At 43.4% G+C, this 72,089-nt stretch overlaps 3 protein-coding genes and 1 long non-coding RNA gene across 5 annotated transcripts; 2 read left to right on the top strand and 2 right to left on the bottom strand.

Moving 5' to 3' along the window:
* Positions 1–633: 633 nt before the first annotated feature.
* LOC142664667 (uncharacterized) lies at positions 634–2,288 on the top strand. Its single transcript, XR_012851355.1, has 3 exons — positions 634–719; positions 889–1,129; positions 1,334–2,288. It is a non-coding gene; the product is annotated as an uncharacterized LOC142664667 (long non-coding RNA).
* Positions 2,289–37,941: 35,653 nt separating this feature from the next.
* LOC142664487 (DNA damage-regulated autophagy modulator protein 1-like) lies at positions 37,942–44,005 on the top strand. The gene is made up of 8 exons (XM_075843570.1): positions 37,942–38,122; positions 38,415–38,482; positions 41,433–41,575; positions 41,673–41,844; positions 42,251–42,309; positions 42,504–42,587; positions 42,756–42,996; positions 43,197–44,005. The coding sequence occupies exons 1-7, from the start codon at positions 38,001–38,003 to the stop codon at positions 42,828–42,830; spliced, it is 723 nt and encodes a 240-aa protein (XP_075699685.1). The 5' UTR covers positions 37,942–38,000; the 3' UTR covers positions 42,831–42,996; positions 43,197–44,005.
* Positions 44,006–47,338: 3,333 nt separating this feature from the next.
* LOC142664488 (jeltraxin-like) lies at positions 47,339–52,925 on the bottom strand. Of its 2 annotated transcripts, none has more exons than XM_075843571.1 (3): positions 52,820–52,925; positions 51,732–51,790; positions 47,339–48,163 (listed from the first exon to the last, which is right to left on the bottom strand). In XM_075843571.1, exons 2-3 carry the CDS (start codon positions 51,784–51,786, stop codon positions 47,559–47,561), a joined length of 660 nt encoding a protein of 219 aa, XP_075699686.1. In that variant the 5' UTR covers positions 51,787–51,790; positions 52,820–52,925; the 3' UTR covers positions 47,339–47,558. The 2 variants fall into 2 exon arrangements, with proteins under 2 accessions (XP_075699686.1, XP_075699687.1); XM_075843572.1 differs by having other exon boundaries at positions 51,732–51,787; positions 52,820–52,906.
* Positions 52,926–64,826: 11,901 nt separating this feature from the next.
* LOC142665113 (olfactory receptor 12D1-like) lies at positions 64,827–65,780 on the bottom strand. Its single transcript, XM_075844660.1, has one exon. The coding sequence runs from the start codon at positions 65,778–65,780 to the stop codon at positions 64,827–64,829; it is 954 nt and encodes a 317-aa protein (XP_075700775.1).
* Positions 65,781–72,089: the final 6,309 nt, after the last annotated feature.

Genomic DNA, 72,089 nt, shown 5'->3' with positions numbered 1-72,089 from the left:
TCCCCACTCTGTATGGTAATGCAGCATGTAAACACTCGTGGCTATTCTTTTTTGACCAAAAAGTTTCACATGAGGGTCCCTTCTGGGTGTTCACATTTATTCCAATTAGGGGGCAGTTTAGGTAATGCATGTGCACTCACTATCTTCCCTTTCCCATATTGACAGATATATGGCTCCATCCTAAGATAATATGGCGTTTTCTGGCCTTTGTCCAGTGAGTCAGATTCCAATTGGCCTCATGGTTGGCGGGTCGTATTAGACAAGGGTCACTAACTTCTACCTGACCCTTCTGTCATCTCTGGGATTATAAGGGCAGACAATACAGGGATATATAATGTCATCTATCTTTATGTTTATGTTCCTATATACATCCACCCATAAGGTGCTGCATCCAGGATTCCAGTGATAGGACATCTGTGTGAGGATATTCCCTGTGTAGAGGTAGGAACTTCTATTTATTTCACAGATTTTCTCATTGACTTTTCTGATTTCTTGATCTGATCTCAATATTCTTCATTGTTTGTTTTCTTCATGTTCTTGCAGATTTTATAATTTTCTATTATTCCAGAGATATTGATGATGAGGAAATGTCCAGTAATATTGTCTTTTATTTCCTATTATGTCTCATCTTCTAGATCTGCAATATAATATCTATCATAACGGAGTGGTTGACACTCTTCTTCTTCCTCTTGACCTACCTGACATATTCAGATCTCCAGGTTTGTATATTTACAGAGATGTGTTACCCCATGAGTTCATGTATGGTTTCTCCCAGTGCAATGTATGGGGCCCTCATTAGAAGTATTGTGGCCCTCAGTGGAATAGGAGGTTGTTAGGATGTTTCTTATCTTGGTTATATAAGTGACATATGTTTTCCTGCGTCCTCAGCATTTATGTCTGAATATGTCCTGGAAAGGCATTACCATCATCATACGGGAGAAGGTCCAGGACAGTAATGTATGAAGAAGAAACCTGGATGCAGGAGGTAATAACAGCAGATCATAAGACTCAGATCCCGATCTACAGGACGATCTATAGAACATGTCACGTCCAGTAGAAGCTTCCAGCATCGGGCCGTATAACACCTGACACCTGTTCTGCTGTCACTCTGAGGAATGAGTACATGAAGGTCAGTGTAAAGAATATTACAGAACATCTCTACATATAATGTCTCCACGATTTCATCTTTTCTGATTGTTGACAGTTTCTTTTCCTTAGTTGAGGTCTTGTAGTTGTAATGGTTTCTGGTTCTGCTATCTGCAGGATCTCATCATGGATTTCTGGACATGTAAATATAAATTTTAATGTCAGGTCTGTCTTTCTTTATTTTCAGTTTTCATCGCCCCTGATGAGTGGAAGGAGATCAGCGAGGAGTCTGAGGACGTGCACAACTTTCCAGACTGTAACTAACAATGTGCACGTCCTAATCACAGCTCCCCCTCCATTTTGGATCAAGTAACAACTACAAGGGGTTACTTCAGCATTGTACTCATGGAAGTGTCCAGCAATAAAATTCATCATGGTGGACACAGAGAAATGGACGATTAATAACTGCAGCATTCCACATAAATTCCAGTGTGGACTGAACATTACAACATATACTGCACAGGAAGTAGTAGAGACCAGGAAGACCAATTATCCTGGTGTATGAAGGAACCATCCACTGAAGTGAATCATATAAAGACCAGGCCTTCTACAATCTAGGCTCCATCTACTGAAGTGGATAATATAAGGACCAGGCCTTCTACAATCTAGGCTGTATCTACTGAAGTGGATGATATAAAGACCGGGCCTTCTACAATCTAGACTCTATCTATTGAAGTGCATGATATAAAGACCGAGCCTTCTAAAATCTAGACTCTATCTACTGAAGTGGATAGTATAAAGACTGTGAGTTCTATAATCTAGGCTTCATCCACTGAAGTCAATAACATAAAGACTGGGCCTTCTACAATCTCGGCTCTATCTACTGAAGTGGGTAATATAAAGACCGGGCCTTCTACAATCTCGGCTCCATCTATTGAAGTGGATGATATAGAGAACGGGTCTTCTACAATCTCGGCTCCATCTACTGAAGTGGATGATATAGACCAGACCTTTTACAATCTAGGCTTCATCTACTAAAGTGCATAATATAGAGTTTGGGCCTTCTACAATCTACGCTCCATCTACTAAAGTGGATACTTTAAAGACCTGGCCTTCTAGAATTTGCCAAGTGATGTGGGCACTGTTGACTGGCAAATTAACATCAACATCAATATTTCTATAATAAAATGTATTTCATCATATCCGTGTTACTGTTTTCCTCTTCACTGACCTCTATGCTGTTTTCTGATCTTGTATTAGCTTCTGGTCTTACATCTTTTTAAATCAAGTGATTTTTAAAAAAAATATTTTACATCATACAACAAACAAGCCAACCCCAAACAACAAACAAGCCACCCCTCTCCCTACTCCTTCCCTCAATCCGAAAAAAAAAAAAGTAGTTTACATGCAATGCATGTCCTAGACTATTGAAGGCAATAGAAAAATCTATAAAACTTGGCTTTGAGACTATGCCTCCATGGTTGATGGTGTTCACCATATAAATACTGTGTAACTGTATGTAATTCAGAGAGCCATGGGTGATCTAATATGGCGGTGAATTGTCTACAGCCTGATATCCCCGGCTTAGTTCTAATATGCCACCATCGTTTGTGCTTAAGATATAGAGAAGGTATTTTTTTGTGGGTACTTTAAACCCGTTAGCTTCTATCGCCTGATACAACCTGATACAACATGTCTGTTTTCAACTAATGGTGAAGTAGAGTATTACAAGAATCCATATCTCCCTCTCTTTCCCATTGCAAGTTCTCTAGCTTAATACGAACATGGCCACCTCCCCATATGAGAGACATATAGGGAGTATTTACTTCGGGAGCCAGATGGTAGCATTATGTAATAAATATAATAATTTAAGCATCTAGACCATCTTAAGCAAATTAGTTCTACCCAGATCTACTGATCTATGTAGTTTGAGTCACGCTTCCGATTTGAGTTTAAATTGGGCTAGTAAAGTATATGTGTATCCCTACGTACCTAAAGGATGTCACAGATTTCATAGGAAGATGATCATATCCGGTTATTGGAAGTTGTGGATATACAAGCATTAACACGGATTTAGCCCAAATTATGGTCATGCTCTTAAGGGTCTACTCCATAAGAAGTTAAAAATATTGTGGAATAAAGCATTTCTAGAGAAGTACTTATAGAAGGGTCTTATTCCACGAGGGCTCAGTGTTAAAGTATTTCCATCTTCATCTGTGGAAGATGAAACGTTCACTTGTAGATGAGAGAAGATCTGCACCAGCTCATCTATTAAGTTCATGGAACTATTTGTGGGATTAAAATTAAGTGTTTTTGCCCTCCCAGCTTGTGTTTGTTTTTTTACAGTAGAAGTGAAATGTAACTATATTATGTTCACTGTTACCGAGGTTTTCACCAACAGAGACTTTCCCAACAAGCTCAGCATGACTAGAAATTACCAGATCCTACACAGCATCACCTCTAGTCGGGTCTTCCACACACTGGGTCATAGATGTTCACTAGATGTTCTCATTTCTTTCCTTCTCTTCCAGGTTTCTCACTGGCTTTTGCCCAGTATAAATTCATGATGTTCCAGGCAGCAGCCTGTGATATGAATCAGGAGTGGGCACAGAAGATCCTGCTCGGACTGGCCTGCACGTCATGTATTGGAATAGTGTTGACCGGCTCCTTTACGGTTAGTTAATATCATCCACCATTAAACCCTCATACACAGCTAAACGCAAAGTGATTGGAGAAAGTTCTAGTCTAATCTACTTGTGTTTCTTCTCTAGATGTTCGAGTATGAGACCATTCATAAAACAGGAGCGGTCTTGGCATTTGGATGTGGCACCATATACAACCTGGTCCAATCCAAATACCTATATAAATTATCATTCAGCCGCAGATATGTCTGCCATGTGAGAATGGCTGTAAGTGTCATCACTGCCATCACTGCAGTGATCTGTATCCTTTTATAATACAAGGACCCCGGATCATCCAAACAGGGATCAGAGATTCCCCACTCTGTATGGTAATGCAGCATGTGAACACTCGTGGCTTTTCTTTCTGACCAAGGTAGTTCACATGAGGGTCCCGGTGGGATTATACTTACTCCAATTAGGGGGAAGTTTAGGAAATGCACGTGCACTCACTATCTTCCCTTTCCCATATAGACAGATATATGGCTTCATCCTAACATAATATGGCGTCTTCTCACCTTTGACCAGTGAGTCAGATTCCAGTTGGTCTCATGGTTAGTTGGTCGTATTAGATAAGGGTCACTAACTTCTACCTGACCCTTCTGTCATCTCTGGGATTATAAGGGCAGACAATACAGGGATATGTAATGTCACACATCTTCATGTTAATTGTCCTATATACATCCACCCATAAGGTGCTGCATCCAGGATTCCAGTGATAGGACATCTGTGTGAGGATATTCTCTGTGTAGAGGTAGGAACTTCTATTTATTTCATAGATTTTCTTGATCGGATCTCAATATTCTTCATTGTTTGTTTTCTTCATGTTCTTGCAGCTTCTATAATTTTCTATTATACCGGAGATATTGATGATTAGGAAATGTCCAGTAATATTGTCTTTTATTTCTTATTAAGTCTCGTCTTCTAGATCTGCAATATAATATCTATCATAACGGAGTGGTTAACACTCTTCTTCTTCCTCCTGACCTACCTGACATTTTCAGATCTCCAGTTTTGTATATTTACAGACATGTGTTACCCATGGGTTCACGCATGGTTTCTCCCAGTGCATTGTATGTGGCCCTCATTAGAAGTAGTGTGGCCCTCTGTGGAATAGGAGGTTGTTAGGATGTTTCTCATCTTGGTTGTATAAGTGACATATGTTTTCCTGCCTCCTCAGCATTTATGTCTGAATTTGTCCTGGAAAAGCTTCACCATCACTATGCGTGAGAAGGTCCAGGACAATAATATATGAAGAAGAAACCTGGATGCAGGAGGTAATAACATCAGAACATAAGACTCAGATCCCGATCTACAGGACGATCTATAGAACATGTCACGTCCAGTTGAAGCTTCCAGCATCGGGCCGTATAACACCTGACACCTGTTCTGCTGTCACTCTGAGGAATGAGTACATGAAGGTTAGTGTAAAGAATATTACAGAACATCTCTACATATAATGTCTCCAGGATTTCATCATTATTGTTGATGGTTCCCTCTACTGGTTTGAGGTCTTGTGTTTTCAGCAATTTCTGGTTCGACTGTCTACAGGATCTCATCACGGATATATGGATGTGTTAATATGGATGTTAATGTCAGCTCTGTGTTTCTTTATTTTCAGTTTTCATCCGCCCCTGATGAATGGAAGGAGATCAGCGAGGAGTCTGAAGACATGCACAACTTTCCAGACTGTAACTAACAACGTGCACGTCCTAATCACATCTCCCCCTCCATTCTGGATCAAGTAACAACTACAAGGGGTTACTTCAGCATTGTACTCATGGAAGTGTCCAGCAATAAAATTCATCATGGTGGACACAGAGAAATGGACGATTAATAACTGCGACATTCCTCATAACTTCCTGTGTGGACTGAACATTTGAACATATACTGCACAGGAAGTAGTAGAGACCATGAGGACCATTCATCCTGGTGTATGAAGGAACCATCCACTGAAGTGAATCATATAAAGACCGGGCCTTCTACAATCTAGGCTCCATCAACTGAAGTGGATGATATAATGACCAGGCCTTTTACAATCTAGGCTCCATCTACTGAAGGGGATAATATAAAGACCCGGCCTTCTACAATTTAGGCTCCATCTACTGAAGTGGATCATATAAAGACCGAGCCTTCTATAATAAAGGCTCCATCCACTGACGTGGATAATATAAAGATCCGGCCTGCTGCAATCTAGGCTCCATAAAATAAAGTTGATGGTATAAAGACCGGGCCTTCTACAATCAAGTTTCCATCTACTAAAGTGGATGATATAAAGACCGGGCCTTCTACAATCTAGGATTCATCTACTAAACTGCATATTATAGAGATTTGGCCTTCTACAATCTATTATTATATCTGTGTTACTGTTTTCCTCTTCACTGGTCTCAATGCTGTTTCCTGATCTTGCATTAGCTTCTGGTCTTACGTCTTTTTAAATCAAGTGATTTTTATTTAAAGATTTTACATCATACAACAAACAAGCCACCCAAAACAACAAACAAGCCACCCCCTCTCCCTACTCCTTCCCCTAATCTGAAAAAAAGGTAGTTTACATTCAATGCACTGTAGCAGAGTTTTTTTTAAATCAAGTGATTTTTCTTGATATTTTACATCAAAACAACAAAGAAGCCATCCCCAAACTCTCTCTACTCATTCCCCCAAACCGAAAAAAAGGTGTTTTATATGTAATGTACTGTAGCATATCTATTAGTCCTAGACTATTGAAGGCAGTGGTAAAATCTATAAAACTTGGCATTGAGACTATGCCTCCATCGTAGATGGTGTTCACCATATAACTACTATGTAACTGTATGTAATTCAGAGAACCATGGGTCTAATTGTGTACAGTCTGAGTTTCTCCCGAGTACAACAATATCCCATATGTGGTAATAAACTGCTGTTTGGACACACAGCAGGGCTCAGAAGGGAAGGAGCGCCATTTGACTTTTGGAGCTCAAATTTCGCTGAAATGGTTTGCGGAGGCCATGTTGCATTTGCAAAGCGCCTGGGAGCACAAAACAGTGGAAACCCCCAACAAGTTACCCTATTTAAAAATGACACCCCTCAAGGACATGAATAAAGGGTATAGTGAGCATTTTGACCCCACAGGTTTTTTTTTCAGAAATGATTGGAAGTAGGCAGTCAAAATAAATATCTAAATTTTTTTCAATAAAATGTAGGTTTAGTACATTTTTCTCATTTCCACAAGAACTAAAAGGAGAAAAAGCACAGCAACATTTGTGGAGCAGTTTCTCCTGAGTACAACCCCATATGTGGTCATAAATGGCTTTTTGAGTATATGGCAGGACTCAGAACATAATGAGCAGTATGCAACATTTGAGGCTTACTATTGTGGTATTTACTGCCCTGTGCCATGAAAACAGAGGTTCTAGGGTGTCAAAATATTAGAAACCCCATAAAAGTGACCCCATTTTATAAACGAATCCCCTAAACTAATTCATCTAGAAATATAGTGAGAAATTTTAGATTGAAAAGTAGCACCCTTTAAGGTATGTGTCTAGGGGTACAAAAAAATATTTAATTTGTGAAGTGACAGCCCTCTAGGTATTCATCTAGGGGTCTAGAAAGAATTTGTAATTTGTGCAGTCACTGAGGACTACCTGGAAAACCCGCAATGGAGGGAGAGGGAATGGCAGGTCCCACTACCAACCTACCCACCATTCCATAAAATTGAGCCCAAAAAATAAATCAAAGGCCTCAGCAAGAAAAGATTTGCTGAGACAACCAATCTCATCTGGATTTACCAAGGAGATGTGATATATTTTGTGGGCTTTGGTATGTGGTGTCCTTACGAAAGCCTCGCTTGGCGCACACACATTTTTTTTAGGGCTTCTGTTTTTTTTCAGTCAGGGGGATTTCTGTGAGGAAATGCTGGCCGGGAATTATCTCGCTGACGGAAGGACCAGATGAGTTGCCCTCCCCTTCCTGGTCAGCAAATATCGGGGCCTTGATGACTTTTTCCTGAAATTGCAGGAACGTGTCCCCACTGCCGGCATATCTGCAGAGGACAAAGGCGATGTATAAAGCAATCTGTGTAAGATGGACAGACAGGTACCTTACCTTTGTCCTGCACATGGCGCTGCATGGTTCAACATCGCCCATATATTTATTGTACTCCAGTACTCAAAATAGTTTGGGGACTTGGGTGGTGGATCCGTGTACAGGTACAAGGCTGCCTCTGCGATCATGAATGCCGGTCAGTATAAGGACGTCACTTTTATCCTTATATTTCAGGAGCATCAGATCGTCACTGCAGACAGCTCTGCTCCCAGCAAAGTTTTGGGGAGGCCCTTCTGATTTTTGCAGACTGTTCCGCACGCCAATGTGGATCCGGATGAGGGAACATTTAACAATGGGACACTGTTGTAAAAGTTGTTCAGATATAAATAATATCCTTTGCCAGCGACCCTGCTTTATTTAATAAGTGAGGATACCCTACCTACCAGGGAAATTCTAAATGAGAGGTGTCATTGCTCTAACAGGTAACTCGGGCAGTGGGTAATCTAGGGACACAGCAGGGCAATGGTGACCGCGTACTGCGACAAGTGATGTGACAATTGATGGCTGGGCACAGATCACAGAATGGCACTTTGGGTGGATTAATCAGATTGATCAAATGTCCAGTGGGCACCAAAGATGATGATCACTGGTCAGTGGGAAGAAATTGGGCAGATCTGAGGATTTTTTAAGATTTCTACTTCTCTTTTCTTCACTATACTTCAATACGACCAACTGTGACAAGCTACACACACAACAGAGCTTGTCAGAGCCGGCGATGCCTGTGAATCCTGCCTCCTATGCTGTGCTTGGCCAGTCAGTACTGACTGGCCAATCACAGCGCTTGACGACACGGGACCATTCTGATTGGTACCGTGCCAGTGAGTCCTGCCCGGCAACTGTCAGTAACAGTTGCAGTCAGGATGCTGTAACTGTGTCACTTAACAAGGTGACAGTTTAAAGCCAGGGCATGACTGTGTGCTCGATTGTGGTAAAGCACTTGCAATCTGGACGTAGTCATGCCCATTTGCAGGAAGGGGTTAATATGAGCATTGCCACTTCCCCAAATGAGAGACCTAAGGAGAGTATTTACTTCGGGAGCCAGATGGGAGAATTATGTAATAAATATAATAATTTAAAGAGGTTAGCCAGGAAAAAAATATTATCTAAAAAGTGTCCCGCCAGCCTTGGTTTGCCTTCTCTAAACCCCCTACTAACCCTATACCAGTTTCTGTTTGATCTCAATGGTCACTGCTGCTCTTTCTGTTTGTTTACATCCCTTGCTTCTGGACTTGTTTCCTGTCTTGTAACCCACCATACCCATGATCCCTTGCTGCATCTGAGGAGATAGATTAACTGGGGCCTATGTAATAAACTACGCGGGCCCCCGTTACTATAATAACTGACAGTACTTACATTCTTCCTTCCGAAGCGCAGCGGCGGTCCTGACGTCACAACGCTATGCGCTGCGCACAGTATCCTGACCCTGGATGGAGTCAGGACCTCCGCTGTGGCCAAAGAGGAGCGTAAGATTAATATTACTGTCTGTGTGTTAATATTACTGTCTAGAGATGGTGGGTGGGGGTCCGACTCCCGGGACACCCGCCAATCAGGTGTTTTGAACGGGGTGCAGAGCTCGTACGAGCGCTACTTCCCCTTCACTCCGGTCACTTTCTCACACTGAATCGCTGACATGGACGTTCACAGTGTGAGCAAGTAAGGGAAATGAAGGGGCGCTCGTACGAGTTCTGCACCCCTTTCAAAACAGCTGATTATCGGGGACCCCGACCCACCAGCTATTGATGGCCTAGCCTGAGGATAGTGCATAATGTTTAGGGAGTGGACAAACCTTTTTAAGCCTACCGTGTGTTAGGCTTAGACTGCAAGGACCCATTGTCCACCTTACCTGCCCAGGACCTTATACCATCCTTCTTTAAATAACACACCAACACCTTCTTTATGGAAATGTGGAAGTGGCCACAGCTTTATTATTATTATTTACAACCATCGGCATGAAGACATATATATATATTTCTTTCTCTCCTTCTCCTGAAATGCCGATGCTCCCTGTCTCCATCAGGCATGTAGGGTGCTAACTCTGTCTTCTTTTGCCGTACTTCCCGCCAAGGAGGGGAACTGAGAAACCTACTCCGTCCCCCGACCACCCCCACCAAGCAACGCCAGTCCTCTCTCGGCACCATCCAACAAATCCAACAGAAAGATATCGAGCCCGATATCATTGAGGTGTACCCCATCCGGCGCCAGCAAGTCCGCATTATCCCCTTCCAAGGATTGGTGCCGCAGCCCAACTCCACATATCGAGCGAATGAACCGCGACACCCGCACATAAAGTAACCTGCGCACTCTCTCCAACGCTGCCATGTTCCTGGCTCCCCGCCACACCGTCCGTGCCACTATCTCCGACCATACCACTACGCAGCGAGCAAACAGATCCTGAAAGCGTGCCAAATCAGTCCGAATTAATGATAACAACTCGGCCATTTTAACTTGGCCGATATCATTTCCCCCGGCGTGAATGATCAGGACAACAGGTCCGTCAGTGTGCCTCGTAACTGCCACTACTTCTGGCAGCAACTGCACCCACCGTAGTCCCCGGACACCTCTCCAGTGGACGTCGGCCTGTGAGAGGCCCAAATTCGGACCCAACGGCCTCCGTACTGCTCGGACCGCCGCCCAATGCACATATGAGTGCCCCAGGATCCACACCTGGGGGCGCCGAGACCCTAACAAAAGAAAAGTCAAGCTAAATTCCCGGTCAAATGAGAAAAAAGGAATACAGACAGGAATAGCATAACACGATACCCCAAAGAAACGAGGAAGGAGGGGAGGGGAAAGAGAGGGGCGGGGGGGGCAAACATCAGGGGAAAAAGGGGGGGGGAAAGAACTAACAGGGGGACCACCATAATTAATCACACTTTAAAACCAAATCCGGTCGCACATACGACTTATAGCTATTAGAACACCATCTACCCAAACGCATGATAGCCACTGAATCCAAGCCCAAGGCATCTGCTTCCGTGGGCGCGCCAATCCTAAACTAATGCGTACCAAACTCGCCCGGTGGCAGCCCCAGGTACTTCAGCCCGGCCTTAAAAACCGCCTCAAATTGAAAGCGAGACTTTGCTGAACCATCTTGGTGTATCAAGAATTGAGCCCCGGACGCCCGGACAGACACAAATTCCTGAACCAACTTTACCGGACAATCCTGGCCCCCAATCTTCCCAATCGACAACCAAGCTCCCCTCCCTGCCGTATCTGTTTTTGACCTCCGAACGCAGACCCGGAGGGAATCCCCCAACACCACCACATCGGATCCGAGAAGCCCACCGCTTGTATTCACGCTGGGTGGAACCAGCTCACTAACCCGCAATGCGGCAAAGAAAGCCAAAGAAAACCCAGCGCCAACCAACAAAACCTCATATTCATCCCGGCACACAAAACTCAAAACGGATAGAAGCCGACCCTTTTCTCCACCCTTTCAAAGACTGCCTAACGACAAATTCTTTTGTAACATCTCTACATCCCCACAATTTTAACATAAAGGCCACACCTGCTAAATGTTTTCCTGCAGTGGCCGCACTGCAACCCTCCTGACGTAATTGCACCAAACTTGCAAGGGTGATATCAAGGTGACAACCATCCTGTGATGGGAAATTACCCCCCGCAATCTCCAGCCACCGATCCAACGCTCTGCAATGACTCTTCCAAGTCGCTGGCACCACAGAACCCCTCAACAGTCTCATAAGTTGTCCTCGACCAGGGCCCATAAGTGAAGGGGGGGGGGACGACTTCCCTTCTGCCAAAGCTGCCGGGTGCAATTCCCGAAACCAGGACATCTGTGAACGAGACAAAGCATCGGCCATCACATTATGGACTCCCGGAACATGTTTCGCACGAAACCACACATTCAACTCCAGACATTTCAAAACCAACCATCGTAATAAAGCTAATACCGGCAATGAGCTAGACGACAAACCGTTCACCGCGTGCACCACCGCCATGTTGTCTGTCCAAAATACAATCCGCTTATTCACCATCGCGCTACCCCACAAATCTATAGCAACAATAATAGGAAACAACTCTAATAACGTCAAATTACGTACCAAACCTAACTCCCCCCAATGCGAGGGCCAAGGGTGATCTACACCAACTTCGGCCCAAAATTGCTCCAAAACCATCACTCCCAGCTGCATCCGTGAACAATTCCAAATCTATATTAGACAACTCAGCGTCTTGACAAACCGACCTCCCATTAAATGAACTCAAAAACGAATGCCATACAAACAAATCCTTTTTCATCCAAGAAGTTACCCGGATGAAATGATCCGGTTTCGATATACAACCAAGTGGCTAATGACAAACGCCGAGAAAAAACACGACCCATAGGAATTATCCGACAGGCAAACACCAGCAATCCCAATAACGACTGTAACTGCTTTAACGTCACTTTTTTAGACCCTATGACCTGGTCAACCTGGGACACCAAACTTGCCAATTTGTCAGCAGGCAAGCGAAAAATCATCTGTACGGTATCTATTTCAATACCCAAAAAGGACAAAACAGTTACCGGGCCCTCAGTCTTTTCTTCTGAAATAGGTACACCAAAACGAGACATCACCTGTCGAAACACCCGCAGCAACGTGCTGCACAACCCAGAGCCCCTAGGGCCCACAAAAAGAAAATCATCCAAATAATGAATGACCGAAGCAAAACCAGACTCCAAACGAACTACCCATTCTAGAAATGAAGCAAACATTTCAAAATAACTGCATGATATGGAACAACCCATGGGAAGGCACATATCAACATAAAATGCACCATCCAAACAACAACCCAGCAGGTGAAAACAGTCCGGATGAACCGGCAGCAACCGAAACGCCGCTTCAATATCAGACTTAGCTAAAAACGCGCCCTGTCCAGAAATAGCCGGACACATCATGCAATGATTGGGGGAGGCAAACATGACCAGGGTTGCAGGGGAGAAAGAATGAGTTGAAAAGTTCAAGGGGAGGAGGGGGAGGAAGGTGGAGGGGAAGTGGCGAGGTTAACAGAGGGCATATAGGAAGGGTGAGAGACAGTTTCGCGCCAGTCACACCCCAGGAAAGCAGTTAGCCTTGTACTAACCTGAGGAATGATGCAGGCCCTGATGGAGCAAGTGCGGCAGGCTGTGGCGGAACGGGGCATGGTCTGGCTTGAGGAGGAGCTCGGGAGGACGGGTCCGGTGGCATCGGGGACAGAGTTGTCGGCAGGGCTGGAGGAGGCAGCGGGTTTGAGTGCGGCCGGGACGCAGGCAGCGCCTGAGGTGATGACATCCCCCCTCCGGCGGTCGCGGCGGGTGCGGCCGCCTGAACGCCTTAGCCCGGACGAATTGCCTAGGTCTCGACGCAGGCTTGGGAGGCCCTCGAGGGACGCTCCGGGCCGGGTTTCCGCTTCCACCGCTAGGGGGCGGAGGTCCCGGTCCGGGAGGAATCCCGGTCACCGGTCGGGCCCTCCGGAGAGTGGAGGGCAGGGTCCCAGGCCAGAGGGACAGCCTCCCATCTCCAGGTCAGCACCACGAGGATTTGCGGCGGGCCGATCTGGCGATGCACCAGTCGGGCGGCCCGCCTGTCAGCAGGAAGATGTCCCCGGACGGTCGCGCAGGCCGCAATCGGTGGTGCTGCAGAGACGGAGGGAGGGGGCAGCGGTGGAGAGAGAGCGGAGGCCGGAACGGCCCCTGACGTCTGGCGACACTTATGCGGTTCAGGATGGTGCGTACGGCTGCAGAGCCTGCGGTGCGGCTTCAGGCCCCAGATGTCCGGAGGTGGGTGAAAACGGAGGTGTGCCAATGGAGGATGATCGTCGTGGGGGTCCCGTCGCCCCGGCTGGTGGGAACTCAGCGCCCAAGCAGTCTGGTGAGTCGATGTCACCATTACATACATTTCCGGCGATATTTAGATCCCCGGGGTTTGGGGAGGGTTCCCAAGGGGAGGCAGTTAGGAATGTTGAAACTAGTGGGTTGTTGTCTGTTGGGAGAGGGGGGGGAGATGTGCAGGAATTGCTTGGCTGTGTAAAGGCGTTGCTAGCGCGTTGTGAGGGGGGTAGGTTGCCTGCTGCATCCCCGGTTGAGGCGTGGGTTCCGGCAGCGGGGGGGCGGGTGGTGAATCGGTGCGACCCCCGAGGACGGTACCCGAGGTGGATGTCGGGGGAGTGACGGTTGCGGTTCAGACTGATAAGGATAAGGATGTGGATAGAGTGAGGTTAGATGATAAAGCTAAAGGCGAGGTGTACGTTTGTTTTGAGGGGTTGTTGGGGTCGCATTTGAAGACTGAAGTGAAAGAAAAAATTTGGAGGGATGAGTATGTGGAAATCTTTTCGCTTCTTCCTCTGGAAAAGTTTAATTTAGACAAGGGTAAAAGGTGGGAAAGTAAAAAGGAGGAGGAAGAGAAGCGTCGATATCGTTTAATCCCGCAGACGTTTGTGAATTGGTTGCAGGCGTTTGCCATTCTGGCCAGTGTTATAGGGGAAAAGGCGCCGGAGAATTGCTCCGCCCTTTTCGGGTACATGGATGCGATAGGTGAGGCGCATCGCTCGTATGGGGGTCAGACTTGGCTGCGGTATGACGAACAGTTTCGTCAGAGGAAAGCGGTTCGTCCCAACATTAGGTGGGATAATAAAGACATTGGGCTTTGGTTAAAAGTAATGGCCCCGGCTAAGTTCGGGCAGTCCTTTCAAGGGGGGGGGCTGTGGTTGCCGGCCCCTCAGTACAATCGGGGCAATCAGGGGGAGGGACAGGAGGAAGGGCGGGCTTGTGCTGGCAGTTTAACGACGGTCAATGCAAGTTTGGGGCGGGTTGTAAGTTTAAGCACTCTTGCTCCTCTTGCGGCGGGACTTCGCACGGGTCCGCCAAGTGTTTCAAAAAAGGGAAGGGAAAAGGGGGAAGTGGTGGGGGTCATGGGGCTGACTCCGGTGAGATGGGAAGAGATGGAGCCGTACCTAAATAGGTTCCCGGACAGGGAGAACGGCGAGTTGCTGTTGCGTGGTTTTCAGTTTGGTTTTGTGATCCCTTCCCCGGTTCATGCGGTCCCCCTTTCCCTACGGAATTTAAAGTCGGCAATGGAGTATCCGGAGGTAGTGTCAGACAAGTTGTGTAAAGAAGTGGGGTTAGGGCGCATGGCGGGACCGTTCCCGGTGCGGCCCGTTCAGGAGATGGTTGTTTCACCGTTAGGGGTTGTTCCAAAAAAGGAGCCAAATAAATTCCGGCTTATCCATCATTTGTCGCATCCGCGGGGGTTGTCTGTAAATGATGGCATTGCTCCTGAGCTATGCTCGGTAGTATATACGTCGTTTGACGCGGCAGTTGAGTGGGTGCGACGGTACGGGGCGGGGGCCCTTATGGCAAAGACCGATGTGGAATCGGCTTTCCGGCTTCTCCCGGTTCATCAGGACAGCCAGCGGCTGTTAGGGTGTTACTGGAAGGGGGCTTATTATATGGATCGGTGTCTCCCGATGGGTTGTTCAGTATCTTGCGCGTACTTCGAGGCGTTCAGTTCGTTCCTAGAGTGGGTAATCCGTGAAGTGGCAGGGTTAGAGTCGGTCATACATTATCTAGATGACTTCCTGTGTGTGGGCCCAGCGGGTTCGGAGGTGTGCGCCAATTTGCTGGGGGCAATACAGTGGGTCGCTCAGCGGTTTGGGGTTCCGTTATCCCCAGAGAAGACGGTGGGTCCCAGTACTTGTATAGTTTTTCTTGGCATTACCCTGGACTCAAAGGCATTGGAGTGTCGACTTCCTAAGGACAAGCTGGAAGCGTTGCGATTGGAAGTGAGCAGGACGGATCGGCTTCATAAGATTCAGCTGCGGGATTTGCAGTCGTTGTTAGGAAAACTTAATTTTGCTTGTCGGATAATGCCCATGGGCAGAGTTTTTTGCAGGAGGTTGGCGTCAGCAACGGCGGGGGTTAGAGCCCCACATCATTTTGTGGGGTTGACACGGGAGCATCGGGATGACTTGGCAGTATGGAGAGAGTTTTTGAATTTGTATATTGGGAAATCGTTGTTGATCTCGCCGGTGGTGGATAATGTGCAATGGGAATTGTTTACCGATGCTGCAGGTAGTGTGGGTTTCGGTATTTATTGTAGAGGACAGTGGTGCGTGGGGCAGTGGCCGGAGGAGTGGGTGTCGTTGGGACTGGTTCGTAATCTTGTACTTCTGGAACTCTTCCCAATTGTGGTGGCGGTGGAGATTTGGGGGGAGCGTTTTCGTAATAGCAAGGTGCGGTTCCACTGTGATAATATGGGGGTGGTGTTGGCAATCAATAATGTAACGGCTTCTTCACCCCTGGTGGTAAGGTTGTTACGGCGGCTGGTGTTGCGTTGTTTGGCACTCAATGCGTGGATTGTGGCGGTTCATGTTCCGGGGGTACAGAATGACATCGCGGATTCTCTCTCTCGCCTACAGTGGGAGCGGTTTCGTCTGGTGGCACCGGAGGCGGATCTGGAAGGGGTCGCGTTCCCGGGATGGCTTTGGGACGTGGTTTACGAGCAGCACGAGGTTTGATCAAGTCTTCTCTAGCGCCTGGTACATGGTTGGCGTACGACGCGGCGTGGAGGGACTGGGTGTCGTGGTTGACAGGTTCGCCCGAAGTCGGGTCGATGGAGGAACAAGTGGTAGCTTTGTTGGGGTTTTTGGGATGGGTCTCAGTGGAAGGCTGGTCGGTGTCTAAAGTGAATCGTTTCGTGTCAGCTTTGGCCTTTGGTTTTAAACTAAGGGGGTTGGGGGACGTGACAAAAGATTTCTTGATTGTCCAGGCGTTGCAGGGGTTTCGGAAAAAGGGGGCTGGGCGGCCGGACGGCCGTCGCCCGGTTTCTTTCGCGCTTTTGGAGCAGTTAGGTGAAGTGTTGGGGAAGGTGTGTTTCTCGGGCTATGAGGTAGCATTGTTTCAGTTGGCTTTCTCATGGGCTTTTTTTTGAGCTTTAAGAGTGGGCGGGTTAATTTCCCCTAGTAAGAAGAGAGCGGGGGGTTTGCAAGCGGAAGATGTAACAAGACGAGGGGGAGAGTGGAATTCTGGGTAAGGCGGTCAAAATCGGATCAAAGTGGAAAAGGTAAACGAGTGGTTCTGGGGGCGGTGGCAAGGGCGGGGATGTGCCCGGTGAAATGCTATGAGCGATACATCGCGCTGCGAGGGTGTAGGGGGGGCCGCTGTTATGTCATACGGATGGGGTTTTCTTGTCAAGATGCCAGTTTACAGCTGTCTTCCGTAGATGTTTGGAGGTGTTGGGTTTGGATAAGGGTATTTATTCACCACACTCCTTTCGTATTGGGGCAGCCACGGAGGCTGCGTCATGGGGGTTGGGGCCTGATGTGGTGAAGCGCATAGGTCGTTGGGATTCGGGGAGGTATAAGTCCTACGTGCGTCTCCACTTTATGTGATTTGTTTTCTCGTATCAGCATGCTGTTTTGCTTGGTGTTATCGTTGTTATTCTTCTATTTCAGGTGGTACACCTGCACTGGTGTGGATTCTTTGGCACTCATATGTGCACTGGGGGGCGTTAAGGGCTGATGTGCGGCCAGATGGGCGGCAACTGGGGTTCCAAAGGTCGGCGGTGGTGATACGGTGGCTGGGCACGCGCGGTATGGTGTGGAGTCGAGTTTTGCCGGATTTCCATCGGTATGCGCAGTTGGATCGGGTTCCTGATTTGTTGGTCCTTCATGTAGGGGGAAACGACTTAGGTAGTCGCCCGTTTAGAGAATTAATTCGGGATGTGAAGTATGACCTTCTCCGGCTTTGGTCCTGTTTTCCGAAGGTAAAGGTGATTTGGTCGGAAATAGTGCCGCGTAGTGTATGGAGAAATGCGCGTTCGGTAGAGCGTGTAAACAAGGCCCCGGTGAAAGTCAATCGGGCGGTTTCCAGCTTTGTGGTAAAAAACGGGGGATTTTTTGTGCGGCACTACGATTTCGAGGATGGCCAAGGGAAGTATTGGCTAGGTGATGGAGTGCATCTCAATGCGGTGGGCATTGACCTTTGGGCTTTGCGGATTCAGGAAGGAATCGAGCGGGCAATGATGGATGGTGGGGGCTCGCATACTTAAAGGTGGTCTAAGTATGCTCGTGTGGCGGATTGGGGGTCCTTGGATTTGGTGGTAATTTGAAGTGGGGGATTCATCAGAGGTATGGTCCCTAACAAATACATAATTGCTCATGGAGATGGGCGTATTTTGGACTCCTGCTGGGTGGTGTCCCGGGGAGTGGTTTTACATACTTGCCAAGCCAACTGCGGAGCAGAAAGGTGCCTCTGAGCCTGTAGGGGACGGCTGGGGGTAAGTAGCTATACAGGGGGCAGTTAGGCGCCAAAGTTTTGGAGCTCCAAGGACTTCCCCTTTCCTAGTAATGTTATTTATAAAGTTATGTTTTATGTTCATGTAAATTTGTTAATAAAATGGCTGCTGTGGCCGAAAATTTCCAACCCACTGTCTCGTGTGTCTCACTGGGGATGGGAGAGTGACATGGGAGGAGGGAAAAAAGGCCTGGAAGCAAGAAAGGGGGTGGACAATATTGAAGGGAAGGTTAAGCAAAAGGGTTCGAAATGGGGCGAGCTCTGTAATCCCATGGTCAAGAAATAGCCGGACACATCATGCAATGATTGGGGGAGGCAAACATGACCAGGGTTGCAGGGGAGAAGGAATGAGTTGAAAAGTTCAAGGGGAGGAGGGGGAGGAAGGTGGAGGGGAGGGGGCGAGGTTAACAGAGGGCATATAGGAAGGGTGAGAGACAGTTTCGCGCCAGTCACACCCCAGGAAAGCAGTTAGCCTTGTCCCGCCCGCCCTCCCTTAAGATAGGGTTATGTTTTGTTTAGCAATGTGGATTCTTTGTTGCTGATGGTGTTTTTTCTTTTACAGGAGTCGGCTGGTGGTGACTGGTAGGAGCGGAGTCACGGTGGCTTTGTTGGCGGATTGGGGGGTCCTTGGAGTTGGTGGTAATTTGAAGTGGGGGATTCATCAGAGGTATGGTCCCTAACAAATACATAATTGCTCATGGAGATGGGCGTATTTTGGACTCCTGCTGGGTGGTGTCCCGGGGAGTGGTTTTACATACTTGGCAAGCCAACTGCGGAGCAGAAAGGTGCCTCTGAGCCTGTAGGGGACGGCTGGGGGTAAGTAGCTATACAGGGGGCAGTTAGGCGCCAAAGTTTTGGAGCTCCAAGGACTTCCCCTTTCCTAGTAATGTTATTTATAAAGTTATGTTTTATGTTCATGTAAATTTGTTAATAAAGTGGCTGCTGTGGCCGAAAATTTCCAACCCACTGTCTCGTGTGTCTCACTGGGGATGGGAGAGTGACATGGGAGGAGGGAAAAAAGGCCTGGAAGCAAGAAAGGGGGTGGACAAGTATTGAAGGGAAGGTTAAGCAAAAGGGTTCGAAATGGGGCGAGCTCTGTAATCCCATGGTCATGCCGCCTGCACCAACCTAACTGCAACATCGAAAGACGTATCCGAAACCGCCGTATCCGCCCTGGAGATCCCATCGTTAACCGATCCACCACGGGGAAAAGAAAGGTGATGTATCAACCTAAACTTCCCCCGCTCCTTCTTTGGAACTAAGCAGAGGGGGGAAACTCGCAGGTTCGGATACGGCGGCTCGCAGAATGGACCTGCCATCCTCCCCCAACTCCACTTCCTTAGCCAATTTTAGACGCGCAACACCAACATTCTCATTAATCGACTTCAAATTGTCAGCCAATGACAACGTTGCAGAATATTCAAAAGGGATCTCAAAACCATAGGACAACCCACTAGTGAGCACCTCTGCATCCCGTCTCCTGTGGTACCGCTCTAACGATGGGCCCATCTCGAGAACGTTCACCGGCGTTCTCCGCTGCGCCGGAAGGAGGTGCCTTGGCCGGCTGCTTACCTCTCCGGAAACACCTGAGCGCCGAATGAGCGCCCCCACAGATGGAGCATTCATGCCGGAATTTGCACGTGGCAAGGAACCGACACTGACCCTCGTTGCAGAGCCGACAGGCTCCCGTGGGCCTGGCGGCCGCAGCTCCAGGGGCGGGACCTGGTGCTGCGGCCGCACTGGGAAAGGGGCGTTGTTATCTGCTCCCTTGTGCTAAGATGAGCTGCAACCAAACATCCGTTGCCTTTGTCGCCCAACTAATATCCGGCGACAAAGCCAAACGACGCCGAAATTCTTCATCGTAACGCCACCAGGCTGCACCACCGTGCAGCCTGTGGGCGCTGAAAATTGTGTCAAAATAAACAAACAACTCGGCCCCTTTTACAGGGTAGCGCTGGCAAATAACATGAGCCAGTGTAGCATAACACTGTACCCAGTTGCCAAAAGTTTTTGCGACCTTAACTTTTTTATCTGAACCTCTCTCAAATACCCGCTCCTTATCGACAGTCACCTGCTCCACGGAGACCAAGGACCAAATATCCACAAATTCATTCCTCCAAATTTTTTCCTTGATCTCCGCTGAAAAATGAGTCCCAAGAGGAGCGACCCAGCAAAACAACGAATCCCGAAACGTTAGACTAGCTAAATTATTTTCTCTCTCAGACGGGAGCCCAGCCCCCCCTGGTGGCACAGAGGGAACCGACGTTCCCTCATTCACATTCAAACCAGCCACCACGGCCTTTAAAACAGAAATCAGATCCGTACCCAATGCATTCGATTTATTAAGCCATGCGTCACCGCAGGCCGACTCACCGCTCCCAGAGGTCCCACCGACTCCAGAGGGCCCTTCAGCCACTTGCCGCAGCACTGGAACCACGGCCTGAACCTCCTCCACCGCCCCGGCGGGAGGAACAACCTGGGACAGCTGCTCATGATCCACCGACAAGTGCCGCACCTCCCGGCGTCTACTGTGTTTCTGCGGCCGTGATGATCTCCCCGAAGACCTCTTCCGCGACTCCGATGAGGCAGATGCTGATGACGCTGACGAGGAGGAGAATCCTTCACTGGATGACGAGGAAGATCGCCGACCATGCCTCTTCGCGACACCCGATCTGCGACGTCTACGATGGCCGTGGCGGCGATATCTCCCAGAACGACGTTTCCTCTCTCGCCTAGAACGCTCCCTCACCGAACCTACAGGAGAAAAATGAGACAAGGCAGGAGAAGGTCAAACCGGACCAGACGTTCCCCTGATCCTACACTCCCTGGAACAATCCCCACCCGACCTCGCCCCCCGCCGCAATCTTCTTTCCATGGGCGCCGCCATCTTGCTTCCTGGCCGACCTGTGCCGACCCGGAAGACCCGCCTCTGTTCCCCCTCCAACCATTTCCGGCTGAACGGAGAAAAAAACGGGGGGAGATGACGTCGGCTGCTCGCAGGGGCCGGAAGCAAGTCCCAGTTCCCGCGAACATGCCTCGTGGTAGGCAACCATGGCGGACCAGCTTTCTGGGCCCGCCATACTCACCCCACTGTCCATGAAGTCGCCAGCCCCATCCGTACCCGCAGCTGCAGCTCGAGGTAGGTTGTACCGTGCCTGTGCCGGTTTAACTGCAGCCCTCTTACCGCTATGAGGAGGGACGCCAGCGCGACGCGTGGACAGGGGGGAGGGCGGCACTATGTCGCCCGACGTAGCACCTGGTGAAATGGGCCTGGGGGAAATACTGGGACCAGCGCGCAACGGTGCCGCAGTCCCCGCGCCCCGAACTGGAACGGGGCTGGGGCTTAAGCGAACAGGGGGGCGGAAAACACGCTGCGGCCTACCTCGGGAAGCTGCTCCCGGCTGTTCCATGCCCCGATCTGATCCGCTCCTCTTCCCCTCCGACAACAGGGATTCCAGCCAGGCAGGCCCCTCCAAAGCCACCCGCTGTGCCACCTGCCGCAAAAGATCCTCCGCCATCAGTGCAGGACCGTCCGTTGAAACGACAGGAAAAGCTCTGAATCTCCCAGCTCCAACAGAGGATGTTTCTCTCGCTGCAGCTTGAAGGTAAGAGGGCTTTCTGCCCCAAACCCCAGCCTTATATCTCCTTAACCACGCCCCTCTTACCCCTTGCTCACCAATCCTGGTCCTGGGCATTATTTAAACGTTCCATCCTTCTTTAACCCCTAGCAGTCCCTGACACTCTTCCTAGGCGCTTCAGTGTCTGCAAGATACAGGGCCCCAGCTTATACTGTATAAGATTGCTGTCTGCTGGACCCTGGATCTAAGCCTATCTTAGGTCGGCTTAAAAGGGGATCACCAGTCTGTGTAGGTCTGTGTGTTAATATTACTCTGTGTGTAATGAACCTATAGAATATAAAAGCTTCACTTTTTGAATTGAATTAAATTAACTTTTTGATGATATTCTAGTTCATTGAGGACTAGAATATATATATATATATATATATATATATATATATTTCAAACACACACAGACTCAATACGTCTCACGTCTGAGGGTTTGCTACAATGTATGCAGTCAAGACAATTCTCCATAAATGTAACGGTTTGGCTACGTTCACACATTCCGCTGCAAATCGTGCAGATTTGGTGCAGGTTTCCCTGCGGCGAGTTTCTTAGAAAAATCCAACTATTCTCCCCTCTTGTGCTCTCTCATGGCAACGCTTCCCTGGTCCCCACCGCTCTCTGTACACCCGGCCCCCAGCGATGACATGTCATCACCTAACCCATTAAATTCAATGGGAAATATCTGCAACAAATTCGTGTGCATTTCACAGCAGAAAGTGTTAGGTCTGTAAAGCTTTTTAATCTCTGGATGTAAACAAGAATATTTCCATTCACTGATAGCAAGCAGAGATCTTGAAAATAGTGGATAATGAAAACACAAAGAAAATTAGAAAGCAGCAGATTTTTTTTTCGTAATACATTGACTACATTTTATTTATATACATCAGGAAAACCCTATAAATATATATGTATAGCACCAGAGTGAGGTGGATATACATAATGGCCGACATTTACTAAGAAATGTGTTTTTTACGCCAGTATAGTATATTGTAGTGATGTGCATCAAATTTATGCGGAGCTGCGTGCGCCTCAACCCCTTCCTGCATACTGACATACATGTACATCAATCGCGTGGCCGAGAAGCTGTGATTGGCGCACAGTGTATGCCTAAACCTGTATACAGTACACCGTGCGACTATGTGTATTCTCCACTATTAACCCTTGCGGTATAATAGTAGGATCAGTAAGGGCAGGTGCCAGAAATATCTGCCAAAAATCCGCCTGTGGATAGTCCATAGTAGAGTTTTTATTATTCCTAATTAATATAATTCATGCGATCTCAGGCGGCAATTCTATTCTGTGGTATTAGACTGGACAATAACGGAGCAGCCATAGAAAATACCGAGCCTTAACGTTAAGCCCTGATCATGTGCAGACTAATAAAGTTTTCCATTGTGACATCACAGGATGTTGTCGCCTTCCTGGAAACATCCAGACTTATAAAGTTTTCCATTGTGACATCACTCTGATGACATCACAGTTGGGAGGTTCTAAAAGGCGGTGACGCAGCACAGAGTCACTTTCTGTGTATTCAGAGGGAGATTGCAGCTGCATTGCTGTGCGTTTCTTTTTGATTTGCGTTTTATCACGATTTTCAATGGAGATTAAGGGTTTGGCATTCTTGCCCATCCTTGTGTTCCATCTGTGCCTGGGAGGGATATTGCTCTGCTACACCTTAACCCTGGACCAGGACAATGGCCGGCTGATGATTTACATCAGGTAAGTGGAGAACATTACAGATGACATGACGTTATCTTCATAGTGACGTTGTATATTGAGCGCTGTTACTTTATTATACAGCAGAGAAGTGTCATCTTATAAGTGATTCTATACAGGACATTACAAGTAGAAGAACTCTATGAAGTGTTAACATCAAGTTCATAGAAGTCTCTGGGTCATTATTACACATCTGTGACGTTCAGAAATGTTCCCTCAATGTTCTGTTAAAGTGACAGTGTTTGTCTCCCGCCCCTGCACTGTTTCCCTGACGTCTCTTTTCTCTTATTCACAGTGAAACGGGAGTCCGATACCCCCAGTCGGTGCTGTTTACGATAGTGCTCGTGGGCACGGCCATTCTGGGTAAGTGATAACCACTGGTGGAAAGTGAAGAATAATTGGTTGTTTTATTACTGGGATTTCCTTCTCCATCACTGGTTACATAGTTAGTGCGGTTAACAAAAAAAAGTTCAACCAAGTGATGGGAGAGAGGGAAGTGATGGGAGAAATTATAGGACTTTGTTTTGCCCCTTTTGATGCAGAGGAAGGTTTAAAAAAAAAAAAATGGAATGAACATTTAAACAAGAATTCTACACGTTGACTTTTTTTTTGGGCATAAAATTGTCCATCATTGTGATTGGTAAATAAATGTTATTCAAAATTATTTTTACTTTTTGAGATACCGCAGGTGGATCCTTGCGTGTCCTGACGGATTCAGGTCTCAGCGCAAGTTACAGCTGCTCTGTATACAGAATATAAAGCAGCTGTATCTCCAAAAGTAAATATAATTTTATTAAAATGTATTTAGGAAGTTGCAGCAATCACACTCATGGGCAATTTTAGTAAAAAAAAAAACCCGGAAAAGATATATAAACTTTAAAGGTGTACATAGTGTTTAAGAGCTCTAGGGTGTAAACCATCTGGTCCCGGGGCCTTGTGCACATTTTTTTTATTTAATTTAGCTTGGACCATATCTACATTCATCCAATTCAGTGTAATATGTGATGTATTACCAGCACTGGCACCGGCTACATCAGCTGCTCTTTCTTCTGTTGTATATACAGAGCTAAAGAACCCATTTAGTAACTCTGCTTCTCTTGATCCCCTGTGACCAACTCCCCATTACCACTATTTAGGGGTCCTACATGTTCAGATTTTGGCTTTTCTGCATTTATATATTTTAATAATTTTTGGGGGATTTGTTTTGCTATCCTGGTCCACCTGCTTTTCATTTTGTATTTTTGCTGACTTTATTTAGCTCTTTTAAGCTGCCGTTCGGTTTCCATGGCAGCCAGGGCCTTAACAAAGGCCCCTAGGACTGCCTTCAGCAACTGCCTATTAGGCCCTACCGGAGACATGGAATAATAGATTGCCTGTCAGTTTTGCACTGACAGGCAATAATGGTGTATACTAAATATACCAAAGCATTATATAAGCAATCAGAAGATCGCAAAGTGAAGTCCCCTAGTGGCACTAAAAAAAAAACAGTAAAATAGTTAAAGTTTTCATTAAAAAAAAAGATTACAGTAAAAATAAAATAAAACCACTTTTTTCCCCAAAAAATAGTTTTATTTAGTAAAAGTGTAAAAACAAACAAGCAAACAAACAATAAACAAACACATATAAGGTATCGCCGCGATCATAATGACTCAAACAATAAAGTTAACACATTAATTAAACCGTTGGGTGAACAGCATCCAGTAAAAGCACAAAAAACAACTGTAAAATTCCTTTTTTTCTCACACTCCCCCCATAAAAAAATAAAATAAAAGTTAATCAATAAGTGTCAAAATACTACCAATGAAAACTACACATTGTCCCACAAAAAAGGCCTCATATGGCCACATCGACAGAAAAATAAAAGTTACTGCTCTTGGAATGCGGCGATGCAAAAACAAGTAATTTTTTTAAAATGAAAACAGTTTTTAATTTTCCAATGTACAGCGTAAATTTAAGACGTGAAAATCAATGGTGGAATAGCTGCTTATTTTCAATTCTTTCCTAAAATAAAGTTAATAAAAGTTAATCAACATATTATATGCACCCAAAAATGGTAAAATTAAAACATACAACTCGTCCCGCAAAAAAACAAGCCCTTATACGGTTATGTCGACGGAACAAAATAAAAGTTACGACTCCTAGGGTATGTTCACATGTAGTGTATTCAGCCATTTTTTGGGCCGTAAACATCCCGAAAAACGGCTGAAAGATCAGAAGGAGAATGCCTCCAAACATCTGCCCATTGCTTTCAATGGGAAATACGGCGTTCTGCTCCGACTGTGCGTTTTTTTACGCCTCGTCTTCCAAAAATAGCATGTAAAAAGATGCCCGTGAAAAAGAAGTGCACGTCACTTCTTGAGCCGTTTCTGTAGCCATTTTTTATTGACTCTATAGAAAAACAGCCCAAAAAACGGCCGTAAAAAACGCTGCAAAAAACGCGAGTTTGATTAAAAGACGGCTGAAAATCAGGAGCTGTTTTCCCTTGGAAACAGGTCTGTATTTTCAGAAGTTTTTGAGTTTGTGTGTGCACATACCCTTAGAATGCGACAGTGAAAAAACGAAAAAAAAATCATTGGTCAATAACTTGCAAAAAGGCCTGGTCATTAAGGGGTTAAAATTAAGTGTGTTTGCCCTCCCTTCTTAGCTTGTGTTTGTTTTTTTATAGTATAAGGTCCCATGCACACGACCGTAAAAACTCCCGTAATTACGGGCCGTAATTACGGGTCCATAGACTTCTATTGGCCACGGGTACCTTCCCGTTTGCTTACGGGAAGGTGCCCAAGCCATTGAAAAATATAGAGCATGTCCTATTTCAGGCCGTAATTACGGCATGGGCAGACCCATAGAAGTCTATGGAGCTCCCGTAATTACGGATGGCTACGTGTGTGCACCCGTAATTACGGGAGTGTTGCTAGGCGACGTCAGGGGATTCCCCTGTCTGCAGGCTTATATGCCTGATTTAAATTTTTGAATAAAGAGTTGCAGAGAAAAAAGGGCCGTAAATACAGGATAAATACGGGTTAAAAACGTGTGACAAAGGACCCGTATTTACGCTAGTATTTACGGGGGGGAAAAAAATACGGTCATGTGCATGGGGCCTAAGTAAAATGTAACTATATTATTGTCACTGTTACAGAGGTTTTCATAAACAGAGACTTTCCCAACAAGCTCAGCATGAAATGACCAGATCCTACACAGCGTCACCTCTAGTCGGGTCTTCCACACACTGGGTCATAGATGTTCACTAGATGAACATTTCTTTCCTTCTCTTCCAGGTTTTGCCATGGCTTTTGCCCAGTATAAATTCATGATGTTACGGGCAGCAGCCTGTGAGATGAATCAGGAGTGGGCACAGAAGATCCTGCTCGGACTGGCCTGCACGTCATGTATTGGAATAGTGTTGACCGGCTCCTTTACGGTTAGTTAATATCATCCACCATTAAACCCTCATACACAGCTAAACGCAAAGTGATTGGAGAAAGTTCTAGCCTAATCTACTTGTGTTTCTTCTCTAGATGTTCGAGTATGAGATCATCCATCAAGCAGGAGCGGTATTGGCATTTGGATGCGGGCCCCTATACAACCTGGTCCAATCCAAATGTCTATACAAATTATCATTCAGCCGCAGATATGTCTGCCATGTGAGAATGACATTAAGTGTCATCACTGGCATCACTGCGGCGATCTGTATCCTTTTATAATGCAAGGACCCAAACAGGGATCAGAGATTCCCCACTCTATGGTAATGCAGCATGTAAACACTCGTGGCTTTTCTTTCTGACCAAGGGAGTTCACATGAGTGTCCTTTCGGTCGGATTACACTTATTACAATAAGGAGCAGTTTATGAAATGCACGTGCACTCACTATTTTCCCTTTCCCATATAGACAGATATATAGTCCCATCCTAACATAATGTGGCGTCTTCAGGCCTTCGACCAGTCAGTCAGATTCCAGTTTGTCTCATGGTTGGTTGGTCGTACTAACTTCTACCTTACCCTCCTGAGATGTCTGGGATTATAAGGGCAGACAATACAGGGATAAATTATGTCATCCATCTTTATGTTTATGTTCCTATATACATCCACCCGTAAGGTGCTGCATCCAGGATTCCACTAATAGGACATCTGTGTGAGGATAGTCAATGTGAAGAGGTAGGAACTTCTACCTATTTCATACATTTTCTCATTGTATTTTCTGATTTCTTGATATGATCTCAATGTTCTTCATTGTTTGTTTTCTTCATGTTCTTGCAGCTTCTATAATTTTCTATTATACCAGAGATATTCATGATGAGAAATGTCCAGTAATATTGTCTTCTATTGCCTATTATGTCTCGTCTTCTAGATCTGCAGTATAGTGGCCATCATAACCGAGTGGATAACACTCTTCTTCTTCCTCCTGACCTACCTGACATATTCAGATCTCCAGGTTTGTATATTTACAGACATGTGTTACCCATGGGTTCACGCATGGTTTCTCCCAGTGCATTGTATGTGGCCCTCATTAGAAGTAGTGTGGCCCTCTGTGGAATAGGAGGTTGTTAGGATGTTTCTCATCTTGGTTGTATAAGTGACATATGTTTTCCTGCCTCCTCAGCATTTATGTCTGAATTTGTCCTGGAAAAGCTTCACCATCACTATGCGTGAGAAGGTCCAGGACAATAATATATGAAGAAGAAACCTGGATGCAGGAGGTAATAACATCAGAACATAAGACTCAGATCCCGATCTACAGGACGATCTATAGAACATGTCACGTCCAGTTGAAGCTTCCAGCATCGGGCCGTATAACACCTGACACCTGTTCTGCTGTCACTCTGAGGAATGAGTACATGAAGGTTAGTGTAAAGAATATTACAGAACATCTCTACATATAATGTCTCCAGGATTTCATCATTATTGTTGATGGTTCCCTCTACTGGTTTGAGGTCTTGTGTTTTCAGCAATTTCTGGTTCGACTGTCTACAGGATCTCATCACGGATATATGGATGTGTTAATATGGATGTTAATGTCAGCTCTGTGTTTCTTTATTTTCAGTTTTCATCCGCCCCTGATGAATGGAAGGAGATCAGCGAGGAGTCTGAAGACATGCACAACTTTCCAGACTGTAACTAACAACGTGCACGTCCTAATCACATCTCCCCCTCCATTCTGGATCAAGTAACAACTACAAGGGGTTACTTCAGCATTGCACTCATGGAAGTGTCCAGTTCTAAATTCATCATGGTGGACACAGAGAAATGGACATTTAATAACTGCGGCATTCCTCATAACTTCCCGTGTGGACTGAACATTTCAACATATACGCCACAGGAAGTAGTAGAGACCAGGAGGACCATTCATCCTGGTGTATGGAGGCTCATTCTACTGAAGTGAATCATATAAAGACCGGTCTTTCTACAATCTAGGCTCCATCTACTGAAGTGGATAAAATAAAGACCGGGCCTTCTACAATCTAGGCTCCATCTACTGAAGTCGATCATATAAAGACCAGGCCTTCTAAAATCTAGGCTCTATCTACTGAAGTGGATGATATGAAGACCGAGCCTTCTACAATTTAGGCTCCATATACTGAAGTAGATGTTATAAAGACCAGGCCTTCTACAATCTCGGCTCTATCTACTGAAGGGGGTAATATAAAGACCGGGCCTTCTACAATCTCGGCTCCATCTACTGAAGTGGATGATATAAAGACCAGGCCTTCTACAATCTAGGCTTCATCTACTAAAGTGCATGATATAGAGATTGGGCCTTCTACAATCTACGCTCCATCCACTAAAGTGAATACGTTAAAGACCTGGCCTTCTAGAATTTTCCAAGCCATGTGGGCACTGTTGACTGGCAACTTAACATCAACATCAATATTTCTATAATAAAATGTATTTCATCATATCTGTGTTACTGTTTTCCTCTTCACTGACCTCAATGCTGTTTCCTGATCTTGCATTAGCTTCTGGTATTACTTCTTTTTAAATCAAGTGATTTTTATTTAAAGGTTTTACATCATACAGCAAACAAGCCACCCCAAAACAACAAACAAGCCACCCCCCTCTCCCGACCCCTTCCCCCAATTCGGAAAAAAAGTATTTTACATAAAATGCACTGTAGCAGATTTATTAGTCCTCGACTATTGAAGGCAATGGTAAAAGCTATAAAACTTGGCTTTGAGACTATGCCTCCATGGTAGATGGTGTTCACCATATAACTACTATGTGACTGTATGTAATTTAGAGAGCCATGCGGTATCTAATATGGTGGTGAATTGTCTACAGCCTGATATCCCCGGCATAGTTCTAATACGCCACCATTGTTTGTGCTTAAGATATAGAGTAGGTATGTTTTTGTGTGTACTTTAAACACGTTAGTTTCTATCGCCTGATACAACCTGATACAACATGTCTGTTTTGAACTAATGGTGAAGTAGAGTATTACTAGAATCCATATCTCCCTCTCTTTCCAAACCTTTCAGATCTTGAGAATTGAGCTGCCAAATAATATACTTATAGATTTTGAGCAGGAAAGCCCCCGCCATCTTTAGCTCGTTGAAAGGTCTCTAGTTTAATACGAGCATGACAACCTCCCCAAATGAGAGATATAAAGAGAGTATTTACTTCGGGAGCCAGATGGTAGCATTATGTAATAAATATAATAATTTAAGCATCCAGACCATCTTAAGCAAATTGGTTCTACCCAGATCTACTGAACTATGTCGTTTGAGTCACACTTCCAAACATTGGAGGATCTATTGTGTGAGGAAGAAAATGAAGAATCAAGTAAGATAACGGAGAATAGCCAGAAAAATCTACACTTTTCCCGATAGTAGATCTATTTGTGAAACTGGTTGTAAAGGAATTTGAAAAAAATCCTAATAGACCATATGGTGATAACCTATCAATGATGGAGAAGCCTGAAATGGTTAAAGTCCCTGAAGGATGTGGCTTACAAACCTGCCGATAAGAGGGGAAACAAAGTGGTGTGGCCATGAGAAATGTATGTGGCCGAAAGGGAATCGACATCTTTGGGATGTTTTGAGGCACTAAATCAAATAGAGAAAGTGCCTGGGACTGTATGTGATAGGGGGAAAGAAGGGGGGGGGGGAAGTGCGGGAAAAATCAGGAGCAGGGATTGGTGGGACAAGGGGATAGAGGAGGGGTTAGGAGCAGATAAATAGTTGAGGTCAAGGGCAGTTCACCATCTTACCTGCTGGAGCTGCAAACGTCAGACGTCTGGTCCTGTGAGAGATCTTCCTCTGCGGTCCAGGGCGTTTTCCGGAGTGCAGATGGCGGATGAGCTGATGAGGCAGGTGGCACAGCGGGTTGCCACGGAGGGTACAAGCTGGCTGGAGGTGTTCCTGGCAGGGGATCGCAGGCAGGAGGTTTTACCTGCGGCGGTCGTCGGTGTCAGCAGCGGTGGAGTCCCGTCGGCGTCAGCAGTTAGAGGTAGGCCGCGCCGGGTTTCTCGGCCTCCTCCCCGTTTGAGCCTCAGCCCACCTTCAGCCACCCAGAAGCGGGCCGGCACCGTTCGCTCTTCAGGAGCGGGACAGAGGCGCCGTCGCCTGCTCTCCCCTTCACCCGGTCCCGACGTCGTGCCACCCACTCCCCTGGCTGGGGGAGCTTCTGCAGTTCTCCCCATCCGGGCTGCAGGCAGTGCAATGCCGCAAGCAGCCGCAGAAGCCGGGGCCGTTATTAGTGCACCGCTGGTTCTTCTTCCCGGCCCGACAGCTTTCTCCCTCTCACAGCAGGCCGTGGTTGAGAGGGGAGCTGGAGGGGGCGGTCTCAGGAGAGCAGAGACGCAGGCCTCAGGCACCAGCAGGTTAGGTGTGCAGTTGCTGCCACCTGCTGGTGGTTCTGGAAATGACACAGAGCTGGGGAGAGAGCTGGTGAGTGGCCTGTGGTTACCAGGCACAGGCACTGTGAATGAGAGGAGTTCACTGGGTGGATTGATCTGTTGCCGTGCGGGCAGTCTGCGGAGCAACGTGATTTGCCAGTTTCTCTTTCGGAGTTTTCTCTTCCAGGTGCGGAGTCGGCGAGACGCAGACGGCGAAGGAGACGGCATGGGAGAGGACATCGTCGTGGTGGTCACGGGCGTCCACGCTATCAGGTTGAGAGACGTCGCCGTTCCCGGAGTAAGAGTGTGTCTTCCAGTACAGCATCTTCTTCGCCGTCCCAGTCGTCGTCGGGAGCCAGTACACCCAGCCGCACGGGAAGGAGATACACGAGGAGTCGTCGTCGTCGGGAGCACAGGGATCGTCATTCGTCTTCGCTGGTTCCAGTTCCAGAAGTCGCCTCAGCCTGTCCACCTGGTGGGGATCTGTCTGTGGTTCCGGTGTCTGGGAGAGTTGATGCACCCTCGGAAGTGACGAGGACGCCCTTCTCCGGTGAGTCTCCATGTGGGAACGCATGGCTACCTAAGGGTGATTTATCTGCTATTGATTTCGTTTCTGCATTAAAAAGCTTGTTGGATGGTTTGTGTACAAAAGGCGGAGCTTCGGTTCCGTTGGTTTCGCCAGGGGGGGCTCAGCCTCCGCCTGAGCGGGCGGCCAGTATGTCTGGCTTGACATTCCGTGATTCACTGTTTTGTGGTGTTGCTCCTTTAAAAAAACAAAACAAAAAAAAAAAACACATGACTTTGTGGATGCTTGGTCCTTGGTGTCGGTCGATCATGTGACGATAGATAAGGAGCGTGTTTTCGAAAGAGGTTCGGAGAAAAAGGTAAAAGTTGCGAAAACTTTTGGCAATTGGCTCCAGGGTTTTTCTACCTTGGCTCATGTCATTTGTCAACGTTTTCCAGAAAAAGGGGCCGAACTGTTTGTGTATGTAGACACTATATTCAGTGCCCACAAATTGCACGGAGGTGCAGCTTGGTGGAGATATGACGAGGAATTTCGCCGTCGGTTGGCTTTGACGCCTGACATTGGTTGGGCGTCAAAGGCGATGGATGTGTGGTTACAGCTAATTTTGGCTCAAAAGCAGGCTCGGCCCTTTCAGGCAGGAGCCGCAGTTTCGGGTTCAGCACCCGGTATTGCGGCGCAGCGCCCAACAGGAGCATGTTGGCTCTACAATGAGGGACATTGCAGGTTCTATTCTTCCTGCAAGTTTCGTCATGAGTGCTCCATCTGCGGGGGTGCCCATTCCGCGCTTTGCTGTTTTCGACGGGCAAAACAACCTTCCAAGGTGGGTCCTGCCGGTGCAGCGGAGAACTCCGGTGAGCGCTCTCGCGATGGAGCCGTGGCTCGCCAGGTATCCCAAGAGACAGGAAGCAGACCTGTTGGGTCAAGGCTTCAGTAAAGGTTTTTTCATTCCGCATGTTTTTTCTTCGGTTTTGATGTTGTCAGATAATTTAAAATCGGTGAAAGAAAACGTGTTTGGCACGGGAAAAAGTGCTGAATGAAGTGTCTTTAGGCAGGATGGCGGGCCCCTATGGGGAGCCACCTTATACGAATTTACGGGTTTCTCCTCTTGGCTTGGTCCCTAAAAAGGAACCGGGGAAGTTTAGGTTGATTCATCACCTTTCCTTGTGCCATCTCATGTTACTATTTTGAAGATTTTGGTTCCTTTCTGGAATGGACAGTTCGTTTCAAGACAGGTATTTCTTCAGCCATTCATTATTTAGACAACTTTTTATTTGTAGGTCCAAGTGATTCAGGAATATGTGGTTATTTGCTGAAAACCTTTCGAGTTTTAATGTCTGAATTTGGTGTCCCGATAGCGGAGGACAAGACGGTCCATGATTTTGTCGTTTTTGGGTATTGAAATTGATACGCAAGAGATGGTTTTCAAATTACCTGACGACAAGCTTGCGCGTTTGCTTTCTACCATTGACGAATTTGTTTTATCAAAAAAGGTTACCCTGAAGCATCTTCAGTCACTGTTAGGGTTGCTGGTTTTTGCTTACAGGATCGTTCCCATGGGTCGCGTTTTCTCTAGACGCCTATCATTGGTGACTAGGGGTATTTCACGGTCACTTAATTTCATTCGTGTCACTAGGCAAATGAAAGATGATTTGCGTGTGTGGCAGACTTTTTTGCGATCTTTTAATGGTAGGGCGATTTGTCAGTCTGAGGAGGTTTCCAGTTTTGAGTTACAGCTGTTCACAGATGCTGCTGGCAGTGTCGGTTTCGGTGTGCGGTTTTTGGAGCGGAGTGGTGTTTTGCACGTTGGCCTGTGGGCTGAAGTAGTATGGGTCTGACATTGAATTTGACACTTTTAGAACTCTTTCCCATTGTGGTTGCAGTAGAATTGTGGGGTTCAAAGATGTTGAATAGTCGCATACGTTTTTGGACGGACAATATGGCAGTGGTGCAGGCTGTTAATAATTTGTCTTCTGGATCATTGCCGGTTTTGGCGTTACTTAGGCATCTAGCTCTACGTTGCAGTCAATGGAACATTTGGTTTCGGGCCACACATGTGCCGGGTGTTGAGAATAAAATCGTAGATGCCTTATCTCGTTTGCAGATGGGGGTCTTTCGGGAGCTTCACCCGGGAGCACGGCTGGAAGGGGAGCGTTGCCCGGATCACTTATGGGCCCTGGTCGAGGGGAACTTGCCCGGCTAGTTCAAGGTTCTGTGGTACCAGGTACATGGCGGTGCCATAATAAGTCTTGGGCGGAGTGGTTGGAATTATCTGGCGGAGTTTTTCCTACAAATGATTAGCAGCATTATGAGGTTACGTTGGAGTATTTGTCTCGGATGCGTACTAATGGTTCTTCGGTGTACACGGTTTCAAAAGGTTTGACTGGTATTGTGTTTATGTTGAAGTTGTGGGTTTGTACTGATGTGACTAAAATGTTTGTTATTAGACAGGCATTGAAGGGGTGGAAGAAGGAGCATATTGTGAAGGATGCTAGGAGGCCCATTACGTATGCTTTATTACTAAGGATTCTGACGGTTGTTCCGGCAGTTTGCTTTGATCCTTATGAGTCTGTTTTGCTGCGTACTGCTTTTTCTTTGGCCTTTTTCGCAGCATTGCGGGTGAGCGAATTTGTGTCACCGAGTGCAAAGCGGTTTGGGGGTCTTCTGTTTGCGGATGTTTTATTGGAGGAAAAAGTGGTTCGGGTATGTGTGTGACGGCCAAGACTGATCAGATGGGCGTTGGTGTTTGGTTGTATGTGAATTCATTGGGTGTGAATTCTGTCCAGTTCGTTTGGTGCGTGAGTTTTTGTCTTTTCGAGCTGATGGGGTTCCTTTCTTGATACACTCTAATTCTTTGCCGCTTACTCGATTTCAATTTGGAGCCGTTCTTAAGTCTTGTTTGGAGCATTTGGGCGTTGATCCTTCTGAGTTTGGGACTCATTCGTTTAGAATAGGGGCAGCCACGGAGGCTAATGCTTTAGGTATGGGGGAGGAAGATATTAAACGTCTGGGTAGGTGGAGTTCAACTTGTTATAGGTCCTATGTGCGTCCGGATCTGGTGTTGTTTTGATTCTTTCCTTGTCATTTCAGAACATCGGCCGCAAGTATGGATAATTGGTCATTCTTTTATTTTCTGGGTAGCTCGTCGGGCTGAGTATCGGCCTTTAGGCCTCAGTCTTGGGGTGTCATCGGCCGAGGTGCACTGGAAAGGTATCAGAGGGCTGAGGTGGGTTCAGCTGTTGCCGTTAATAGTTGAAGTTAGTCGGGAATGCCGCGGTCCAATTGTGCTCGTTATACATGTTGGGGGAAATGATTTAGGGAATGTGAAATTGTCTGAGTTGTTTTCCCTTATCAAGGCTGATTTGGGCCATTTCAAACAGCTTTTTTCTGATTGTGTGATTGTTTGGTCCGAGGTGATTGCACGAACTCATTGGCGAGAAGCTAGAAGTGCTGTGGCCATCGAGCGGTCAAGACGGCTGTTGAAAGTTCGTATTTCCAGGTTTGTTCGTTCCATTGGGGGGGTAGCAATTCGTCATTTGATGTTGGAAGGTGACAATGGGGACTTATTGTTATCTGACGGCGTTCATTTAAATGACATTGGGATCGACATCATGCTGTCGGGTCTGCAAGATGGAGTGGAGGCTGGTTTGGCATTGTGTGGTGGGGGTGGAAGGAGTACCGCGTAGGTGTTCGCGGTATCCTCCTTGGCGGAGATAGGCTCTGAAGAGTAAAATCCGGAGAAGAACCTACATGCGCGCCGCTTAACAGTGGGCAGCATCACAGGAGATGTAAATAAATTAAGTGGTTACTTCAGGGCCATGTGATACAAAAATGTTTGGTTGTGTTAAATAAAGCTGTGGCCATTCCCACATTCTCCAAGAAACAGGTTCCGTTGCTTTATTTGTTTATTAAATTGGGTAATGATGCATCAGCGACACTTAATATGGGGATAACATTAGTACATGCAGTCTTGAGGCACTAAATCAAATAGAGAAAGTGCCTGGGACTGTATGTGATAGGGGAAAAGAAGGGGGGGGGGGAAAGTGCGGGAAAAATCAGGAGTAGGGATTGGTGGGACAAGGGGATAGAGGAGGGGTTAGGAGCAGATAAATAGTTGAGGTGAAGGGCAGTTCACCATCTTACCTGCTGGAGCTGCAAACGTCCCTCCCGCCCTCCCTCTTTAGGTAAAATTTGGGTGTGTAGTTATGGTGTTTCTCTGTCTTTTAATTTCTTTGCTTTTCTTTGCCATGACTCTTAGGGCTTGTCAGCTTCTTCCTTTTTTCTTTGCGTAGGCGTGTTTCTGTGGTTTTTCTTTGTTTTTTCAGATGTCACAGCAGGCGGAGATAGGCTCTGAAGAGTAAAATCCGGAGAAGAACCTACATGCGCGCCGCTTCACAGTGGGCGGCATCACAGGAGATGTAAATAAATTAAGTGGTTACTTCAGGGCCATGTGATACAAAAATGTTTGGTTGTGTTAAATAAAGCTGTGGCCATTCCCACATTCTCCAAGAAATAGGTTTTGTTGCTTTATTTGTTTATTAAATTGGGTAATGATGCATCAGCGACACTTAATATGGGGATAACATTAGTACATGCAGTCCAAAGAAGATTACGTATAACCCTCTTATAACCCTCTTCTCTCCTCAACTGATGAATATACGGATTATTGACCAGGAGGACCATTCATCCTGGTGTATGGAGGCTTCATCTACTGCAGTGGATAATATAAAGACTGGGTCTACTACAATCTAGGCTCCATCTACTGAAGTGAATAATATAAATACTGGACCTTATACAATCTAGGCTCTATCTACTGAAGTGGATGATCTAAAGACCAGGCCTTCTACAATCTAGGCTCTATCTACTGAAGTAGATGATCTAAAGACCGGGCCTTTTACAATATTGGCTATCTCTAATAAAAACAATAAAATAGGTGCTGCGGTCTCTCTATTTTCTTGTTTCTGCTTTGGAGTTGGATTGGCTACGACTCGACACAGCTTGCACCGGATGGAAACTTTCTACAATCTAGAATTTCTCTACTGAAGTGGATAATTCTCCATAAATGTAACGGTTTGGCTACGTTCACACATTTCCGCTGCAAATCGTGCAGATTTGGTGCAGGTTTCCCTGCGGCGAGTTTCTTAGAAAAATCCAACTATTCTCCCCTCTTGTGCTCTCTCATGGCAACGCTTCCCTGGTCCCCACCGCTCTCTGTACACCCGGCCCCCAGCGATGACGTGTCGTCACCTGACCCATTAAATTCAATGGGAAATATCTGCAACAAATTTGTGTGCATTTCACAGCAGAAAGTGTTAGGTCTGTAAGACTTTTTAATCTCTGGATGTAAACAAGAATATTTCCATTCACTGATAGCAAGCAGAGATCTTGAAAATAGTGGATAATGAAAACACAAAGAAAATTAAAAAGCAGCAGATTTTTTTTTTCATAATACATTGACTACATTTTATTTATATACATCAGGAAAACCCTATAAATATATATGTAGAGAACCAGAGTGAGGTGGACATACATAATGGCCGACATTTACTAAGAAATGTGTTTTTTACGCCAGTATAGTATATTGTAGTGATGTGCATCAAATTTATGCGGAGCTGCGTGCGCCTCAACCCCTTCCTGCATACTGACATACATGTACATCAATCGCGTGGCCGAGAAGCTGTGATTGGCGCACAGTGTATGCCGAAACCTGTATACAGTACACCGTGCGACTATGTGTATTCTCCACTATTAACCCTTGCGGAATAATAGTAGGATCAGTAAGGGCAGATGCCAGAAATATCTGCCAAAAATCCGCCTGTGGATAGTCCATAGTAGAGTTTTTATTATTCCTAATTAATATAATTCATGCGATCTCAGGCGGCAATTCTATTCTGTGGTATTAGACTGGACAATAACGGAGCAGCCATAGAAAATACCGAGCCTTAACGTTCAGCCCTGATCATGTCCAGACTAATAAAGTTTTCCATTGTGACATCACAGGATGTTGTCGCCTTCCTGGAAACATCCAGACTTATGACGTTTTCCATTGTGACATCACTCTGATGACATCACAGTTGGGAGGTTCTAAAAGGCGGTGACTCAGCACTGGTCACTTTCTGTGTATTCAGAGGGAGATTGCAGCTGCATTGCTGTGCGTTTCTTTGTGATTTTTGCTTTATCACGATTTTCAATGGAGATTAAGGGTTTGGCATTCTTGCCCATCCTTGTGTTCCATCTGTGCCTGGGAGGGATATTGCTCTGCTACACCTTAACCCTGGACCAGGACAATGGCCGGCTGATGATTTACATCAGGTAAGTGGAGAACATTACAGATGACATGACGTTATCTTCATAGTGACGTTGTATATTGAACGTTGTTACTTTATTATACGGCAGAGAAGTGTCATCTTATAAGTGATTCTATACAGGACATTACAAGTAGAAGAACTCTATGAAGTGTTAACATCAAGTTCATAGAAGTCTCTGGGTCATTATTACACATTTGTGACATTCAGAAATGTTCCCTCAATGTTCTGTTAAAGTGACAGCGTTTGTCTCCCGCTCCTGCACTGTTTCCTTGACGTCTCTTTTCTCTTATTCGCAGTGAAACGGGAGTCCGATACCCCCAGTCGGTGCTGTTTACGATAGTGCTCGTGGGCACGGCCATTCTGGGTAAGTGATAACCACTGGTGGAAAGTGAAGAATAATTGGTTGTTCTTATTGCTGGGATTTCCTTCTCCATCACAGGTTACATAGTTAGTGCGGTTAACAAAAAAACAAAAACATATGTCCATCAAGTTCAACCAAGGGATGGGAGAGTGGGAAGTGATGGGAGAAATTATAGGACTTTGTTTTGCCCCTTTTGATCCAGAGGAAGGTTTAAAAAAAAAATGGAATGAACATTTAAACAAGAATTCTACCCGTTGACTTTTTTTTTGGGCATAAAATTGTCCATCATTGTGATTGGTGCAACTTCCTAAATAAATGTTATTCAAAATTATTTTTACTTTTTGAGATACAGCAGCTGTATATTGCAGGTGGATCCTGCGTGTCCTGACGGATTCAGGTCTCAGCGCAAGTTACAGCTGCTCTGTATACAGAATATAAAGCAGCTGTATCTCCAAAAGTAAATATAATTTTATTAAAATGTATTTAGGAAGTTGCACCAATCACACTCATGGGCAATTTTAGTAAAAAAAAAACCCGGAAAAGATATATAAATCTTAAAGGTGTACATAGCGTTTAAGAGCTCTGGGGTGTAACCCATCTGGTCCCGGGGCCTTGTGTACATTTTTTTTATTTAATTTAGCTTGGACCATATCTACATTCATCCAATTCAGTGTAATAAGTGATATATTAACAGCACTGGCACCGGCTACATCAGCTGCTCTTTCTTCTGTTGTATATACAGAGCTAAAGAACCCATTTAGTAACTCTGCTTCTCTTGATCCCCTGTGACCAACTCCCCATTACCACTATTTAGGGGTCCTACATGTTCAGATTTTGGCTTTTCTGCATTTATATATTTTAATAATTTTTGGGGGATTTGTTTTGCTATCCTGGTCCACCTGCTTTTCATTTTGTATTTTTGCTGACTTTATTTAGCTCTTTTAAGCTGCAGTTCGGTTTCCATGGCAGCCAGGGCCTTAACAAAGGCCCCTAGGACTGCCTTCAGCAACTGCCTATTAGGCCCTACCGGAGACATGGTATAATAGATTGCCTGTCAGTTTTGCACTGACAGGCAATAATGGTGTATACTATATATACCAAAGCATTATATAAGCGATCAGAAGATCGCAAAGTGAAGTCCCCTAGTGGCACTAAAAAAAAAACAGTAAAATAGTTAAAGTTTTCGTTAAAAAAAAGATTACAGTAAAAATAAAATAAAACCACTTTTTTCCCCAAAAAATAGTTTTATTTAGTAAAAGTGTAAAAGCAAACCAGCAAACAAACAATAAACAAACAAACAAACAAACAGACAAACACATATAAGGTATCGCCGCGATCATAATGACTCAAGCAATAAAGTTAACACATTAATTAAACCGTCGGGTGAACAGCATCCAGTAAAAGCACAAAAAAAACTGCAAAATTCCTTTTTTTCTCACACTCCCCCCATAAAAAAATAAAATAAAAGTTAATCCATAAGTGCCAAAATACTACCAATGAAAACTACACATTGTCCCACAAAAAAAGGCCTCATATGGCCACATCGACAGAAAAATACTGCTAATTACTGCTCTTGGAATGCGGCGATGCAAAAACAAGTAATTTTTTTTAAATGAAAACAGTTTTTAATTTTCCAATGTACGGCGTAAATTTAAAACGTGAAAATCAATGGTGGAATAGCTGCTTATTTTCAATTCTTTCCTAAAATAAAGTTAATAAACGTTAATCAACATATTATATGCACCCAAAAATGGTAAAATTAAATCATACAACTCGTCCCGCAAAAAAACAAGCCCTTATACGGTTATGTCGACGGAACAAAATAAAAGTTACGACTCCTAGGGTATGTTCACATGTAGTGTATTCAGCCATTTTTTGGGCCGTAAACATCCCGAAAAACGTCTGAAAGATCAGAAGGAGAATGCCTCCAAACATCTGCCCATTGCTTTCAATGGGAAATACGGCCTTCTGCTCCGACTGTGCGTTTTTTTACGCCTCGTTTTCCAAAAATAGCATGTAAAAAGATGCCTGTGAAAAAGAAGTGCATGTCACTTCTTGAGCCGTTTTTCATTGACTCTATAGAAAAACAGCCCAAAAAACGGCCGTAAAAAACGCTGCGAGAAACGCGAGTTTGATTAAAAGACGGCTGAAAATCAGGAGCTGTTTTCCCTTGGAAACAGGTCTGTATTTTCAGACGTTTTTGAGTTTGTGTGTGCACATACCCTTAGAATGCGACAGTGAAAAAACGAAAAAAAAAATCATTGGTCAATAACTTGCAAAAAGGCCTGGTCATTAAGGGGTTAAAATTAAGTGTTTTTGCCCTCCCTTCTTAGCTTGTGTTTGTTTTTTACAGTATAAGGTCCCATGCACACGACTGTAAAAACGCCCGTAATTACGGGCCGTAATTACGGGCCCATAGACATCTATTGGCCACGGGTACCTTCCCGTTTGCTTACGGGAAGGTGCCCGAGCCATTGAAAAATATAGAGCATGTCCTATTTCAGGCATGGGTAGACCCATAGAAGTCTATGGAGCTCCCGTAATTACGGATGGCTACGTGTGTGCACCCGTAATTACGGGAGCGTTGCTAGGCGACGTCAGGGGATTCCCCTGTCTGCAGGCTTATATGCCTGATTTAAATTTTTGAATAAAGAGAAGCAGAGAAAAAAGGGCCGTAAATACAGGTTAAATACGGGTTAAAAACGTGTGACAAAGGACCCGTATTTACGCTAGTATTTACGGGGGGGGGGGGAATACGGTCATGTGCATGGGGCCTAAGTAAAATGTAACTATATTGTTGACACTGTTACAGAGGTTTTCATCAACAGAGACTTTCCCAACAAGCTCAGCATGAAATGACCAGATCCTACACAGCGTCACCTCTAGTCGGGTCTTCCACACACTGGGTCATAGATGTTCACTAGATGTTCTCATTTCTTTCCTTCTCTTCCAGGTATTGCCCAGGCTTTTGCCCAGTATAAATTCATGATGTTCCGGGCAGCAGCCTGTGATATGAATCAGGAGTGGGCACAGAAGATCCTGCTCGGACTGGCCTTGACGTCATGTATTGGAATAGTGTTGACCGGCTCCTTTACGGTTAGTTAATATCATCCACCATTAAACCCTCATACACAGCTAAACGCAAAGTGATTGGAGAAAGGTCTAGTCTAATCTACTTGTGTTTCTTCTCTAGATGTTCGAGTATGAGATCATCCATCAAGCAGGAGCGGTATTGGCATTTGGATGTGGGCCCCTATACAATCTGGTCCAATCCAAATGTCTATACAAATTATCATTCAGCCGCAGATATGTCTGCCATGTGAGAATGGCATTAAGTGTCATCACTGGCATCACTGCGGCGATCTGTATCCTTTTATAATGCAAGGACCCAAACAGGGATCAGAGATTCCCCACTCTATGGTAATGCAGCATGTAAACACTCGTGGCTTTTCTTTCTGACCAAGGGAGTTCACATGAGGGTCCTTTCGGTGGGATTACACTTATTACAATAAGGAGCAGTTTATGAAATGCACGTGCACTCACTATTTTCCCTTTCCCATATAGACAGATATATAGTCCCATCCTAACATAATGTGGCGTCTTCTGGCCTTTGACCAGTGAGTCAGATTCCAGTTGGTCTCATGGTTGGTTGGTCGTACTAACTTCTACCTGACCCTCCTGAGATGTCTGGGATTATAAGGGCAGACAATACTGGGATAAATTATGTCATCCATCTTTATGTTTATGTTCCTATATACATCCATCCATAAGGTGCTGCATCCAGGATTCCATTAATAGGACATCTGTGTGAGGATAGTCGCTGTGAAGAGGTAGGAACTTCTACTTATTTCATACATTTTCTCATTGTATTTTCTGATTTCTTGATCGGATCTCAATGTTCTTCATTGTTTGTTTTCTTCATGTTCTTGCAGCTTCTATAATTTTCTATTATACCAGAGATATTAATGATGAGGAAATGTCCAGTAATATTGTCTTTTATTTCCTATTATGTCTCGTCTTCTAGATCTGCAGTATAGTGGCCATCATAACCGAGTGGATAACACTCTTCTTCTTCCTCCTGACCTACCTGACATATTCAGATCTCCAGGTTTGTATATTTACAGACATGTGTTACCCATGGGTTCATGTATGGTTTCTCCCAGTGCAGTGTATGTGGCCCTCATTAGAAGTAGTGTGGCCCTCTGTGGAATAGGAGGTTGTTAGGATGTTTCTTATCTTGGTTGTATAAGTGACATATGTTTTCCTGCCTCCTCAGCATTTATGTCTGAATATGTCCTGGAAAAGCTTCACCATCACTATGCGTGAGAAGGTCCAGGACAATAATATATGAAGAAGAAACCTGGATGCAGGAGGTAATAACAGCAGAACATAAGACTCAGATCCCGATCTACAGGACGATCTATAGAACATGTCACGTCCAGTAGACGCTTCCAGCATCGGGCCGTATAACACCTGACACCTGTTCTGCTGTCACTCTAAGGAATGAGTACATGAAGGTCAGTGTAAAGAATATTACAGAACATCTCTACATATAATGTCTCCAGGATTTCATCATTATTGTTGATGATTCCCTCTACTGCTTTGAGGTCTTGTGTTTTCAGCAATTTCTGGTTCGACTGTCTACAGGATCTCATCACGGATATATGGATGTGTTAATATGGATGTTAATGTCAGCTCTGTGTTTCTTTATTTTCAGTTTTCATCCGCCCCTGATGAATGGAAGGAGATCAGCGAGGAGTCTGAAGACATGCACAACTTTCCAGACTGTAACTAACAACGTGCACGTCCTAGTCACATCTCCCCCTCCATTCTGGATCAAGTAACAACTACAAGGGGTTACTTCAGCATTGCACTCATGGAAGTGTCCAGTTCTAAATTCATCATGGTGGACACAGAGAAATGGACGTTTAATAACTGCGGCATTCCTCATAACATCCCGTGTGGACTGAACATTTCAACATATACTGCACAGGAAGTAGTAGAGACCAGGAGGACCATTCATCCTGGTGTATGAAGGCTCCATCTACTGAAGTGAATCATGTAAAGACCGGGCCTTCTACAATCTAGGCTCCATCTACTGAAGTGGATAAAATAAAGACCGGGCCTTCTACAATCTAGGCTCCATCTACTGAATTCGATCATATAAAGACCAGGCCTTCTAAAATCTAGGTTCTATCTACTGAAGTGGATGATATGAAGACCGAGCCTTCTACAATTTAGGCTCCATATACTGAAGTGGATGTTATAAAGACCAGGCCTTCTACAATCTCGGCTCCATCTACTGAAGGGGGTAATATAAAGACCGGGCCTTCTACAATCTCGGCTCCATCTACTGAAGTGGATGATATAAAGACCAGGCCTTCTACAATCTAGGCTTCATCTACTAAAGTGCATAATATAGAGATTGGGCCTTCTACAATCTACGCTCCATCCACTAAAGTGGATACGTTAAAGACCTGGCCTTCTAGAATTTGCCAAGCCATGTGGGCACTGTTGACTGCCAACTTAACATCAACATCAATATTTCTATAATAAAATGTATTTCATCATATCTGTGTTACTGTTTTCCTCTTCACTGACCTCAATGCTGTTTCCTGATCTTGTATTAGCTTCTGGTATTACTTCTTTTTAAATCAAGTGATTTTTATTTAAAGGTTTTACATCATACAGCAAACAAGCCACCCCAAAACAACAAACAAGCCACCCCCCTCTCCCGACCCCTTCCCCCAATCCGAAAAAAAAGTATTTTACATACAATGCACTGTAGCAGATTTATTAGTACTCGACTTTTGAAGGCAATGGTAAAATCTATAAAACTTGGCTTTGAGACTATGCCTCCATGGTAGATGGTGTTCACCATTTAACTACTATGTGACTGTATGTAATTTAGAGAGCCATGCTGTATCTAATATGGTGGTGAATTGTCTACAGCCTGATATCCCCGGCATAGTTCTAATACGCCACCATTGTTTGTGCTTAAGATATAGAGTAGGTATTTTTTTGTGTGTACTTTAAACTCGTTAGTTTCTATCGCCTGATACAACCTGATACAACATGTCTGTTTTCAACTAATGGTGAAGTAGAGTATTACAAGAATCAATATCTCCCTCTCTTTCCAAACCTTTCAGATCTTGAGAATTGAGCTGCCAAATAATATACTTATAGATTTTGAGCAGGAAAGCCCACACCATCTTTAGCTCGTTGAAAGCTCTCTAGTTTAATACGAGCATGACAACCTCCCCAAATGAGAGATATAAAGAGAGTATTTACTTCGGGAGCCAGATGGTAGCATTATGTAATAAATAAATCCAGACCTTCTTAAGCAAATTGGTTCTACCCACTACTGAACTATGTCGTTTGAGTCACACTTCCAAACATTGGAGGATCTATTGTGTGAGGAAGAAAATGAAGAATCAAGTAAGATAACGGAGAATAGCCAGAAAAATCTACACTTTGCCCGATAGTAGATCTATTTGTGAAACTGGTTGTAAAGGAATTTGAAAAAAATCCTAATAGACCATATGGTGATAACCTATCAATGATGGAGAAGCCTGAAATGGTTTAAGTCCCTGAAGGATGTGGTTTACAAACCTGCCGATAAGAGGGGAAACAAAGTGGTGTGGCCATGAGAAATGTATGTGGCCGAAAGGGAATCAACATCTTTGGGATGTTCAAAGAAGATTAAGTATAACCCTCTTATAACCCTCTTCTCTCCTCAACTGATGAATATACTGATTAATGACCAGGAGGACCATTCATCCTGGTGTATGGAGGCTCCATCTACTGAAGTGGATAATATAAAGACTGGGTCTACTACAATCTTGGCTCTATCTGCTGAAGTGAATAATATAAATACTGGACCTTATACAATCTGTGCTCTATCTACTGAAGTAGATGATCTAAAGACCGGGCCTTTTACAATATTGGCTATCTCTACTAAAAAAAAAAAAAAGGTGCTGCGGTCTCTCTATTTTCTTGTTTCTGCTCTGGAGTTGGATTGGCTACGACTCGACACAGCTTGCACCGGATGGAAACTTTCTACAATCTAGAATTTCTCTACTGAAGTGGATAATATAAAAACTGTGCTTCCTACTGTCTAGGCTCCATCTACTGAAGTGGATCATATAAAGACCGGGCCTTCTACAATCTAGACTCTATCTACTGAAGTGGATAATACAAAAACTGCACTTTCTTCTGTCTAGGCTCCATTTATGGAAGTTGATGATGTAAGGACTGGGCTTTCTACAATCTTTGCTTCATCTACTAAAGTGGATGATATAAAGACTGGGCCTTCTACAATGTTGGCTCCATCTACTGAAGGGAATCATTTACAGAATATTAAAACACATCTTCACTTAATGCATTCCTCATAACTTGCTTTGTGCAGACCATCTGATCATACTGTTCAGGAAGTATGAGAGACTAGGAGGATCATTCATCCGGTTGTATGGGGGCTCCATCTACTGAAGTGGATAAAATAAAGACCTGGCCTTCGAGAATTTGCAGCATTAATACCAAGCCATGTGGGCGCTGCTGACTCGCAGATTAACATCAATAGCTGCAGTTCTTATCTGTAATAAAATGTGTTACATCATATCCGTGTTACTGAGTTTTCCACTTCACGGCTTCCCGATCTTGTATGAGGTTCTGCTTTTACTTCTAATATGAAATTAAATGTAGATTTAGACTCTGCAGTGAAGATTGGAACATGTTCTCAGTCTAAAGAGTCATTATATCCCAGGTTGAACCCAATAGACATTTGTAAAATGAATATTATCAATCCTTATCCATAAATTCCATAGAAGATTCTCTTAGAATCCTCCATGTTTAATTATCAGGGACTGATAATCCGGATATAGGGGTGATACACATTACATCCCGTGAAAAACGGGACGGTTGGGGGATATACATGTATAGTATTATTACCTCACATAGGACTTATTATACGAGCATATTCTGAGACTCCATTAGATCTCATAGACAGACTTGCTATGCCCCCGCCATCTATACTAGTTTTATAAATGATAATTATACCGTTCTACTATGTGCACAGTCCTATATGTTTTTTTATATCTGATGTTCGATATTCTTTATATCTGATGTTCGATGTTCGATTCATTTCCCATTATGGCCACTGCTCTCCTATATATTCAAGTAATCAAATATTCAGATAAGAGATAATATCATGCTATTGATTATAATTTTTTGTATTGTTTTAACATGTAAGCACATATAGATGTATGAAAAAGAAAAGGAACCGTATAGGGGAACAGTAGGTATTTTACTATACAAATAATGTGTAATATTATAGGCACTTTTCCACTAGATGACTTCTTTTTTGGGAAATATTTTTTCAGGAGGACAAGCAGCTAGTAGAGAAAATACAAAGGTAAGGTCAGGATCACACTTACAGTTTTGATGCAGTTTTTGGTGCAATTTTTGGCTCAGTTATTTTAACCAAACACAGGAGTAGACACAAAAAATAGAAGATTCATCACTCTTTTCTTTATACCTTTTCTTCCTTTTGGATACACTTCTGGCTTTGGCTCAAAAGATAGCCAAAAACTGCATCCAAACTGCATGTGTGATCCTGGTCTAAATGTGATTTGGTGACAGATATACAATGTATGAGATTTGTTAGATCTGGATGATCTCCAATGGGTCATTTTGATGACTACATTTTTTTCCACAGTAATGTAAAATATGAAACCTATACAGTCCAACATGGCGGCAGCATCATGATGTAAGGATCATTTCTGCAACAGGAACTGGAGGACTTGTGATGCTAGAGAATCAAATAAATGGAACAAAACACACGGAATAAAATCTGCTGTAGTCTACAAGAGAACGCCACAAGACTTGTTTTATTATCCGGAAATCAAATCGACACAACAATGTCTTAGGAAACTACAATCTCAAAGTGCCATTGTCATAAAACACACAAGAAAATCCTGGAGGAAAACCTGCTGCCGTCTGCAAGAGAACTGCAGGAATTTTTTTTATTCCCAAAGATAAAATCATAGATACACAAGATTTATTTAGAATAGAGCGAACCAAATTAATTTTCCAAAACCCTAATATCCCCTTTCTTTTCATATTGCTCATTTTTCCAGCCAATAACGTTCCCATTCATATTATCTTTAAAATATGAATACCCTTTAATAGTTGCTGGAGGCAAAACCGTATCCCACACATTGACATCACACATTTCACCTACAAACGATTGACTTGCATCAAACCCACCACCAAAGGAGTCCTGATCCTGCCCAACGATGACACTCATCTGAGGTCCTATGGGAGATCTTATTGTAGTAGCTCTTCTAGGGTAACGCTTGCCGTTGATCCACAGTTCAAGTAGTCCTGTGTCAGAGTCCCAAGCAACACAAGTGTGTTTCCAATCTAGAACCTCAGGATCCACATTGAAGTAAATATCTTCATTACTTATGGAGATGGAAATATTGTTTGGGGGCATTGGATAAATAAGTAAAGTGTTGTCCTTTCCAGGGGTGGCTATAGAGAACAGGGAATGTTGGCGGCTGAGTTCAGTATAGGAGCGCAGACATACAGTAAGTTGTGTCAAGGGTTTCTCCACAGTTAGCTTCAGAATCATATAGTCGGTAGATGATTGCCTGGGCAACAGGATGGTGGTACCTCTACATATATCTAAAGAAAAACACACAGTAATAATATAATAATTCTAATGGGGACGACGTTCATCATCATAACTAAAAATTAAAGCTGGCTGAATCACATGGTCAGTAGATGCTTTGGGGAAAGAATTATATGTTTACTTATATATATATAAAAAAAAAAAAAAAAGCAGTTATAAAATCCCTGTAGACAGCGCCACCTAAGCTCCCTCTAGGAGCGGAATCCCTGGCCAGAATAGCCTGGCCGGGGATTCCCCTCCTCAAGGGAGCCCCCTACATCTCTCTATCCCTCCTGTAGATAGTGTCACCCCCTACCGATAGCGGCACCCACCTGTAGATAGCAACACCCTCACCGTAGATAGCATTGCACCCCCTCTGTAGATAGCTTCACCTAAGCTTCCTCTAGGAGTGGAGTATGGACAGTGACATTAGGGGCTACTCCTGGAGTGGAATCCCCAGGGAGAACGCTTCCGACACTCTGGCAGGTGATTCCACTCTTAGAGGGAGCCCCTGACGTCACTGTCCATATATGGACAGAGACATCAGTGGCGTCCTCCAGGAGTGGAATCCCCGGCCAGAAGGATTCCGCTACTACAGGGAAATACAGTGGTGCTATATACAGGAAGGGGTGTCATTTACAAGAGGGGGTGGTGCTACCTACAGGAGAAGTGGTGCTGTCAACAGGGGGAGTGGTGCTATTTACAGGGGGTGGTGCTAACTACAGAGGGGATGGTGCTATCTACAGGTGGGAGGCACTGTCTGCCAGGTGTGGCACTATCTACAGGGGGTGTGGTGCTATTTACTGGGGGTGCTATATACAGGGGGTGTGGCACTATCTACATGGGCACTGTGGCATCTACAGGGGAAACTGTGGTGCTATCTAGATCGGCACTGTGTGGCACTATCTAGAGTGGGAACTGTGGCACTATGTGGGCACTATATACAGTGGAAACTGTGGCACTATGTGGGCACTACCTACAGTGGGAACTGTGGTACTATGTGGGCACCATGGCATTATTTACAGTGGGCACTATCTATGTGGGCGCTGACACTATCTACAGTGGGCAATGTGGCACTATATACAGGAGCATTGTGGCACTATCTACATTATCTACATGGGCACTGTGGTGTTTTCATGTGGCTGGGACAAAAAAAACCCTAACAAATAAAATTCATCCATTTGTTTAACATCTATGAAAAACGGATGGCAAATGGTGGTTAAAAACAGTCAGAGGACCGGGAAATGGATTCAAATTTAGAGACACATTGATGCAAAACAGCCATGAAAAACTGACAGTCGATCCGTAAACTGCCCTTTTTTCACATCATGTTAGTATAGCCTTATAGCCCTCTTCACTCTCCAGTCACAGCAATCCAGGCTGACAGAGAGAGAAGGCTAATTGTTACAGAGCTGCAACAGCGTGTGTATATATATATATATATATATATATATATATATATATATATATAATATTGATAAATACATATGAAAAATTACAAAAACTGTTTTTATTAATTAAACTAATCTAGAAAATGAAAGCCTCATAAATCTTGTAAAAGAACAAACAAAGAAAAAATAGTTGTGATATTTAAAGCGGTTGCAAAGATATTATCGTTTAATATCAGAAATGGAAAATTTGACTTTGACACAGGGGCATCAATGGGCCTGGTGCTCCCCCACTTCCTCCTGCCCAATTTACCTGATATAACCTTAAACACATCATAGGTACTATATGGAAAGTGACATCAGGGGCTACCTCCAATCAATAATGATGAGTAGTAGGAGTAGATGGGGAGGGGGGATTGGTTCATAAATTGACTTTAATTATTATACAATAAAAATTTAGGTAACTTTCTAGTTTCAGTTCCTCACCATATTCAAGATTTCTGCTTGTTGTCAGTAAATGGGAACAAGAATTGTGTACATTATATTTATATTATATTACTACACCGTGTTCCAAATTATTATGCACATTGGATTTAAGTGTCATAAACATTTCATTATTGGTTTTTCAATTAAACTCATGGATGGAATTGTGTCTTAGGGCTCTTTGGATCATTGTAATCAATCTCAGACACCTGTGATAACTAGTTTGCCAGGTGTGCCCAATCAAAGGAAAACTACTTAAGAAGGACGTTCCACATTATTAAGCAGGCCACAGGTTTCAAGCAATATGGGAAAGAAAAAGGATCTCTCTGCTGCCGAAAAGCGTGAAATAGTGCAATAGCTTGGACAAGGTATGAAAACATTGGATATTTCAAGTAAACTTAAGCGTGATCATCATACTGTGAAAAGATTTGTGGCTGATTCAGAGCACAGACGGGTTCGTTCAGATAAAGGCATAATGAGGAAGGTTTCTGCCAGACAAATTAATAGGATTAGGAGAGCAGCTGCTAAAATGCCATTGCAAAGCAGCAAACAGGTATTTGAAGCCGCTGGTGCCTCTGGAGTCCCGCGAACCTCAAGGTGTAGGATCCTCCAGAGGTTTGCAAGTGTGTATAAAGCTATTATTCGGCCACCCTTAAACAATGCTCACAAGCAGAAACGGTTGCAGTGGGCTCAGAAATACATGAAGACTAATTTTCAAACCGTGTGGTTTACTGATGAGTGCCGTGCAACCCTGGATGGTCCAGATGGATGGAGTAGTGGATGGTTGGTGAATGGCCATCTTGTCCCAACAAGGCTGCGACGTCAGCAAGGAGGTGGTGGAGTCATGTTTTGGGCTGGAATCATGGGGAGAGAGCTGGTAGGCCCCTTTAGAGTCCCTGACGGTGTGAAAATGACATCTGCAAAGTACGTAGAGTTTATGACTGACCACTTTCTTCCATGGTGTAAAAAGAAGAACCGTGCCTTCCGTAGCAAAATTATCTTCATGCATGACAATGCACCATCTCATGCTGCAAAGAATACCACTGTGTCATTGGCTGCTATGGGCATAAAAGGAGAGAAACTCATGGTGTGGCCCCCATGTTCCCCTGACCTCAACCCTATTGAGAACCTTTGGAGCATCCTCAAGCAAAATATCTATGAGGGTGGGAGGCAGTTCACATCAAAACAGAAGCTCTGGGAGGCTATTCTGACATCCTGCAAAGATATTCAAGCAGAAACTGTCCAAATACTCGTGAATTCAATGGATGCAAGAATTGTGAAGGTGATATCAAAGAAGGGGTCCTATGTTAACATGTAACTTGGCCTGTTAAGTTTTTTTTTATTGAAAGAGCTTTTGATTTCTGTAAATATGACCTCCTGATGCTGCAAATTCAACAAATTACCATTTTAGTTTTCTTTACAACCTTTAAAATGTTTTGATCTCTGTTGTGCATAATAATTTGAAACAGTGCATTTAGAGTTTTTTACTTCTTAAAAAAATATGTCATCATTAGGAGATTTGTTCAATAAAATTTGCATTATACTCCAACGGTTGATGGCTTGAAGATTATACTGACTGTCATGTGCATCGACTATTTAGGAAAATCAGCGAAAAATAACATTTGCATAATAATTTGGAACGCGGTGTATATTATATTATATTTTCAAGTTTCCATAATGCCGGTTTAATTTTTATAAAAGTTGTACATACCTCCCTGTGAAAAACATCCACAGAAAGTCACGGCTAAAATGATAAGGACTCTCATCCTGCTGGAAAAAAATAAGAACAAAAATGCAATATAAATTGGGGCTATGGGTTATTGTACTACCAGTCCTTCCACCCACTACATTTCACAGGGAAAGATAGCCACTGGTTCTGTTCTGGAGCATGGATTTATGGGTATTTTATTTTTATTATTAAACTTAGCAGTGCTGTACATGGGGCAGATTTGTTATTGGTGTTGCACCAGTATTCCGGGCTAAGTTGCAACTTCTTTTTGGCGCCAATCATTTTGGACAAATTTATCAATGAAATGCGCCGATACTCAAAAATTGCTTGAAAAGGGGCAGTGGTTTAGCTAAAATAGGGCATGGCTTAGGCTGTGCCAAATTATATAAAGCTTGACAGCAGTGTATGAAGATGCGCCAAATTTATCATCCAGCATGAGCCACTGTGATAAATTTGGTGCATCTAGTCTTTTTCTAAGCTATCTGAATTTAAGACATTATTATTAAATCTGCCCCAGTGTATGTATACAATGCAAGCAGTGGCGGTACTGCCTCCTGTATTACTGCCGGTGATCATGTGACAGATTACATGATGATCAAGTTGCCGTCAGAATAGAAGAGATGCTGAAGCTTCAACTTAGACAGGTAATATGTATAAATATCAATGTTAATAAAATGCCTCACAAACCTCACCCATAGCCCTGTTATGACCGGAATATCCTAAACCCCACATGCTATATATCAATATAAATGTAATACATTAGAAAACCATGTTGGGATGCCGAAAGTTTGAAAAAAATAAGGTGTAAACATATTTAAAAGTTTTTGTTGCCTAATTCTTTACTTATACTTTACATCTAATTAATATCAATATTTCTTATTTAGGCAAAAATGGTACATAAATAATGGTACATAAAAATAAACAAAAGATATAAAAATTATATTGTAGTTAAAAAAAATGGGCCTTGTCATTAATGAGGGAATATTCCCTGGTCATAAAGTGGTTAAAAATACAAAGAACAAGATAATAATAATAATAATAACAAGAGGAAGAGAATAGTAAGAATTTACCTTGTCTTCAATCTGAAATTGAAAAATGTGTGAATTTTTTTGCTGTAGTTCCAGATATCTCAATAAATGACACACTGAAATAAAATTAAAATAAAGAAAATAAAACAATTAAAAAATAATAGAAAAATAAAAAATTCTGAATATATTAAGAAATGTTTCCTTAAACGTAATGAAATAAACAAAATTATGGAGACAGAATCGTTACCTGTTTCTGTGCATGGTATTGACACAGACGTCTTCTTTATATACTCTTTCTCCTCCTACAGTAGAATTATTTACTGACTAGGAAGTTCCTTTCTGGCAACGACACACAAAACTTTTTGATGGTGTCATCCCTATGTAAGGTAGATCAAAATTATATTCCACAGAAGTCATTAACCTTATAATGACTGTGGTATTTTTGGCCATAATAACCAGAATGTTTTTTTATTTTTAGGCTACAAAAGTGATTTTTGCAGGTTTTTATTTTTTTGCATTTTTTTTTTTTACTAATTAGGCATTTGTTTTTATTTTGCACACGGTATAATTGTTTTTTCACATTTCACATTTCAGCCATCTCATCCCATCTCAGTTGGCTGTGCTTTCTCCCTTTATGGCTTTGGGAGCTGTGGAAAGAGTCAAGCTTCTGTATGTCCCATAGATTAGGATCGAGAGTCACACACATGTCCTGCTAAGTGTTGTAAGAGATTTATCATTTACATGGGGAAAGTAAAAACGAAAAAAAAAAATGCAAATAAAATTAAGAAATTTGATTAAAAAAAATGAATGACTCGGGGGACCAATCTTTCCATCCTTTCTTCTGCTCATTGTGTGTTGCTGGACTTTTGCAGCAAATATGAGGGAACGGATAGTAGCATTTCTCCCCTTTTACGGTTGGTCCCATTGCAGCGCTATTTACCCATATTCACACCATTGTGTCACGTTCTGTGGGTATGTGGACCCACTGGGCCGTACCGCTGTAGCGGGATAGCAGCTGGCCAAACAGAGTACCAAGTCAATGTCTATAGTTCAAGTAAGGGGGCCTGTGGTAGCCCAGACAGTAGTGATGGTTAGGCTCGGATGGGACCTTGGCAGCAGACACCAGGTGTGGTGTAATACAGCAGATGTGATAGGTGACACAACACGACTCCAACTCTCTTAGGCACAGGAACAAGGTAGCACGGGATACAGGATACTGGTAGCAGGAACGGGAATACTGGGAACTAGAAAACACTAAGGGACCATTTGCAAAGACTAACATGGGTAAACACAGCAACGCTCAGGCAATGAAGGAAGGGGCAGGGCCCTTCTTATAGTCCAGTGTGAGTATGGGCTAATTACAGATTTTCTATATGTGCGCGCACTGGCCCTTTAAGGCCAGGCACGAGCGTGCGCGCGCACTCTACGGTACACCGCAGAATGAAGCGGAAGTGAGCGCTGGCGTCTGAGGAGTAGACGCGACCCAGTGCTCACAGATCCATGGCTGCGGCTGTCGGGGGGTGAGTAATCCCGACGGTCTGCGGCCATGGACGTTACAGTATCCCCCCTCTTACGCCCCCTCTTCTTGGGGCCAGAGCGGGAAAGAAACTTCTTCATGACGATAGGAGCATTGAGGTTCTCCTCTGGCTCCCAGGACCTCTCTTCTGGACCAAACCCTCTCCAATCCACCAAATAAAATGTTCTTCCTCCTACTTTTTTGATGTCCAAGATCTCCTTAACCTCGAATGTATCTGATGGACATCTGAGGAAGGGGAGAGGGGAGGTTGGGCCGGATGGATCTGTCCCAGACAGCGGTTGGGACACTTGGGACCACACTGGAGAACCTCACCGGAATTCCAGTCCAGGTCATGTAGTCGAAGCCAAAGCAGACCCAGCAGCACAGCGTTGACGGCCCTGGGCAGGATGAGGAAAGAAATCAGCTCTGAGTGAAGAGCTCCAACTTGGTACCTCAGCGGTTTTTGTCTTAGATACGACTGGATCGGGCAGAGGCAGACCATTTACTGAGGCAACAGCCAAAAACGTCTCCAGGGCAACTGGAAAATACTAAGGTACCATTTTAAAAGACTAACACGGGTAAACACAACAACGATCCGGCAATAAAGGAAGTGGCAGGGCCCTTCTTATAGTCCAGGCTGAGTATGGGCTAATTACAGATCTTCTACTTGTGCCTTTAAGGTCGGGCACGAGCGTGCGCGCGCACCCTATGGGAAACCTCAGAACGAAGGTAAAGTGAGCACTGGCGTCTCCTAAGGAGGAAACGCGACCCAGAGCTGACAGATCCATGGCTGGGGCCCTCGGGGAATGAGTATTCCCGACGGTCCGCGGCCATGGACGTTACACATTGTATAACAATATATTTTACGTATGTACCCAGAAATCATAGTGCTCCATTGTGAATCTAACAATTGGCCGTACTCTTCACAGAAAGCTCCACTAAATGTACGCCTTATTTTTATACATTTTTAGGTGCTATGTTTGGGATAATAAAACATTTATTATGCAGTAGTTATTCTGTTACGGGGAGGATATCTCTCCATATCTCTAACAACAATTCCTTATTAAAAGTATTTATGCTATATTCATATGCTATATCTCTTAGTAAATAATTCTTCTTTGGCCATGTGACCAGTTTCTCCAGCTGTACAGCTCCAGCTACAGTAGAATAGTATAGTGTAAAAAACGAATTAAATTAAATTAAATAATAAAGCCCCCCTAAGGACTTTTCTGACCTTTGATGTACAGGCTATAATAATAAAAAAAATAAAAGTAGAAAAAAACAGAACAAAAATAAATTAAATAAAAAAATCCCCCCCCCAAAAAAATGCCACCCCCGGCCAATCAATATCGTAATGCTAGTCCTGACCCAGTTACCCTAATATAAACACGTAGAGAAACATTATTTTTTAGAGTAACATTGTATTATTACCTGAAAAAAATAGCTAAAAAGTAAAAAAGCATATTTCTTTACTATTTCTTTCACACTACAAGCCTAAAAATGCTTAAAAGCCAAAATTATATGTATAAACATGATAAGAAAAGAAACCTGCATTGATTACAAAAAATGCTATAGCCGTTTAACTAAAATAGTTAAATGGTCCTTAACCGGTTAATAACTTTTCTCTAGTATTCAAGACCGGAAAAAACATCAGCAATCTAATCAATGTCCTTCTGAATGTCTTCCTCCCTCAATATTTGCTTATATTCACAGAATAAACTGCAGATGCTGTGTTACATAATCTACCCAAATTTATCAGTTTATATTTTCCACCATAATTTCTGATTTATTTACATAAGGAGAACAATGCAGTCGCCTGTAGAAATAAATGAAGATCTGTTGGTCTAGTTAATCACAATGGATCTGACAGCGGAAAAAACTATCAGCGATCACAGCTGATCACAAGGGGTCTGACTCTCAGCAATCACAGCTGATCACCAGGGGTCTGACTCTCAGCAAGAACAGCTGATCACCAGGGGTCTGCTGTGATTAGTTACAAGCAGCCATACATTTCTCCTGCAGTGACCACTACAGGGAATATCCAGCTCTTTACTCCCGCTAGGCCAGGATCACACACACAGTTTTGATGCAGTTTTTGGTGCAGTTCTTTGAGCCAAAGCCAGAAGTGAATCCAAAAGGAGGGAAAGGTATAAAGACAAGACTTGATGCACTCCTTTTTTTTGTGTGTTTACTCCTGTGTTTGGCTCAGAAAACGGAGCCAAAAACTGCCAGAAAAACTGCGTCAAAACTGCGTGTGTGCAATCCTGGCCTTAATGATGGAGAATCCCTATCATACAGAAGAATCATTAACTTAGTAGGAAGTTCCTTTCTGGCAAATACACACCAAACCTTTCGATGGTATCATCCTTATGTACATAACATACAAATTATATTCCACAAAAGTCATTAACCTTTTAATGACCAAGGAATGTTTGGCCATAATAACCAGAATTATTTTTATTTTTAGGCTATAAAAGTGATTTTTGTAATTCTTTTTTTTTTTTTTTACAAATTAGGCTGCATTTTTTTTTAATTTTACATATGGCATTATTGCTGTGCTACAGATGTTTGGGTTGTTCTAGTTCAAACTTTTTTTTTTTACAATGGAATAAAGAATCCCCAAAATTGAACTTATACTTTGTCCAGTTGCGTAACTACCGCAGTAGCAGCCATAGCGGCTTGAGGGGGCCAATGCCGCCCACCATCATGGCTCACCCATGCCTGTTGTCATGGCGCGGGTTGTGGGCCCACTGGGATAGACGCTAGCCAACTAGGTACAAAACAATGTCTATAGTCAGGGGCGTAGCTAAAGGCTCATGGGCCCGGGTGCAAGAATTCAGCTTGGGCCCCCCTATCCCTCCCGAACACCACAATCATCAGACCCCTGCGCGTGCCTATGCCCAGACGCCTTGCCTAACAGCCCACATAGTATAATGCCCCCACACAGTATAATGCTCCCATAGCTACCCCCACACAGTATAATGCCCCATACAGTATAATGCCCCCCATAACAGCCCCATACCGTATAATGCTCCCCATATCAGCCCCCACAGTATAATGCCCCCCATATCATCCCCCCATACAGTATAATTCCCCCATATCAGCCCCCATGCAGTATAATGCCACCCCATCTTATCAGCCCCATGCCATATCAGCCCCCCATGCAGTATAATGGTCCCCCATATCAGCCCCCCATACAGTATAATGCCCCCCTATATGCATTATAGAAAAATAGCATAATTACTTACCTATCCCAGTTCCTTCGCCTCCTCCGGTGTGTGCTATGAGTGACTCGGAGCAGCAGGCGCGATGATGTCGCTAGATCCCACCTGCCTGCGTCGAGCCGCTCAGGGCACAGTGAATGCTGGAGCAAGGAGACGTCAGCTCCTTCCTCCAGCATTGAATGGAACAGGGACTTCAGTGAGTGACTCGCGACCGCCCGGAGATCTTCACTCGACCTCCCTGGGCGACGTGATCCACAGTTTGTAATGTATTGTGTTGTATTGTGCAGTTTGCGGTGGAGAGAGGAGGGGGGGCTGTAATTTAACGGGCCCCCCTCCACCGCAAACAGCGCAATACAACACATTAAAAGACAACACAACACATTACATTGCAATACATTACAAGACAACACAACACAATACATTACAATACAGACTCTGCCTTCTCTACTATTGAACACTATGGCAGGGCAGAGAGGTAGCTCGCTACTCTGCCATTTACTAGGCTACAGGCCACAATCGGCCTGCAACCAATCAAGCACAGGGACGGGATCCCTGCACAGGCCTGCGTGATGAAGTCACGCTGACCTGCACAAGGATCCCGTCTGCGTTGATTCGCTCCATTCTTCGCGGAAATGGGTGAGCATGAATTTTTTTGTTTTATTTGTTTGGGGGTCGCTTAATGGTGCTATCTACAGGGGGGGGGGCACTTTATGGCACTATCTCCAAGAGAGGGGTGCTATCTACAGGAGGGGGGCACTATATGGAGCTATCTACAGGAGCAGGGGCTTTATGGAGATATCTACAGTTGGGCTGTATGGCGCTATCTACAGGGTGAGCTGTATGGTGCTATCTACAGTGGGGAGGGTGTATGGCGTTATCTACAGGGGGGTGTATGGCGCTATCTACAAGGGGGATCATATGGCGCTATCTACACTGGGGCCGTATGGCGCTATTTACAGGTGGGATGTATGGCACTATCTACAGGGGGAGCTGTATGTCGCTATCTATAGGTTGGCTGTATGGCAATATCTACAGGGGGCCGTATGTCGCTATCTACAGGAGGGCTGTATGGCAATATCTACAGGGGGTTGTATAGTACCCTCTACGGGGGGCTGTATGGCTCTATCTACAGGGGGAGCTGTATGTCGCTATCTACAAATGGGCTGTATGGCGATATCTAAAAGGGGGCTGTATGGCGCTATCTACAGCCGGGCTGTATGGCAATATCTACAGGGGGGTTGTATAGTACCATCTACGGGGGGCTGCATGGAGCTATCTACGGGGGCAGCTGTATGACGCTATCTACAGGAGGGCTGTATGGCGATATCTACAGGGGGCTGTATGGCGCTATCTACAGGGGGAGCTGTATGAAATAATATGCAGAGGGATTTATGGCGATATCTACAGGGGGCTGTATGGCACTTTCAACAAGGGGGAAGTGGGGGGCACTATCTACTTATGGGGTGTGTTGCTGTCTACAGGGGGGGGGGGCTGTATAGCACTGTCTACAGGGGAGCTGTATGGCTCCACCAAATGTACTACGGCTATTTTTAATCCATTTTTAGGTACTATTTTTGGGAAAATAAAACATTTACTATTCAGTAGTTATTATTTACAAGGTGGATAGTTTCTCAATGTCTCTAAGAACGATTCCTTACTAAGGGTATGTTCAAACAGAGCGGATACGCTGCACAAAAGCAGACATTATTCAAATCCCATCCACTTTGCTGCTACTGTATTACGCTGCAGATTTTCTGCAAGGAAATCCATTGCGGATAATCCGCAGTATTTATGCCAATGTGTGAATTTGCCCTAAAAGTTTTTATATTTTATATTTATATGCTATATCTCTTAGTAAATAATTCAGCTTTGACCATGTGCTGGTCATCTGACAATAGATTTTAATAACTTGATTTTTTTCTGGAATTCCAGACCGGAAAAAACACCAGTAATCTTATCAATGTCCTTCTGAATGTCTTCCTCCCTCAATATTTGCTTATATCAACAGAATAAACTCCAGATGCCATGTTATATAATCTGTCTCAATCTACTTTGCATTTATCACAGTTTATATTTTCCACTCCCATTTCTGATTTAGTTACACAAGGAGAACAATGTAGTCACTTGTAGAAATAAATGAGGATTTGATGGTCTAGTTGATCACAACAGATCTGGCAGCTAAAAAAAACCTCTCAGCGATCACACAGCTGATCACCAGGGGTCTCAGCTGCCACATCTGCTGTGATCAGTAATAAGCAGCCATATATTTCTTCTGCAGTCGCCACTACAGGAAAAATGCACCTCTCTACTCCTGTTTATGGTAGGCAATCCCCCTCTATGATGTCCATATAACATAAATGGACAACTCTCAAAGACAGCTAATTTAAGTGAAGAAATGTCTGTGACCAGGGCAGTGGCGGATTAAGAAGACCATGGGCGCTGGGCTGTTACCCAAACTTGGGCCCCCCTTCTCCACCACCACCCTGCCGCGCCGTAACTATTGCTAACACTACCTAAACACTAGTACACAAAGTAGGCACATTATGCACAAAGTACGCACATTATGCACAAAGTACACACAGTACACAAAGTAGGCACATTATGCACAAAGTACGCACATTATGCACAAAGTACGCACATTATGCACAAAGTACGCACATTATGCACAAAGTACACAAAGTAGGCACATTATGCACAAAGTACGCACATTATGCACAAAGTACGCACATTATGCACAAAGTACACACAGTACACAAAGTACGCACATTATGCACAAAGTACGCACATTATGCACATTATGCACAAAGTACGCACAGTACACAAAGTACCACATTATGCACATTATACACAAAGTACGCACATTATGCACATTATGCACAAAGTACGCACAGTACACAAAGTACCACATTATGCACAAAGTACGCACATTATGCACAAAGTACACAAAGTAGGCACAGTACACAAAGTACCACATTATGCACAAAGTAGCCACATTATGCACAAAGTACGCACATTATGCACAAAGTAGGCACATTATGCACAAAGTATGCACAGTACACAAAGTACGCACATTATGCACAAAGTACGCACATTATGCACAAAGTACGCACATTATGCACAAAGTACGCACAGTACACAAAGTACACACATTATGCACAAAGTACACAAAGTAGGCACATTATGCACAAAGTATGCACAGTACACAAAGTACCACATTATGCACAAAGTACGCACATTATGCACAAAGTACGCACATTATGCACAAAGTACGCACATTATGCACAAAGTACGCACAGTACACAAAGTACACACATTATGCACAAAGTAGCCACATTATGCACAAAGTAGCCACATTATGCACAAAGTACGCACATTATGCACAAAGTAGGCACATTATGCACAAAGTATGCACAGTACACAAAGTACCACATTATGCACAAAGTACGCACATTATGCACAAAGTAGGCACATTATGCACAAAGTATGCACAGTACACAAAGTACACACATTATGCACAAAGTACGCACATTATGCACAAAGTACGCACATTATGCACAAAGTACGCACAGTACACAAAGTACACACATTATGCACAAAGTACACAAAGTAGGCACATTATGCACAAAGTATGCACAGTACACAAAGTACACACATTATGCACAAAGTACGCACAGTACACAAAGTACACACATTATGCACAAAGTAGCCACATTATGCACAAAGTACGCACATTATGCACAAAGTAGGCACATTATGCACAAAGTATGCACAGTACACAAAGTACCACATTATGCACAAAGTACGCACATTATGCACAAAGTAGGCACATTATGCACAAAGTATGCACAGTACACAAAGTACGCACATTATGCACAAAGTACGCACATTATGCACAAAGTACGCACATTATGCACAAAGTACGCACAGTACACAAAGTACACACATTATGCACAAAGTACACAAAGTAGGCACATTATGCACAAAGTATGCACAGTACACAAAGTACCACATTATGCACAAAGTACGCACATTATGCACAAAGTACGCACATTATGCACAAAGTACCCACAGTACACAAAGTACGCACAGTACACAAAGTACACACATTATGCACAAAGTACACAAAGTAGGCACATTATGCACATTATACACGAGTAGGCACATTATACACAAAGTAGGCACATTATACACGAGTAGGCACATTATACACGAGTATGCACATTATACACGAGTAGGCACATTATACACGAGTAGGCACATTATACACGAGTAGGCACATTATACACAAAGTACACCTTGTAAACACATCAATATGGACATTAAACATACATGAATATGGACATTAAACACACATGAATATGGATATTAAACACACATGAATATGGATATTAAACACACATCAATATGGACATTAAACATACATGAATATGGACATTAAACACACATGAATATGGATATTAAACACACATGAATATGGACATTAAACATACATGAATATGGACATTAAACATACATGAATATGGACATTAAACACACATGAATATGGATATTAAACATACATTAATATGGACATTAAACATACATGAATATGGACATTAAACACACATGAATATGGATATTAAACATACATTAATATGGACATTAAACATACATGAATATGGACATTAAACACACATGAATATGGATATTAAACATACATTAATATGGACATTAAACATACATGAATATGGACATTAAACACACATGCACTTACCTTTTATGTCTTCACTGCAGCTCTTCTCCTGCTCACAGCACAGAGCCCGCCGACAGTCTCCCCTCCCCCATGTCCCGACAGCTAGCAGCAGAGGAGAGATGTTTAGAGCAGGGAAGGGGGGCTGGAGGGGGAGCTTCTAAAGCAGCACAGACCACGGCTGCTAAGTAGAAGCAAAGCTCCCCTCGCCTGACAGGTGCGGTCCTGGCACCGGGGCTCCCTCCGGTGCTAGCGACGCCACTGGGCATGAGGGGGTTCGGGCGGTCATAGGCCCCCTGGGAGCCTTGGGCCCCCTGGTAGCCTTGGGCCCCGGGCGACCGCCCGAAACGCCCTAATGATAATCCGCCACTGGACCAGGGCCATAGGCTAAGGCGGCATATATAATGAAATTAATGTGACGTAAGTCTCCCTGAGAAAAGAACATTTTTAAGACAGACTTAAAGGGTTATTCCCATAATCAATATTTATCACCTATCCACAGGATAGATGATAAATATCTAAATGGTGGGGTCCAACCGCTTAGACCCCCACTGATCATGAGAATGGGCTTACCTTACCATTCCTGGGAGCCCCATATGAATGAAGCGGTACTGTACATTCTCGGTCACCGCTTTTTCATTTCCATGGGTCTGTCGAAGGTAGCACCACTAAGGGAACATTATACTGTGTGTGGGGCAGCTCTGGGGGCATTATGCTGTGTGGTGGGCAGCTGTATGGACATTATACTCCTCTGTGGGGGCAGCGATAGGGGCATTTTAACTGTATAGGGGGAAGTTATAAGGGCATTACTTTGTATGTGTCAGTTGGAATATTATAAAGAGTAGTAGACAGTAGGCTCAGGTGTTTTCAATGTTTTCTTAATGACGTCAGAAGTTTTGATCAGTGGGGGTCCGAGCACTGGGACCCCCACCGAGCACTAAAGGAAGTTTCAAAAGTGCTCAAATGACGGAATGCCAAGTGACCTTTGTACGAACCCATAGACTTTCTATTGAGCCCATATACCGCTCGCTCAGCTTTCCGAGGAAAGCTGAGCAAAGCCGATTAGAAACGAAGCAGCACAACGCTCACCAGAGCACGTCTGCCTTTTTGTTTTAGTGATCGGTGGGGGTCTCAGTGCTCGTACCCCACCGATCTAAACTACTGAAATGTCACTATAATATGCCAACAGTTTTATGAAAGTATAGTTACCCTTTAACCAATCTATATTGGGCAGTAAAGGATACTATACACTATGATGACATTCTAAGTACCCACGCAAGCATAGAGATAGGAAAAAATGGCAATACAGCAGAAGAAAGTACCCACACATGTGCTGTGATAGCAGAGAGCCCACAGAGATACTAACAGCAAGCACAACATCAATATCGGAGCTATGAACAGGGTCTAAGTATAGGGACAAATTGGACAATGAGACAAAATAGACACATAAAGGGAGATTTAAAATGCAATTTTCGCCAGTTTTCAGGAGAGGTGCGACCATCCATGGCCCAATAAAAATACTATAGCATATGACAGAAGTTTGCCTGAATGATATCGGACATTTTGACCAGTCTTAGTAAATTCCCTCCTTAGTTTCTAATTATTCCTCCTAAATTTTCTGTTATTTTCAGTGCTTATTTGCAGTGCTTATCGCCTGGATTTAACCAGAACCTCAATGGTTATTTTAGACACCTGTTGTCGAGTTGCTCTAGCAGCTGTCCATCATCTGAAACGGAGGCGTAACCATTTCCACTCATTCTATTGGCAGTTACATTATATGAGTTTTTATATACCCTAACCACTTGTTTTTGGCTGCCGTAGCCCTTTTACTCCTGAGGACACGTGTATTAGCGAAACTAGTCAAGGGGGTCATCAGAGACACTCAGGACCCACTGACACTGAACTCGTCAGTGCCGCTGACCTAACGGATTCCGGTCTCAGCACAAGATACAGCTGCTGTATCTTGAAAAGTAAAAATAATGTTTAATAAAATGTATAAAGGAAGTTGCACCAATCACACTGATGAACAATTTTCCTTAAAAAAAATGATGTAAAGGTGTCTTTAAGTCTGAGAATAAGAATAACTTCAAAATCGATCAAAATTTCTTTGCAAATTGTTATTCTTTTATAATTTTTTTCCCCATGAAACAGTATATATTACAACAACACTGGAACTACTAAACTTTTAATATAAACAAATGACAGGATCTACTAAAATATTTATTAAATTATTAGTCCATGTTGCATTCCTGGGTCATATTTGTAAATTATTATATAGATTTAAAAAATTGACAAAAAAGTGAAAAAAATAACTCAGTTTTTAATAATTAGAAAGAATTTTCAGTTGCTCTTTATAGTGATACTAAGGTGACAGAGAACAAAATCATGACATAATATATTATTCTGTAAAAACTACACAAATCCTTATTATTTCTATTAAAATAATAAAAGAAAACAGAAATATGTTTTTGTAATTAAATTATACATTATTTCAACCACGATGAAGGATGTTAGTGATACATAAATGATTACATTTTAGGGATATGCAGTAAAGTGTCTGTATTGTATTTGATATTCCATTTATTTGCTCAATTCGATTTTTTTGAGCAACTTCTTAAAAGCGTCCTTAATGTCTGTGTTTCTTAATGTGTATATAATTGGGTTTAATGCTGGGGTAATAACGGAGAACATAATGGCAGCTGATCTGTCTTGATCCAAAGAGTCTTTTGTAGAAGGGCGCATGTAGGTGAAAATGGCTGTTCCATATTGGAGGGTAACTACAGTAAAATGACCGCTACATGTAGACAGCGCACGTTTTCGTCCTTTCAAGGTCTTTATTTTTACAAGATATTTACTAATGAAGATGTAGGAAAGGATAGTTAGCAATAGGGTTGTTGTACCTAATGTTCCGGTGACCCTAGCAAGCAGCTTGAAATTAAGAGATACATCTGTACAGGCCAAGTTAAGCAGCGGTTTAACATCACAGAAGAAATGTTTCACTATATTTGGTCCACAAAATGGAAGCCTTGCGGTCATTATGGTGTGCAACAATGCATGAGAAAATCCAATAACCCAAGAACACGAGGTTAAACCAAAACAGACATTGTAACTCATGATGGTTGAGTATCTCAATTGATGTGCAATAGCTACAAATCTGTCGTAGGACATGACTGAAAACAGTATGACTTCTGTACTACCCAAGAAATGGAAGAAATGAACTTGGAGCAAGCAACCACCGAATGAGATCATCTTCTTCTGAGACATAAGATCTCCAAGCATCTTGGGGACAACCACCGATGAGTAGCAGATATCAAGGAAAGCCAAGTTGTACAAAAAGAAATACATGGGTATATGAAGAGTGGCAGAAAAAACAGGGATAATCATAATAGACAGATTTGCTGCCAAGGTCACTATGTATAGTAATAGAATACTAGAGAAGACAATCATCTGAAGATCCGCTTGAATTGCCAGGCCCGTCAAGACAAAGTCAGTTACTGAGGTGGAATTGTATGTATTATAAATGGAACCTAACATAGTTATATATCAGCAGTCGAAGTGCTTTAAAGACCCAGTACAATAAATTCTATAATATAATATAAATCATTGATGTGATTTGCAAATTGTTAAGTAAAGATAAATGTGTCTTCAATCATAAAGCAAACATTCCTTGAATGAGCTTTATAAACCACCATAATCAGTTAAGGCAGCATAATGTAGATGACAGGTTCCCTTTAATAAAAGTCACATACATGAGAATAAACACACCACACCAAGTTTCTTACATTAGTAGTCACAACCCAAAAATCATGGCGCATAAAAGTCGCCAATGCTCTACTGACTCAATAACTGCAGTCCAAACCGCCTCTGACATTAACATCCACACAAAAACTGTGCCCCGGGAGATTCATGGCATGGGTTTCCATGGGCGAGCAGCTGCATGCCAGCCTTAAATCACCAAACAATGCCAAGCGTCAGACGTAGTGGTTTAAAGCCGTCGCCACTGGACTCTGGAGCAGAGAAAACGTGTTCTGTGGAGTGACGCTTCCCTATCTGGCGGTTTGATGGACGAGTCTGGGTTTGGTAAATGCCAGGAGAACGTTACCTGCCTGACTGCATTGTGCCAACTGTAAAGTTTGGTGAGGAGGGATAACGCTATTGGGTTGTTTTTCAGGGGTCGGCCTAGAACCCTTAGTTCCAGTGAAGATAAATCTTAATGCTTCAGCATAACAAGACATTTTGGACAATTGCAGCTTCTAACTTTGTGGGAACAGTTTGGGGTTCGGCCCCTTTCTGTTCCAGCATGACTGCGTCCCATTGCACAAGGTCCATAAAGTCATGTTTGTGGGGAGTTTGGTGGGGAAGAAGTCAATTGGCCACACAGAGTCCCGACCTCAACCACATCCAATACCTTTGGGATGAACTTGAATGGAGATTGCGAGCCAGGACCTCTCCTCCAACATCAGTGTCTGACCTCACAAATGCTCTTCTGGATGAATGGGCAAAAATTCCCAAAGTCTTGTAGAAAACCTTCCCAGAAGAGTGGAAGCTGTTTTAGGTGCAAGGGGGGGACGGACGACTACTTAACATTAATACCTATGGATTTAGAATGGGATGTCATAAAAGCTCTTGTAGGTGTCCCAAAACTTTGTCCATACAAAATATCTATCTATCTATCTATCTGTCTGTCTGTCCGTCTGTCCGTCTGTCCGTCTGTCCGTCTGTCCGTCTATCTATCTATCTATCTATCTATCTATCTATCTCATATCTTAAAAATCTATCTATCTATCTATCTATCTATCTATCTATCTATCTATCTATCTATCTATCTATCTATCTATCTATCGTCTGTCTGTCTGTCTGTCTGTCTGTCTATCTATCTATCTATCTAGCACACAAGAAAATGGTGACAGCACACTGCGAACACTAATGCCATCTAAGCCACTAAATATAAATAAATATGCATTACTGCTAAATCTACTTACAATAGGGAGGTTCTTAGCGTACATTTTGATCAAATTGTGTGAGCCCACCTGCCACGACAAGACAAGCTCTTTGAGGTGGGAACCTAGGCTGCACATACACCCGGTACTATCTATCTATCTATCTATCTATCTATCTATCTATCTATCTATCTATCTATCTATCTATCTATCTATCTATCTATCTATCTATCTATCAATCATCTATCCATGAATGCAATCATCTGTGATATTACATAACTTAATTAATACTACATTTGATAATATACAGTAATATTATCACTGTGTCCACATACCTTAAATTTTTCCTTATATTTTCTAGTTATTGACTAAGGAAACATTCGGATCTCACTCTTCATACTCTTTTTCTTCCTTACAAGCAATCTGACTGGAGAAGGCCATTAAAGGCATGGTGTTGCCCTAAAAACATGTATTTTTTTTAAAAATTAAACATTTAGTGTGTGGGTGATTAAACATTGTTCAAATTTTTTTTTTTTTTTTTGGCACGAGCCATGTAATATTATTAATTATTTCTAATTTATAATACTACCCATTTTTGGCCACTAGATGGGGCTGTTCCCAAAATTGCAGCATTGCAACATTGGGTTAAAAGCCCTCGCTCTAGTGAGCTCTCAGCATCCCCCCCTCCTTTATCCTGGCTAGTGCCGGGATAAACGAGGGGTTTGAAAGGTTTAACCTGCTACACTGCGTGTCGCCATTTTTTGAGGTAACCCACAGTGTAGTAGGTTTACATATAGTAGTAAACACACACAAACACTAACATACATTGAAATCTCTTACCTGCTCCTGCCGCCGCGGCTCCCTCTGGCCCGTCCGCTCCGTTTGCTGCCGCTGTTCCATGTGCACAAGTCCGGAAGCCGCGACCGGAAGTAGTAATATTACAGTCCGGCCGCGACTTCCGGTCCACAGGAAAATGGCGCCGGACGGCGCCAATTTCGAATAGGACTGTGTGGGAGCGGCGCATGCGCAGTTCCCACACAGACGCCGTACACGGCAGTCAATGGGACGGGAGCCGTTCGCAGTCCCTATGGGACTGTGGCTGCCGTACTCCATGTCTGTGTGTGTCGTTAATCGACACACACAGAAATGGAACAAAAAATGGCAGCCCCCATAGGGAAGAAAAAGTGTAAAAATAAGAAAAAGTAAAACACAAACACACAAATGAATAAAAACGTTTTTATTAAAGCACTAACATCTTTAACATATAAAAAAAATTATTTGCCATGACACTGTTCCTTTAAGCTTTTTTTGTCTGCAACATATATTGCCTTTAGTGAATATTTTTTCTATGTGGTAATTAACGTTAAGTGCCCCGATGGACATGTTCTACATATGAATTATACAATTAGCATAACATTAGGGAACTTAATGTTTAATCATTGAAAGAAAACGCTGAAGGCCAAAATCATGATAAAAATAATAATAAAAACACCAACGTAATAATAGCCAGTGCTAATAGAGATGTAATGGTCTTATAAACAAATGTGCCCCCACTTTTTCAGTGTCAAGTATGCAACATAGGCTCATACATAGGTGTCAAGTATTCAATGTAACCTCGGTTTGTATCCTGGAACATGATCGTTGTATAATCTCTTTTCAGATAATACTAATATCTAATGGATACATAACAATGTATTACAGTGTTATCAAGCAATGTGTAATATGTTTATAATGTGTTCCTAAGGCCTCATGCACACGACCGTAAAAACGCACGTAAAGACGAGCCGTAATTATGGCCCGTAATTACGGGCCCATAGACTTCTATTGGCCACGGGTACCTTCCCGTATGCTTAAGGGAAGGTGCCCATGCCGTTGAAAAATATAGAACATGTCCTATTTCAGGCCTTAATAACGGCATGGGCAGGCCCATAGAAGTCTATGGGGCTCCCGTAATTACGGGTGGCTACGTGTGTGCACCCGTAATTACGGGAGCGTTGCTAGGCGACGTCAGGGGATAGTCACTGTCCAGGGTGCTGAAAGAGTTAACTGATCGGCAGTAACACTTTCAGCACCCGGGACAGTGACTACCGCTGGAGTTAATAGTATTAAAAGTTAACTTACCCAGAACTCTTCTTCTTCTTCCTCTAGTCCGGCCTCATCCCATGTGACAGCTGAACCCAATCACAGGCCAATCACAGGCTGCAGCGGTCACATGGACTGCCGTGTCATCCAGGGAGGTCAGACTGGATGTCAAAAGAGGGATGCGTCACCAAGACAACGGTATGTATGAAGTTTTTTATTTTCAAACGCTGCGGAAACTCTGCCCAAAAGGGGAAAGGTCTGCCCCTTCTCTCTATCCTGATTGAGAGAAGGGGCTGCCGATTAGTGCAGAGAAAACGGGTAGGTAAATACGGGTGGAATACTGGTGACACCGGACCCGTATTTACGGGCATGGATACGTAAATACTGGTGGAATACGGGTCGAATACGTGTGACAATGGACCCGTATCTACGCCAGTATTTACAGGAGGAAATAAATATGTTCGTGTGCATGGGGCCTAAGAAGCCCAAAAATATAGTGTATCACCTCTATTTTATTTTACTAATTTAAAGCCAGATACGTATACATAATGTTTTTTTCTGGTCTTTTTTTCTTTTTGATTGTAGATTTTCTTATTCTATTTTCTGTACATGATTATGGGGGCAGCCATCTATCCTGAGTTGCTGTTAACAGCATTTAGAGATTTGCTTTACTGCAGCCACATGGACCATAGTAACCTGTAAACAGTGGATGATCATTGACTTATGTGGAAGAGTTTTCCAGGCATGCTTTGTGACCTGTTCAAATGTTATTGTTAGTGTGGAGCTCCCTTTTTTGGGGCAGAAACCCTATTTTTTACGCATTCAACATTATGCAGGCCAAAGATAGCATTTGACTGAAGGGAGACTATTATTTTTGGAATACCCTGAATAGATCATAGCATTGAAATATTTCTCTGCAGAAAGTGACTACTTTCCTGAAAGCCTATGTTCACACAGAGTTTTTTGCAGGCGGAAAATTCTGCCCGGAAAAATCAACTCAGTTTTTTTAAGTGGTTTAGAACCACACGCGTTTTTGATGCATTTTTTCCCTCAATTTTTCCTGGGATTCCTGGTATTCTTTACTTTTGTCTTCAACGGAAACGTGTAAAAAAATGCATAAAAAATCGCAGTAAACAAAACGCGTCAATAATGTGTTTATTTCCGTCTCCTATTGATTTCAATGGGGTTTCTGAGGCGGAAAATGCCTCAAGATAGGGCATGTCACTTCTTTTTCCCGTGAGCGTTTTTTTTTTGGTAGCGGGAAAAAAACGCCTCCAACTCCCATTGAAATCAATAGGATGCAATTTCGTCCATTTTTTGCCATGTTTTTTTTGCGGCAAAACCGCGGTAAAAAAACTCTGTGTGAACCATGGCCTTAAAGAGGATCTGTCACCTCTCCTGACATTTATATATTAGTAACTACTTGTACTCCTCATGGAATAACAATTCTGGAACATATTCTATTGGAACTCTGCATTGTTAAATTTCTAGGATATTCCTCCAAGAACTTTATGAATAAATTGACAACTGGGTGTTACCATTCTCCTTGTCAAAGAGGTGTGTCCCTACACAGTCTCACCCTCTCAGCACTGATTGGACAGTGTCAGGCTGTGTGAAGACACACCTCCAACACCCAGTTGTCAATTTATTCATAAATTTATATGAAGCATAACAGAGGGATGGCATAACTTAAATTAAAAAAAAAGATGATTCAAAATTCTTATGTCATGGGGAATACAATTATTTAATAAAACAGACACGCGTTGTGGCTTTGGTTTATAAAAGAGGCTGTGACACAGTGCTGGATCCCAGCGGTTATTTACAAACCCTATTTACTTACAATGGGGTCTGACGGAATTTCTCCAAGGTGTCCGTAGTTTCGGATGGAGTGCTATTTTTCCCATCAAATTTGACAGAATCTGAGATGAGGCTCTGAACAGAGCCCCCAACACAGATGTAAACATAGCCTTAGTTATACACAGAGAAAACAAGTTATTATTGTATTTTTTTGTTCATTTTTTATCTAGAGACCTTAAAAGCAGTTAATAGTAAAAGCTAAGTTTTAGTTTAAGTTACCTGATCCAGTGAAGAGTGCTAAGATAACATTTGTCCATATTAACCTCTTCTAGTATCCAGTGTAGGACAGTTTTATATTGACAAAAAAGTAAAATATTTTTTTTTTAGTAAGGAGACGGAGAATGACTGTAAATTAAGTCATAAAATATTTGCCAACTTTTAAAATTGTTATTCTTTTATTTATTTTTTCCCCGTTAAATACTGTATAGTTTTACTAACATTGCAACAAAACTAAAATTCTTTAGCTTTAAGTCTAAGCAAATAAAAAATCTTCTAAAATATACAGTATATTACATTGATAACTCCATGCTGTATATCTAGGCCATGTTTAGAAATGATTAGAATGTTAAAAATGGCAAAAATAAAAAACAACAACATACTTTAAATAATTACAAATAATTTTGAGTTTCTTCTATGCCTATAATAGGGGGAATATGACTAATGAAAAAACATTTTGATTATATTTTATATGAAATACGAAAGCCTTTATATTTCTATTACAATTTTAACAAAACAGAAATATGTTTTTGTAATTTATTAAATTATTAATTAATTAATTCTTTATGCATGACAAATAAATCTTGAACATACTCTCTTGTCTCACAGTAAAATTAAATAAAAAGTTTATTTAGAAGTGATGTTACAGTAAAAAAATTAACATGGCCACATGAGATCTCCACAGAAAGGCAGTAGGTCAGAGATCTGATGAAAAAAATCAGAAACATTCGTTTTTAGGTAACATTTC

The sequence above is a fragment of the Rhinoderma darwinii genome, chromosome 12 (genome assembly GCF_050947455.1).
Source record: "Rhinoderma darwinii isolate aRhiDar2 chromosome 12, aRhiDar2.hap1, whole genome shotgun sequence".
Lineage (NCBI taxonomy): Eukaryota > Metazoa > Chordata > Amphibia > Anura > Rhinodermatidae > Rhinoderma > Rhinoderma darwinii.
The sequence above is the reverse complement of the archived record's forward strand: the minus strand, read 5'-3'. Positions and strand labels throughout refer to the sequence as shown.

What these genes read in the sequence shown, in the direction of transcription:
- LOC142665113 (XM_075844660.1), bottom strand. Translation starts at nt 65,780, where the DNA reads ATGTTAGGTTCCATTTATAATACATACAATTCCACCTCAGTAACTGAC.
- LOC142664487 (XM_075843570.1), top strand. Translation starts at nt 38,001, where the DNA reads ATGGAGATTAAGGGTTTGGCATTCTTGCCCATCCTTGTGTTCCATCTG. An exon ending in TGTTGACCGGCTCCTTTACG is followed by an intron (nt 41,576 to 41,672) that starts GTTAGTTAATAT and finishes TTTCTTCTCTAG; the next exon opens with ATGTTCGAGTATGAGATCAT. An exon ending in AGGATAGTCGCTGTGAAGAG is followed by an intron (nt 42,310 to 42,503) that starts GTAGGAACTTCT and finishes CTCGTCTTCTAG; the next exon opens with ATCTGCAGTATAGTGGCCAT.
- LOC142664488 (XM_075843571.1), bottom strand. Translation starts at nt 51,786, where the DNA reads ATGAGAGTCCTTATCATTTTAGCCGTGACTTTCTGTGGATGTTTTTCA. An exon ending in TGGATGTTTTTCACAGGGAG is followed by an intron (nt 48,164 to 51,731) that starts GTATGTACAACT and finishes GTTTTTCTTTAG; the next exon opens with ATATATGTAGAGGTACCACC.